At 43.3% G+C, this 70,383-nt stretch overlaps 1 protein-coding gene and 1 pseudogene across 1 annotated transcript; one reads left to right on the top strand and one right to left on the bottom strand.

Annotated features, from left to right (window-relative positions):
• Window positions 1-23,283: 23,283 nt before the first annotated feature.
• LOC148141108 (verrucotoxin subunit beta-like) lies at window positions 23,284-37,385 on the bottom strand. The gene is made up of 3 exons (XM_087979085.1): window positions 37,342-37,385; window positions 27,596-27,711; window positions 23,284-24,539 (listed from the first exon to the last, which is right to left on the bottom strand). The coding sequence occupies exons 2-3, from the start codon at window positions 27,693-27,695 to the stop codon at window positions 23,284-23,286; spliced, it is 1,356 nt and encodes a 451-aa protein (XP_087835211.1). The 5' UTR covers window positions 27,696-27,711; window positions 37,342-37,385.
• Window positions 37,386-54,576: 17,191 nt separating this feature from the next.
• On the top strand, window positions 54,577-55,527 carry LOC148141107 (uncharacterized; annotated as a pseudogene).
• Window positions 55,528-70,383: the final 14,856 nt, after the last annotated feature.

The following is a 70,383-nucleotide window of genomic DNA, read 5'->3' as shown; positions in this document are numbered from 1 at the left end:
CAAAAGCCAGCGATCCACAGCGTACGAGGGAGGGGCTTTTATAGATAGATGGGAGTATGGACACGGGGGAGGGGGCTTTTATAGAATGATGAGATTCAAGGACATAGGTAGAGGGGGCTTTTATAGAAATATGGGAGCATGGATAGAGGGAGAGGGGGCTTTTGTAGAAAGATGAGGCACATGGACAGAGGGAGAGGGGACTTTTATAGAAAGATGATAGCACAGGATAGATGGAGAGGTGGCTTTTATAGAAAGATGGGAGCATGAACAGAGGGAGAGGGGACTTTTATAGACACATGTGGCACATGGACAGAGAAAGTGAAGGCTTTTATAGTTAGATTGGAGCATGGATACAGGGATAGGGGGCTTTTATAGAATGATGAGATACAAGGACATAGGTAGAGGGGTTTTTTAAAGAAAGGTAGGAGCATATATAGAGGGAGTGGGGGCTTTAATGGAAAGACGGGAGCATAAATAGAGGGAGAGGGGGCTTTTATAGAATGATGGGAGCATTGATTGAGGGAGACGGGTCTTTAATGGAAAGATGAGGCATGGATAGATGGAGGGGGACTTTTATGAAAAGATGGGGTCAAGGATAGAGGGAGAGGGGGCATTCACAGCGAGATGGGGGCATGGTTAGAGGGAGAGGGACCTTTTAGAGAAAGAGGAGGCACAGGGATAGAGGGTGAGGGGGCTTTTATAGAAAGACAGGTGCATAGATGGAGGGAGAGCGGGCTTTTATACAAAGATGAGGCACATGGTAGAAAGAGCCGGTATCACTAAATAAGTGATTTAGGAGTAAGGTTTGATTCATTGAATCAATGATTGCAGTTTGATTCGATGATTCAGTGAATGCATTTTGGTTCATTCAGTGAAAACGGTGAGCTTTACACATAGAATGAATGAGAGAAGCTCTACTTCTCTTATTCAATCTATATCATTGAATAAATGAGTGCAGTTTGCACCAGAATGCGTTTTGCTCGTGGCATTGAATGAATGGCCGGAGCTCTACTCTCATAATTAAGACATACAGTGCATTTCATTGAATGAATGTGTGCAGTCTGATTCAGGAATGAAATGAGTGAAGTTTGTTTGATTGAATCCATGAATACTGTTTGATTTTTGACTCAAGGATTTCAGTTTGATTCAATGATTGATTGAATGCAGTTGGTTTCATTGAATGAAAGTGCTAAGCTCGAGACATTGAATAAACAAGAAAAGCTGTACTTATTGAATTAACACGTGCATGTCTGTTTCATTTAATGAATGCATACAGTTTGTATCATTGAATAAACGCGTGCAGTTTCTTTCATTGAATGAATGGCAAAAGCTAGATTCATTGGAATGGGACTTGCAGTGTTCCTCATCGAATGAATGTTTGGTTTGATTCCTTAATTGCACGGATGCAGTTAAATTCACTCCACAAACGAGTGAAGTTTGTACAATTAAATCAATGAATTACTTTATATTCTTTGAATCAATGATTATATTATGAATTAATGAATGAATGAATGCAGGTTGTTCCATTGAATTAAAGCGTTAAGCTCGAGGCATTGAATGAAAGAGAAAACTCTACTCATTGAATGGACACGTGCAGTTTGTTTCATGCACTAAATGTGTGCAGTTTGTTTGATTCAATCAATGCGTTAAGCTTGCGGCTTTGAACGGATGAGAGACCCTCTACTCATTGAATTATCAGGTGCAGTCTGTTTCATTGAATGAATGAGTGCAGTAGGATTCACTAAATATGTTTGTTCACTAAACGCAAGGAATATGGTTTGATTCATGAATCGTAGTTTGATTGAATGATTCAATTAATGCAGTTTATAGAATTGAATGGAAGCGTTGAGCTTGACACATTGAATGAATGAGAGAAGCTCTACTCATTGAGTTAAAACATGCAGTTTGGTTCATGGAGTGAATGTGTGCAGTTTGATGGAGACAACGTGTGAAGTGTGTGACATTGAATAAACGAGTATCTGTATTCATTGAATTGACAAATGCAGTTTAATTCATGAACTAAATGTGTGCAATTTGTTTGATTGAATCAATGCGTTATGCTTTGTGGCATTCAACGAATGAGAGTACCTCTAACTCTTTTGATTGCAATTTGATTCAATGATTCGGTGAATGCAGTTTGGTTTATTAAATGAAAACAGGGAGCTTGCCTCGTGGAATGAATGACAGAAGCTCAACTCATTGAATTAAGATGGGCAGTTTGGTTCATGTCGTGAAGTTCGTTAGAGACAATGCCTAAAACTTGTGAAATTCAATGAATGAGAGTAGCTCTACTCATTAAATTGACAAGTGCAGCCTCTTTCATTGAATGAACGTATGCAGTTTGGTTTGTTCCATTGAAACAAGGAAGAAGGTTTGATTCATTGAATCAATGAATGTAGTTTGATTCAAAGATTGAATGAATGCTGTTGCTTTCATTGAATGAAAGTGCTAAGCTCGAGACATTGAATAAACAAGAAAAGCTGTACTTATTGAATTTACACGTGCAAGTCTGTTTCATTTAATGAATGCATGCAGGTTATATCATTGAATGAACGCGTGCAGTTTCTTTCATTGAATGAATGGCAAAAGCTAGATTCATTGGAATGGAATTGCACTGTTCTTCATCGAATGAATGTTTGCAGTTTGATTCCTTAATTGCACGGATGCAGTTAAATTCACTCCACAAGCGAGTGAAGTTTGTACAATTAAATCAATGAATTACTTTATATTCTTTGAATCAATGATTACAATATAAATCAATGAATGAATGAATGCATTTCATTGAATTAAAGCGTTACACTCGAGGCATTGAATGAAAGAGAAAAGCTCGACTCATTGAATGAACACTTGCAGCTTGTTTCATGGACTAAATGTGTGCAGTTTGTTTGATTCAATCAATGCGTTAATAAGCTTGCGGCTTTGATCGGATGAGAGACCCTCTACTCATTGAATTATCATGTGCAGTCTGTTTCATTGAATGAATGAGTGCAGTAGGATTCACTAAGTATGTTTGTTCCCTAAAAGCAAGGAATATGGTTTGATTCATGAATCGTAGTTTGATTGAATGATTCAATGAATGCAGTTTGTATAATTGAATAGAAGCCACGAGCAAACCGCATTCATTCAATGGAGCAAACTGCTCTCATTTATTCAATGATACAGAATGCACGTCTCAATTCAACGTCTTAATTTTACTCATTGAAACAAACTGCATTCATTGAATCATTGAATCATTCAATGAAAGAGGATGCACTTGTCAATTCAATGAGTAGAGTGACGGCCTTTCATTAAATGCCACAAGTTTCACGCATTCTCTCTCTCAAACTGCACACGTTCACTACATGAACCAAACTGCCGGTCTTAATTCAATGAGTAGAGCTTCTCTCATTCATTCAATGTGTCAAGCTCACCGTTTTTATTTAATGAAACAAACTTCATTCGTTGAATCATTGAATCAAACTACAATCATTGATTCAATGAATCAAACCATATTCCTTGTTTCAATGGAACAAACAAGGAATCCTACTGCACTCGTTCATTCAATGAAGCAGACTTCACTTATCAATTGAAAGAGTAGAGGTACTCACATTCGTTCAATGCCACAAGCTTAACGCATTGATTCAATCAAACAAATTGCACACATTTTGTCCATGAAGCATACTACCTTTTTCAATTCGATGATACAGCAACTCTCATTCATTCAATGTCACAAGCTTCACACTTTGTCTCAATCAAACTGTGCACATTCACGACATTAACCAAACTGCACGTGTTAATTCAAAGTGAAAGCTTCTCTCATTCATTCAATGTGGCAAGCTCAACGCTTCCATTCAATTATTCAAACTGCATTCATTGAATCATTGAATCAAACTATGTTTATTGATTCAATGAATCAAACCATATCCCTTGTTTCAATGGAACAAACATAACTCACTTATTTAGTGAATCCTACTGCACTCATTCATTCAATGAAACAGACTGCACATGACAATTCAATAAGTAGAGGTTCTCTCATTCGTTCAAAGCCGCAAGCTTAACGCATTGATTCAATCAAACAAACTGCACACATTTAGTCCATGAAACAAACAGCACCTGTTCATTCAATGAGTAGAACTTTTCTCTTTTATTCAATGCCTCGAGCTTAACGCTTTAATTCAATGAAACAATCTGCATTCATTCATTCAATGATTCATATTTCAATCATTGATTCAATGAAACAAATGTAATCCATTGATTTATTTGTGCAAACGTCACTCATGTGTGGAATGAATTTAACTGCATTCATGCAATTAATGAATCAAACTGCAAACATTCATTCGATGAGGAACACTGCACGTCCCATTCCAATGAATCTAGCTTTTGCCATTCATTCAATGATGTAAACTGCATGCTTTCATAAAATGAAACAGACTGCATGTGTTAATTCAAGAAGTACAGCGTTTCGTGTGTATTCAATGTCTCAACCTTAACACTTTCATTCAATGAACCCAACTGCATTCATTCAATCATTGAATCAAGCTGTAATAATTGAATCAATGAATCAAACAGTATTAATGGATTCAATCAAACAAACTTAACTAATTTACTTCGTGAATCAAACTGCACCCTTCATTCAATGAAATGCACTGTATGTCTTAATTGAAACAGTAGAGCTCCGGTCATTCATTCAATGCCACGAGCAAAATGCAACTATTCAATGGAGCAAACTGGACTCATTTATTCAATGATACAGACTGCACCTTAACTCAATGAGTAGAGCTTCTCTCATTTATTCAATGGGTCAAGCGTAACACTTTCATTCAATGAAACAAACTGCATTCATTGAATCATTGAATCAAACTACATTCATTGATTCAATGAATCAAACCTTACTCCTTATTTCAATGGAACAAATCTAACTCTCTTATTTAGTGAACCAAACTGCATACGTTCATTCAATGAAAGAGGCTGCACTTGTCAATTCAATGAGTAGAGGTACTCACATTCGTTCAAAGCCACAAGCTAAATGCATTGATTCAATCAAACAAATTGCACACATTTAGTCCATGAAGCAATCTACATTTGTCAATTCAATCAATACAGTTACTCTCATTCTTTCAAAGTCACAAGCTTCACACATTGTCTAAATCAAACTGCACACATTCACTCTATAAACCAAACTGCACGTGTTAATTCAATGATACAAACTGCATTCTTTGAATCATTGCATCAAACTATGAGTATTCATTCAATAAATCAAACTATACTCATTGTTTCAAAGGAACAAACGTAGCTCACTTATTTAGTGAATCCTATTGCTCTCATTCTTCAATTAAACAGACTGCACATGAAATTTCATTGAGTAGAGGTTGACTTAGTCGTTCAAAGCCACAAGCTTAACGCATTCATTCAATCAAACAGAGCTTTTCTCTTTCATTCAATGCCTCGAGCTTAAGGCTTTAATTCAATGAAACAATCTGCATTCATTCATCCACCGTTACAAATGCATGAAATTCGGTCTGAACACGGCGGAGGGTCCGCGCTCGAAGGCGTGACCGTCGGCAGAGCCGCCAGATCAAATCCGGCTGACCTAGCTGGCTTGGAATTCTCGAAATCGGTATGAGCAGTCACATTCACTCCTATCCCATTTGGACCACTTTCCACTGTTAAGAATGCACAAAATTCGGTCTGAATATGGGGGAGGTTCTTCCTTCAAAGGCAAGACCGTCGGCAGAACCGCCGGTTCAAACCTGGCTCAGCTACCCGTCCCCGAAGTCTCAAAGTCAGTATGAGCAGTCACATTCACTCCAACCCGTATTTGGACTACTTCCCACCGTTAAAAATGCACAAACTTCGGCCTGAACACGGGGGAGGGTCCGCCCTCGAAGGCCAGACCGTCAGCCGAACCGCCGGGTCAAATCCGGCTGAGCTAGCCGGCCCCAAAGTGTCAAAGTCGGTATGAGCAGTCACTTTCACTCTCATCCACGTTTGGATCACTTCCCAACGTCGAAAATGGAGATAAGTCGGCCTGAACACAGGGGAGTGTCCGCCCTCGAAGGCGAGACCGTCTGCAGAACGGCCGGGTCAAGTCCGGCTGAGCTAGCAGGCCCCGAATTGTCAAAGTCTGTATGAGCAGTCACATTCACTCCCACCCGTATTTGGACCACTTCCCACCATTAAAAATGCATGACATTCGGCCTCAACATGGGGGACATGCCCCCCACTCGAAGGCAAGACCATCGGTAGAACCGCCGGGTCAAATCCGGCTGAGCTACTCGGCCTGGAATTCTCAACGTCGGTATGTGCAGTCACATTCAGTCCCATCCCCATCTGGACCACTTCCCACTGTGGAAAATGCACGAAATTCGGCCTTGACACGGGGAAGGGTCCACCCTCGAAGTCGAGATCATCCGTCGAACCGCCGGGTAAAATCCGACTGAGCTACCCGGCTTAGAAACTCAAAGCTGGTATGTGCCCTCACATTCACTCCCATCCCCGTTTGGTCCACTTCCCACTGTTAAAAATGCATGAAATTCGGCCTGATCACGGGGGAGGACCCGCCCTAGAACGCGAGGCCATCCGCAGAACGGCCGGATCAAGTCCGGCTGAGCTACCCGGCCCCGAAGTCTCAAAGTCGGTTTGAGCATTCACATTCAATCCCTTCCCAGTTTGGACCACTTTCCACCTTTGAAAATGCACAAGATTCTGCCTGAACATGGGAGAGGGTCCGCCCTCGAAGGCGAGACAGTCGGCAGAAACTCCGAGTCAAATCCGTTTGAGTTACCCGGCTTAGAAGTCTCAAAGTCGTTATGTGCAGTCACATTGACTCGCATCCCCATTTGGACCACTTCCCACCGTGGAAAATGCATGGAATTCGGTCTGAACACGGGGGAGGGGTAGCCCTCGAAGGCGAGGCTGTCGGAAGAACCGCCGGATCAAATCTGGCTGAGCTAGCCGGCTTGGAAGTCTCAAAATTGGTATGAGCAGTCACATTCACTCCCATCCCAATTTGGACCAATTCCCCAGTTAGAAATGCACGAACTTCGGCCTGAACACGGGGGACGGTCCGCCCTCGAGGGCGAGACAGGCGGCAGACTCGCCGGGTCAAATCCGGCTGAGCTGGATGTTTTGGTGCAAACTGTTCCATGCTGATCAAAATGTCTGTCCATGCTAATCCCATTTCCCTGCACTTGGCCCATAGCCTTCTAACCCTATCCACGTATTTCTCCAAATGGCATTTAAATGTTAATGTACCTGCCTCAACCACTTCTGCTGGCAATTCTTTCCATATGTGCATCACCCTCTGTGTAAAAACAAGTTGTCCCTCAGCTTCCCTTTAACCTTAAACTGATGCCCTTTCGTCCCTGATTTCCCAACCTTGGGAAAAACACTGAATGAATGTGCCCTATCCATGCCTCTCATAAAATTGTACACTTCTAGAAGGTGTCTGCCCCTTCTCAGTCTACTACACTCTAAAGAAAACAGTTTGAGCTTGTCCAGCCTGTCCCTATAACTCCAACAATTGAATCCAGGCAACATCCTCGTAAATTTTTCTCCTCTCCTTCCAGTTTAATAACATTCTTCCTATTACAATGTGACCAAAGCTGAACACTATTCAAAGTGCAGCCTCCCCAACGGCCTATGTAACTGCAACATAACTTCCCAACTTCTAGACTCAATGCTCTAACTGATGAAGGCCAGTGTCCCAAAAGCCTGCTTCACTGCCCAGTCTGCATGCGACTCCATTTTCAGAGAGCCGTGCACCTGAACTCCTTTAGGTACTATCATTCACCATGAAACTCCTACCTTGATTTGACTTTCCAAAATGCAAGACCTCACACTTATCAATATTAAACACCATTTGCCATTTCTTGGCCCACTTCCCCTGCTGCAACTTCTGATAATTAGATTAGATTACTTACAGTGTGGAAACAGGGTCTTCGGCCCAACAAGTCCACACCAACCCTCTGAAGAGTAACCCACCCTGACCCATTTCCCCTCGCTTAACCTATCTCACACTATGGGCAATTTTAGCATAGCTGATTCACCTAACCTGCACATCTTTGGATTGTGGGAGGAAACCACAGCACCCGGTGGAAACCCACACAGACAGAATGTGCAAACTCCACACGCAGTCTCCCAAGGCAGGAATCGAACCTAGGTCCCTGGCGCTGTGAGGCAGCAGTGCTAACCTCTGAGCCACCGTGCCGCCCTCACTAATGTTCCTCACTGTCCACAATACTGCCAATTTTAACATCCGTAAACTTACTGATCATGTCTTATACGTTCTCATCCAAATCATTAAGATAGATAACAAACAGTAATGGGCCCAGCACTGACCTCTGAGGCATTCAACTAGTCATAGGCCTCCAGTCCGACGAGCATTCTTCCACTATTACCTTCTGCTTCCTACCATTAAGCCAATTTTGTATCCAAATTGCCAGATTACCCTCTGTTCCATGTGATCTAACCTTCCAGAGCAGCCTATAATGTGAAACCTTATCAAAGGTCTTACTGAAATACATAGACTATCACCCTGCCCTCGTCAAAGAACTCCTAAAAAATTTTCTGAGGCATGACCTCCCACGCACAAAACCATGCTGACTGCTCCCAATCAAACCAAATGTCTTTCCAAATATGTTTTATTTCTCAGAATCTTAAGTAACTTACCCAGAGCTATACAGATATACAACATGGAAACGCCCTTCGGTCCAACCCGTTCATGCTGACCCATATCTCTCCAAACCCTTCCTATTCATATACCCATCCAAATGCTTTTAAATGTTGCAATTGTACGAGCCTCCACCACTTCCTCTGGCAGCTCATTCCATACACAAACCACTCTGTGAAAAACGTTACCCCTTGGATCTCTTTTATATCTTTCCCCTCCCACCCTAAACCTGTGCCTTCTAGTTCTGGACTCCCCAACCCCCGGGAAAAGACTTTGTCTATTTTTTTTTTAGATTACTTACAGTGTGGAAACAGGCCCTTCGGCCCAACAAGTCCACACCGACCCGCCGAAGCGTAACCCACCCATACCCCTACATTTACCCCTTTACCTAACACTACGGGCAATTTAGCATGGCCAATTCACCTAACCTGCACATCTTTGGACTGTGGGAGGAAACCGGAGCCCCCGGAGGAAACCCACGCAGACACGGGGAGAACGTGCAAACTCCACACAGTCAGTCGCCTGAGTCGGGAATTGAACCCGGGTCTCTGGCGCTGCGAGGCAGCAGTGCTAACCACTGTGCCACCGTGCCGCCCACATCTATCTATGCCCCTCATAATTTTGTAAACCTCCATAAGGTCACCCCTCAGCCTCCGATGCTCCAGGGAAAACTGCTCCAGCCTGTTCAGCCTCTCCTTATAACTCAAATCCGCCAACCCTGGCAACATCCTTGTAAACCTTTCCTGAACCCTTCAAGTTTCACAACATCTTTCCGATAGGCAGGAGACCAGAATTTCACGCAGTATTCCAACCGTGTACAGCCGCAACATGATCTCCCAACTCCTGTACTCAGTACTCTGACCAATAAAGGAAAGCATACCAAATGCCGCCTTCACTATCCTATCTACCTGCAACTCCACTTTCAAGGAGCTCTGAACTTGCACTTCAAGGTCTCTTTGTTCAGCAACACTCCCTCGCACCTTACCATTAAGTGTATAAGTCCTGCTAAGATTTGCTTTCCCAAACTGTAGCACCTCGCATTTATCTGAATTAAACTCCATCTGCCACTTCTCAGCCATACTGGTCTATGGTTCCCAGGCTTTTCTTTGCAGCCCTTCTTGAAGAATGACACAACATTCACTACCCTTCAGTCTTCCTGGTCCTCACCTGTGGCTGACAATGATGCAAAAATTTCAGCCAGGGCCCCAGCAATTTCTTCTCCAGGCTCTTGAAGCATCCTTGGACATGTCTAGTCAGGACCAGGAGATTTGTCCACCTTCATACATAGAACATAGAACATAGAACAATACAGCGCAGTACAGGCCCTTTGGCCCTCGATGTTGCGCCGATCCAAGCCCACCTAACCTATACTAACCCACTATCCTCCATATACCTATCCAATGCCCGCTTAAATGCCCATAAAGAGGGAGAGTCCACCACTGCTACTGGCAGGGCATTCCATGAACTTACAACTCGCTGAGTGAAGAACCTACCCCTAACTTCAATCCTATATCTACCCCCCCTTAATTTAAAGCTATGCCCCCTTGTAATACCCGACTCCATACGCGGGAAAAGGTTCACACTGTCAACCCTATCTAACCCCCTAATCATCTTGTACACCTCAATCAAGTCACCCCTAAACCTTCTTTTCTCTAATGAAAACAGCCCTAAGTGTCTCAGTCTTTCCTCATACGATCTTCCTTCCATACCAGGCAACATCCTGGTAAACCTCCTCTGCACCCGTTCCAGTGCCTCCACATCCTTCCTATAGTATGGCAACCAAAACTGCACACAATATTCCAGATGCGGCCGCACCAGAGTCTTATACAACTGCATCATGACCTCAGGACTCCGGAACTCAATTCCTCTACCAATAAAAGCCAGTACGCCATATGCCTTCCTCACCGCACTATTTACCCGGGTGGCAACTTTCAGAGATCTGTGTACATGGACACCAAGATCCCTCTGCTCATCCACACTACACACTACCATTAGCCCAGTACCCCATCTTTTTGTTATTCTTCCCAAAGTGAATCACCTCACACTTAGCTACATTAAATTCCATTTGCCACCTTTCTGCCAGCTCTGCAGCTTCTCTATATCCTGCTGTAACCTGCCACATCCTTCCTCACTGTCAACAACTCCTCCGACTTTCGTATCAGCCGCAAACTTGCTCACCCAACCTTCTAACCCCTCTTCCAGGTCATTTATAAAAATGACAAACAGCAATGGTCCCAAAACAGATCCTTGCGGAACACCGCTAGTGACGGCACTCCATGAAGAAACTTTGCCATCAACTACTACCCTCTGTCTTCTTCCATCCAGCCAATTCCTAATCCAAACCTCCAACTCACCCTCAATGCCATATCTCCGTATTTTCTGCAGTAGCCTACCATGGGGAACCTTATCAAACGCCTTACTAAAATCCATATATACCACATCTACCGCTTTCCCCTCATCAACCTCCTTCGTCACCTTTTCAAAGAATTCAATAAGGTTTGTGAGGCACGACCTGCCCTTCACAAAACCATGCTGACTATCCTTGATCACATTATTCCTATCCAGATGTGCATAGATCCTATCCCTTACAATTCTCTCTAAGACTTTGCCCACAACAGAAGTGAGACTCACCGGCCTATAGTTACTAGAGGCACCTTGTCCTCCTTGACGTGGGCTGGTCTTGAAACCACACCTCCTGGCTCAAAGTTAGGGGCACTACCACATCAGCCCTCCTAATATAGATCAATTGGCTGTGCAGCTGCATTTGTTCAATTCCTGCAGCACTTGAGGTTGTCTTAAAGGGTCCAACTTCTCAACCTAACACTTCTCTATTTCAGAAATATACTTCATGCATAAAATATATTTCTATACATACAAAGTCACAGAAAGGAGAACAAAGGAGGAGGGAGAGTGGCATTTTCCATCAGGGATAACATTACAGCTGCACTTTTGGAGGGTATTCCGGGGAGTGCATCCAGTGAAGTTATTTGGGTGGAACTGAGACACAAAAAACAAGGGATGATCACCTTTATTGAGCTGGTACTGTAGATTCCCTCCAGCAGTTAACAAAGCAAATTTGGAAGGAGATCTGTTATCTGTAAGAATAATAGGGTGGTAATTGTAGGGGATTTTTAAATTTCCAAACTTAGACTGGGACTGCAATAATGATAAGGGCTGAGATGGAGAGCAATTTAAGTGTGTACAAGAAAATTTTCTTATCTAGCATGTTGATGAGAATGAGGAAAACTTGACCTTCCCTTAACAAATAAGGCCGGGCAAGTGACTGAGGTGTCAGTCTGGGAGCACTTTGAGGCCAGGGATCATAAGTCTAATAGTTTGAAAATGATTACAGGAAAGGATAGTGTTATGGACCGTGCCAGACACCTTCAAAACGTTTTAAGGTAGCCCAGATGCTAACAGTTTTTGTTGTCTTCGGCAGATGAAAGGTGGATATTCCAGATGTGACACAGCTGGTCAAACTACTTGGCTTGAAGCAAAACAAATTTATCTAAACACTATCAATGAAACACAAACAAAAGAAAACAGAATTTCAAGTTGCACCTTATTTGAAAACTTAACCAATTCTATCATAATTTAACAAAGCAGTTCTAATCCTTACAACACCCCATAAACACACCCTTTGGCGAAAGGTCAATTCAAACGCATGATCTTAGAGGCAAGAGAAATTTCAGAGTAGTCAGCCAGGGATCATTTGCTGATGCATGGAACCACTTTTCACAGGAGCTTCTTCTCTAGGTTACCAGTTAAAATTAAACTAGAAAAAAAACTGACTGGGAGTGATAAGGAAATTACTTAGTCTGAGACTTGGAGTCTTGTTTGAAGAAGCTTTATTTTTTGTGAATTCACGGGGAAGCTACCACAGTCTTCACTGTCTCACGGCACTCTCCCGAGCTGAACAGTCAGCCTATATTTTTTACAATGATACAAAACTTTGCTTGTTTTAGTTAGATTACATTCAGCACTCAAGTAATGTTGACTACAATAATTCAAGATAGACAAAAGCACAATGCAGCTACTCCCTTTGATCCCAACATTGCTCAAGACAGAGAGACTAACCAGCTTAAGATACACCCTCTGTATTTCTTCAAACTATAACTACACAACCTCAGTCTTTTTTTTTCCAGCAATATTTTTCCACTACAGCTGCGAGCTCGAGAGCCAGATGACCTTTAACCTTGGTCAATTGTCCCATCATGCAGCAGTATGCCAAGTTCTTACTACTTCTACCATTCCCTCCTTGTTGGTTTTCCAGATCAACACCAAAGTTTAGGATATCAGCTCATCCAAAAAAGGGGGCAAGTATCCTTCTGGAAAAGGTCACATACTCATACACGTCTGTTCATTATAGTGGTTGTCATTGGGTACAGTCTGGTGGATAATCACCAGTTTTGGAGTGGAAATGTGGTAGGAACAAACTGTACAACAACAACCTGTAGTTCTACATATGAGGCAAAGTATGAGAAGTATGATAGTAAAGGTGATTACTCCAATGACTAAGGAAGATCCCCACTTACCCATCCAGGAGAGATAAAAAGACATCCAGAATCAAAAGGGCAGCTTAATCTCTTGACTTCCCTGAAAATGGGAGTCACCAAATTACAGACATTTTCAGAGTTGTAACACCCGATAACAGCACAAGTGTCTATTTTAGATAATAGACAATCCAAGACCAAGCGTTTCTGAAGGGCCGCTGTTCTAACTGCGAAAAGCTCAGCATTGATCTCAGTCAGGGCCTCAGGCGGTATCATTGGCAATGGTTTCCAATACTATTTTCAAATTGCTCAATTCTTGGGAATGCAGATAGATTCAAAAAGAAGGAGAAAACGTCCCAACCCAGGTGAGGAATCTGGTGAGGGATCTCTTGGGCTTCAGGGGTGAAGGTAACTCATCCAAAACTCTGATGTGAGACTACATATAGCCTATAACACACCCTGTCGAATGTGAGGCAAGTCAAGGATAGGCCATTAAGACCACAAGTAAAATAGGTGCCATTGTAAGAGGTTCAGTTGGAATCTCTACCCCTCCACAATTTGGGACCTGAGTCTTTCCACAGGGAGCCTGACGTCTTACTGATGTCATGCGACCAATTAAATAAAGAGTGACCCTGACTTGTCAAAGTTTGCTTATATTCAATCTAGGGGATAATAAAAGAACATTGACTAGATCCCATATAAGTGCCAGTAGAGACATTCCTGTGTTGCGTGAAGCAAATGGTGTCGCTAACAATGTTGTTAAGTACTACAAGGAAAGGGGGCATATGGGATCTGTTGTAGTCAGGTTCGTACCAATCTTGGAATCAGGGCAGATTATACCTTGCTGACTTCCACTCCAGCATGTCCTCAGAGTTATCAGTTTAGCCTGAAGAGTTTGGTATATAAGTCTTTCAGCAACATCTGGTCAGCTAAAGGATATGGGCCACAAAGGGATACACCCTGTGAATGGGTAATAGCCAACAGTTGTTTTGATAGGCCAGATACAAAAAGGTATTATGGTATATTGATAGTCTCAGTCGCTTTATTCCCATAACAGAGGTGAACCCATTTTTCTGAGCCATACTTTCTGCCACCTAAGACTTCTCTAAAGGTTGAACACAAGATTCCAGGCACCTGTGCAAGGGATTCTGTCCAGGGGTACGACACAGATTCCTGTATTCACAGTCTGTGTGCCTCCCCGACCCTGTATTGACAAACCCGGTGTGTCACATGAGAATTGTCGGTGATCAGGAGCAACTCAAATCAAATCTCTAACATGTCTGATACATGTCTGCAACCTGCCTCCCCCTTGCACGCATACTTGCTAGAAAACACTTCTAGTTTCCTGCGGTGGATTCCTTGCAGGTTGTGATCTCCCATGTGTCCCTGAGAAGCGCTACAAAAGAATCCTGGAAAATCTGCTGGACGGTGGAGGCTTAACTTACAACAACCAACATTGCAAGGCATTGGATACTCTTTTTGACCTCTTACTGCAGTGGAGGAAAGATGGTTAATTCTCCCCAGACCCTTGCATATTCTGAGTAAAAACAACGTTAAAGTGTGATAAACATTGTATTATGTCATCATTGCATAACTGTCGGGTACTTTTGGCACACCCACCATAAGGTCATACATCTCCAGTTTCGGTCGTTTGCAGGCTGAGGAGGCCCAGCAATTGCATCCACACAATACCAGGTTATACTCTAACCGATTTAGTTGGAAACACTAGTTTTTGGAGCACTGTTCCTTCATCAGGACGCTAGTGGGACAGGATCGTAAGACACAGAATTTATAGCTAAAAATCATAGTTTCATGCAACTGACACGGTATATTGAACAAATCTAGATTGCTGTGAAATCTTCCATCTTTTAGAATGTTTTGCAGGTTTCAATTCATTAATATGTAAATCCCAGAACTTATTTCAAGTCACATTCCCGAGATTACCTAACGTTTTATATTAAAAAAAAGACATCTCAGCTCAGACATTGCATTAAAGGTGTGAGGTTTGAGTCTGTATTCCAATCCACTTTCAAGGAGCACTCCAAGGTCTCTTTCTTCAGCAACACTCCCTAGGACCTTACCATTAAGTGTATAATCCTGCTTTCCCAATTTGCTTTCCCAAAATGCAGTACCTCGCATTATTCTGAATTAAACTCCATCTGTCACTTCTCAGCCCATTGGCCCATCTGGTCCAGAACCTGTTGTAATCTGAGGTAACCCTCTTCGCTGTCCACTACACCTCCAATTTTGGTGTCATCTGCAAACGTACTAACTGTACCTCTTATGCTCGCATCCAAATCATCTATGTAAATGACAAAAAGTAGAGGACCCAACACCGATCCTTGTGGCCTCCAGTCTGAAAAACAACCTTCTACCACCACTCTCTGTCTCCTACCTTTGAGCCAGTTCTGTATCCAAATGGCTAGTTCTCCCTGTATTCCATGAGATCGAACCTTGCTAATCAGTCTCCCATGGGGAACCTTGTCAAACGCCTTACTGAAGTCCATATAGATCACATCTACTGCTCTGCCCTCATCAATCCTCTGTCACTTCTTCAAAAAACTCAATCAAGTTTGTGAGACATGATTTCCCATGCACAAAGCCATGTTGACTATCTCTAATCAGTCCTTGCCTTTCCAAATACATGTACATCCTGTCCCTCAGGATTCCCTCCACCAACTTGCCCACCATCGAGGTCAGACTCACCGGTCTATAGTTTCCTGGCTTGTCTTTACCACCCTTCTTAAACAGTGGCACCACGTTTGCCAACCTCCAGTCTTCCAGCACCTCACCTGTGACTATCGATGATAAAAATATCTCAGCAAAAGGCCCAGCAATCACTTCTCTGGCTTCCCACAGAGTTCTTGGGTACACCTGATCAGGTCCTGGGGATTTATCCACCTTTACCCGTTTCAAGACATCTAGCACTTCCTCCTCTGTAATCTGGACATTTTGCAAGATGTCACCATCTATTTCCCTACAGTCTCTATCTTTCATATCCTTTTCCACAATGAATACTGATGCAAAATATTCATTTACTAACTCCCCCATTATTTGTGTCTCCACACAAAGGCCACCCTGCTAATCTTTGAGGGGCCCTATTCTCTCCCTAGTTACCCTTTTGTCCTTAATACATTTGTAAAACCCCTTTGGATTCTCCTTAAATCTATTTGCCAAAGCTATCTCATGTCCCCTTTTTGCCCTCCTGATTTCCCTCTTTAGTATACTCCTATTTCTTTTACACTCTTCTAAGAATTCACTCGATCTATCCTGTCTATACCTGACATATGCTTCCTTCGTTTTCATAACCAAATCCTCAATTTCTTTAGTCATCCAGTATTCCCTATGCCTACCAGCCTTTCCTTTCACCCTGACAGGAATATACTTTCTCTGGATTCTTGTTATCTCATTTCTGAAGGCTTCCCATTTTCCAGCCATTCCTTTACCTGCGAACATCTGCCTCCAATCAGCTTTTGAAAGTTCTTGCCGAATATCGTCAAAATTGGCCTTTCTCCAATTTAGAACTTCAACTTTTAGATCTGGTCTGTCCTTTTCCATCACTATTTTATAACGAATAGAATTATGGATGCTAGTCCCAAAGTGCTTCCCCACTGCCACCTCTGTCACCTGCCCTGTCTTATTTCCCAAGAGAAGGTCAAGTTTTGCACCTTCTCTAGTAGGTACATCCACATACTGTATCAGTATGTGATTGTACGCACTTAAGAAATTCCTCTCCATCTAAACCTTTAACACTATGGCAGTCCCATTTAGGGTTGTTTGATTTATTTTCGGTGTCTGATAAATGTATATGTCCTGTAGAACATGCATTTCGCAAATCCCTGGTTCTGAGGCTGTCACAAATCGAGTCAAGGGGCAAATTATCTCAAAATCTACGATTATGAATATTGCAGATTTTGTAGTTTGTAGTTGCTTCTCGATTTGGTGAATGTAGAGAAATGAATGAAAATCACAAAGTTATTTTGGACCACTATAAATTATTTCCCTAACTGTAGAGGTGAAATATGCAGTAGGCTTGGAACAAGAATGTACATAAAAACAGAAATGAATGATTATTAACCGAACATATATCATTATCATATTTTAAGTGAACCATCAAAGTGGAAAAATGGTTGCAAACTTGAAGAGGCTTTCGCGCAGATTTCACTGTGCACTTGTTGACAAGATTCTTGGTCATTTTATACACAATATAACCAACCTCTCCCCTGACCTTGTGACTGTCTGCCACTTTTATCCCTATTACTATAGACTTAGTGTTTGATATTCAGGTCTAATACTAACGTTCACCTCCTCTAGTCACAGTGTTACCTTCCCGCATGCTTTCTGGTTATGTTGTTGAGAGTAACCCAGGAAATGGAATAAAGGGACATCTGTTTTCCCTGACATTGGTATCAAAAGCACTCTTTCTCCAGCCAGATCTCTGAGCGTTTATATTTCGGGTGAAATCTCGTCTTGTTGCTCCTACATCAGGCAGATTGATGTAACTGTCCCTTCACAGAATTACAGAATTGTTAGCTTGCAGAAAGAGGTGGTCAGCTGAGATATTTAGGCTTGTGTGAATCTCATGGTTTTTCCAGCAAACTCTCAGATGATTCTTTGGCAACTGCCAATAAATGATAAGATGCAGTGAGGTAACTCCTTTAAATCTTCAGGGCATGGGAATGACATGCTATCAATTCGAATTCGTTCGAACAGAGGAATCCAGTGAATTGCAGGTAGCAGGAGTTTTTAAAAAATACATTGAAGATGATCACGTGTTCTCCTTTTCCCTCAGAAATGTGAGAAACGAAGCTCACTCACTTCAATAATTTCAGTCCAAGACAAGATCTGAATCAGTAGTGTCATTTATTTTACTCTTGCAAGAGGGTTTGGTGTCCACTATCCACAAGGCAGGGACACACACACTGAATTCAACTAGTTACACAACATTTATGTAATTTGGTTCCTATTCTTTCATCCCATTGCTCCTCCCCTGTTTACATCTCCCACCTCTCTAAGACCTGCGTCCATTACTCTTGTTTATCCCTTGCTTTATGTGGCCTTGTCTGTGACAAAATGCGTATTTCTGGCCACATCCTGCTGAGGGCCATTGTTAGGTATATCCTCCCTTACTTGTTATGACCTTATGACCTCATGACTTCTTGATTGTGATTTGTTCTTGTTTTTGCAGAAGCGGAAACAGATGTTTATAACTACTGTTTGTACAGGCGTATCTCGCTTAACCCCCTCCCTTCACAGCACCTTATCTATTTGTCTGTAACATCTACCAATGTTTGCAGGCACATTTCATTCTTGCATGCACATTTTAGCTAATACAAAAACAATTATGTATTTCCTTCACATACTTTTCATTCTTGTTGACTCAGTTCTTGGCTGAAACAATTATACACTGGTGTGAGTTCATTTACCTTGCATAAGTAAATATGATTGCAGAAGTAACACTACTTTACCTATATCCCACAACGATAATAAAGAGGAGCTTGCTTTTCTAAAACGGCAACGCCAAATATTAATCAATTCTAAACGATTAAATAATATATCAGATGCAATAATTTTGACTTGTATTATTAATAAAGTGATCATGTGAGAAACAGAACTCACTTATAAATCAGCCGGAGACAAAGCCATGAAAACAAGGACAATTTATTACAAACTTGCAAGTTTGGACACTTCGATGGTCCGGAAAAAGTGCGCTGTAAAAGAGCATGTCGCCTTTCTTTGTCTGGTTTGGGAGTTGCTGAATCACGCCTCTTCTTTCTCATTGGTCCTATCACAAGTCGGTTACCTCACTTGTTTTTCAATTTCCTTATCTTTGTGCTAAGTCGTTCCTGGATGTCTACATTCCTGTACTTGTTATTCTTATCATATTGAAATACTCTTGCTACAACATTCATAGTTATTTCCCTAGCTTAAAACTATTTCTTTAGAACTATTACTTTAAAAGACCCTCAATAATTCATTAAAGTCTGTAACCTTAAGTACACTACATGCTACAAGGATTCCGTGACCGTTTGTATAATGTCTCACCCCTCCCCATCTACAGAAGTTACATTTCACTAGCACTTACAACAACTACATTTCTATATCGCCTGCAGAAAACTACATTTCTTATTTCCCACAATCAGTCATTAAATGAAATCAGACAGAATGACACTGTTGGTGCAGCAACCCGACTGCAATGTCACGTTGCTACACATTTGCTGTCAGATTTGCAAACCACACTGTCATCGAGGGCTCGATCCATCAAGCTGATGAGGTGAAGAGCAGACGCACACTGTGAGCCATCAGGCAGTGACAGAATCTCTTGAATACTCTGTCCCAGGAGAGAGTCACAGAAGGTGCACTTAAGAAATGGTCAGTTGTGACCAGGAGTATGAGGAGGCAGTGTGTGGGTAAGACCTGGGTTCGGGGCGGGATCTGGGTGTATGGGCGGGACCTGGGTTAGGGGCGGGGCTTGGGTGTGTGGGTGGGACATGAGTTAGGGGCGGGGTCTGGGTGTGTAGGTGGGACCTGGGTTAGGAGTGGGGTCTGTATGGAAAAGGGTGTGTCAGGTGGAGTGGGGCGTGGTCATTCTTCTGACTTTTTGCCCCTCAGACTCTCTCCCCCAGGCACTGAATACTGGTAATTGCCCCTCACCCCGTGCAGTCTTATTTAAGCCCTTGAACCTTCCACCTCCATTACTCCCGCCAGGACATAAAAGGCCCTCTTTATCACACTCCATGTCCTGTATAAACCCCTACTGGACCCCATGTCTCAGACCAGGAGGAGGTTATATCCACATTAAATGCCTGAGGGTTCTCTCAGGATTTGACCCTTTGGGCAGAGACCACTCCTCTCTGAAATCCCACCATGGCCCCACACAGTGAGTGTGTGCAGACTCTCACTGACCTTTTGAGTCACTGCCTCACTGCACAGCAACATCCCAGTTACCAGGCACCCCTCCCTGCCAAAGCCACTCTCTGAAACAAGGGCTTTTACTAAGTGCCCCCCTCCCAAATATTGTGGCTCTCCACCCAGTTATGACCCTGCCCACAATTCCCACCCTCCCCATGTACAGTCTCTTCTCCCCCACCCAGAGGTTTCCTGCCCAAACCCCCAAATATTGGTCCCCTCCCCAATGACATAGTCCCACAATTTTCTGCACCCCCTACATTTGCTGCCCAATAATTCTGTAACTTGCCCTCTCGATAATTTGTTACCCCACCCACAATTCTGGGCCACCCCTGTAGTTTTTCAGCTGATACCCACTTTCCCCTCCTTCCCTCCACCCGTAGTCTAAGTGCACTCCCACCCCATGAAGCTTCATTCCCCTCAACCCCCATTAAAATGCCCCCTCTATCTCTCCCCATTTTTATTTAAAAGCCCCCTCTCCCTCTATACATGCTCCCATGTTTCTACGAAAGCCCCCGTTTTCTCGATCCATGCACCCTATCTTTCCATAAAAGCGCTTTCTCCCACTGTCCATGCTCCCATCTTTCTATAAAAGCCCCCCGCCTCTATCCATGTTCCCATCTTTCAATAAAAGCCCCCTCTCCCTCTATCCATGCACCCCATCTTTCTATAAAAGCCCCCTCTCTCTCTATCCATGCATCCCATCTTTCTATAAAAGCTTCCTCACCCTCTATCCATGCACCCCATCTTTCTATAAAAGCCCCCTCTCCGTCTATCGATGCACCCTATTTTTCTAGAAAAGCCCCCCTCCCTCTATCCATGCACCCAATCTTTCTCTAAAAGCCCCCTTTCCCTCTATCCATGCACCCCATCTTTCTAGAAAAGCTCCCTCTCCCTCTATCCATGCACCCCATCTTTCTAGAAAAGCCCCCCTCCCTCTATCCATGCACTGCATCTTTCAACAAAAGACCGCTCTGCCTCTATCCAAACACTCCATCTTTCTAGAAAAGCCCCTCTGTGTTCCGTTGTGTACGATTGCCCACTTCTCCCCCCCACCCCATTACTGCTCCTTGCTGACACATGCTATGAAGGTGTCAGTCCGAACCCAGGGGCTGATACTCATGGGAAGTATGTGCATAGAGTGACTGACCTTTCGAAAGCATGTGTCAAGAGTTACAGAGTCATAGAGAAGTACAGCATGAAAGCAGACCCTTCAGTCCAACTCGTCCACGCCGACCAGATATCCCAACCAAATCTAGTCCCATTTAGAGTCATAGAGATATACAGCACAGAAACAGACCCTTCGGTCCAACTCGTCCATGGCAACCAGCTATCCTAAATTAATCTAATTTGCCAGCACCCAGCCCATATCTCTCTAAACCCTTCCTATTCATATACTCATCCAGATGCCTTTTAAAAGTTGTAATTGTACCAGCCTCCACCACTTCCTCTGGCAGCTCATTCCACACATTCCTCTGTGTGAAAAGATTGCCCCTTAGGTCTCTTTTATGTCTTTCCCCTCTCACCCTAAAACTATGCCCTCTAGTTCTGGATTCCCCCACACTAGGGAAAAGACCTTGACTATTTACCCTATCCATGCCCCTCGTGATTTTATAAACCTCTATAAGGTCACCCCTCAGCCTCTTACGCTCCAGGGAAAACTGTCCTAGCGGCTTCAGCCATGCCATGGAAACTAAATCGACTCGACTGTGGTGTAAAATTCCAAGCAGTGGAATGTGGTGAAACGGTTAAAAATTATGTCCCAATACATGTGTGAATCTAACCGGAATGGAGGTGTTGCTTAGTCCCGTGTGAATCTTCTTATCTGTATGTAACCAGAATGGAATGTGTTTTTTAGCCTTGCTCTGCTGTTCACATGAATGTTTATATCTGGAAAAGAGTATATCAGCTGGAAAAGTCTCCAGTTCGGTGAGTCTGCTCCAGGGTTACGTTTAACCGCCGAGCGTGGGTTGTTGGCAACCGCTCTACGAGAACTGACGGCTCCCAGTTTTTGGTAACATGTAGAGTGAGTATAAGCCAGACCCGTTCTGGCGACGCTGCGGGGAATAAAATGCCCATATTCTAGCAGTCTCGCCTCTTGGTCGTTTGTTCTGTGTCAGACTACTCTCCTACGAACCTGACCTTGAGAATTTTTTAAAACATTTGGCGTAGTCGAGCAGGGTCAATCGCAATTGAGGAGAGATTTTGATACAGAACAATGTTTTGGAAAAAGACTAAGAAACCAGAAGAACAAACTGTGGAGGTCCCGACCGTCCCGGGATGGCATGGATGTGGGCATGTACGTGGCAGTTTGTTTGAGAAAGGATCCCAGTCCTGCCGAAGAACCCCTTGCCTGGGGTACAGCGGAGGATGTGGGCATGTCCAAAAAGCTGAAGCGGAGTTAACAGAATTGAATGGGATTGAACTGAACTGAACTGAGTGGAACTGAAGTGAATCAAATTGAACGGAACAAAATGGAACTGAGCTAAATTGAATTGAAATGGACGGAACTGAATTGAACACAATTGAATTGAACTGAACAGACCTGAACTGAGCTGAATTGAATTACACTGAATTGACTGAACTGAAATTAACTGAAACGAATTGAACTGAATTAAGCATAATGTAACACATGTATTGGGCCAAGCAGTGGAATGTGGTGTAAAATTCCAAGCAGTGGAATGCGGTGAAACGGTTAAAAATTATGTCCCAATACATGTGTGAATCTAACCGGAATGGAGGTGTTGCCTAGTCCCGTGTGAATCTTCTTATCTGTATGTAACCAGAATGGAATGTGTTTTTTAGCCTTGCTCTGCTGTTCACATGAATGTTTATATCTGGAAAAGAGTATATCAGCTGGAAAAGTCTCCAGTTCGGTGAGTCTGCTCCGGGGTTACGTTTAACCGCCGAGTGTGGGTTGTTGGCAACCGCTCTACGAGAACTGACGGCTCCCAGTTTTTGGTAACATGTAGAGTGAGTATAAGCCAGACCCGTTCTGGCGACGCTGCGGGGAATAAAATGCCCATATTCTAGCAGACTCACCTCTTGGTCGTTTGTTCTGTGTCAGACTACTCTCCTACGAACCTGACCTTGAGAATTTTTTAAAACATCGACTCAACTGCTGGCAAGAGCAAAGAAAAAGAGCTTTATTATTTTTTAACCTCTGCATGCAGAGGGGCCAATACACTTGGCAAGACGCCGCATTTGCTGGGAGATTGATCCGAGAGAGAATCAATCTTCACTCAGTTGACTTGTGTTAGCTTGCAATGTGTGGCCTGATATTGTTAAAGACCATGAGGTCTTGAGGTAGTTGGATAGTTCTTGTAAATAGATATCTTCATACCACAATGAAGTGAAGGTGAAGCAGACAACATGTTCAACCATTGGATCTGTCAAGTACTTGTCCAATTGGCTGGAGGTCAGAATATCTACACCTTGAAACATAGTTAGATATCCACCCACTGTGTTTATCTCCTTCTCCCTCTTCTCCATCCAAGCTGTCAGTGATTTGTTGCTGAATGGTGATTGCTCTCTCTGTTGCAAAATATTGACTGGAAGATTTTCCTCTTCTCCTGTTCCCTGGATAGATGTCAGCACTTTCCCCAGATCTTTCCTAAAGATAGTTTGGTATTCTAAGCACATTCCCTTGAACATGAGGATTTTTGCCTTTATCTTGGAGAATTCTCTGGCAGCTACGCTTTTAATTAGATCATTACATCTCATCTCTATGTCAAGAAACTGGTCAAAGAGTAATTGACACCAATTGACCAGTCTAACACTAACCTCTCGCACAATCTGGGCAGCTTTTGAATCCAACATCTTCAGAGGATACAACCAGACTCTGAGGGGTACCGCATTCCTTCCATCATCGCCCAGTAACTCAAGGAGTGTTGAATAAACATTCAGGGCATCTTGGTAGCTCACTGGGTTCCGAATGAGCAAAAGGTCACCATGAAATGTGCAGTTGAACTTCTTAACAATTTTCTTTTCATCATCTGAGAGTTGCAAGGAGCCCTTTCCCTCAATACTGAGGAATGGGATCTTTTTAATCATCACCTGCAGGTTGCCTTCTACTTCATGCTTGTTGTCATTGCAGGAATATTCTTGGTCAAACACAAAGAATGCCTGAGCCCCATATAACACGGCAGTGACAACATGAGTCGCTGAACCTTGTTCAAAGACAGATGGGTAGGCAATATTCTTGGGCCCTAACTGACTCATAGTCAGCTGCTCAAAGCGGGTTGTTGCTTGGTAATTCAAGGTGACTCGGGCTTGCTGCTTTGATGACTTGCTGTCCTGCAAATATTTGGCAGAGCTGCCCACCTCTACCAGTCCCCCCAGGAAGCTTGCCTTGAGTGAGGCTTCAACATTTAAATGGCTCACTTTCTCCTCAATGGAGTCTGAACAAATAATGCTGAAGTTTGTGTTGGGCTTGGGTTGGACATCAAGGTTCTTCAAGAGGTCATCCAAGTCCCATAAGGTGACACCTGCAATGATAAAATAGATTTCTAGAATAGGAGAGATGCAATGGTTAAAGAGTATCACTGTTGGATTCCTTCACTGTCTGATGGACTATATTGAGTGGGCTCTGAACTGTCTGAGCAGCAGCACTTAAAGAAGGCCGTACTTACAGAAGCAGAAAATAGCAACCCATGTTCAGTCTCACAATTACACAGTGGATGTGGTGAATAAGTGTGATCCTTGTGACTAGGTAGGAAACAAATACCCACTTCCACTCTCTCATTGACACACACTGACACACACACAGCTTCCAATGGGCACTTTTGTCAGAATTCACCAAGGCTCTGTTGGATTGTACACTATTGGATGCAACTTGAATGTCTACATTAGTTCAACCCAGCTCCTTAGCTCATCCCAACCCTTGTCCTTCACTGATGATCAGAGCTAGTCACCTAGTCTGTCTCATTCTAGCTCTGAAACAAAAGTGTTTTCTCATCCTCTGTCATTTACACACTTTAAACTCAATTTTTCAAAGAAAACTATGAGTCTTTTACTTCTACATTTTACTTCTACATCCTTGCTCAGCAATTTACATTTTTGTCATACTTTGACATTTGTTTTTGTCATTAATATTTTAGTTGTGCCAATTCTTATCTTTCTGAAGTGGGCTATTTGGAGTGAAAAAAAATTGAAATGTGTCTCCTAGGACAAAGAAACAGTCAGACAATCATCACTATTTGTTTGTTGACTTTCCTTCATGAAGCATCTTCAGTTTGTTTGTAAACTGCAACCTTGTGGTTTCATTCTTTTTGTAAATATGTGGGATTTCAAGTTTCCTCTACAACAGAGTGACTAGTGTCTCGCAGGATGCCGGAACAGTTCTGAAGAAGGGTCACATCAGACTCAAAATGAAAACTCTGCTCCCTCTCCACAGATGCTGCCAGACTAGTTGAGTTTCTTCAGCATTCTCTGTTTATTTCACATTTCCAGCATCTGCAGTATTTTGCTTTGACTGACTAGGATTGAAACATTTCTGCAAAGACAGAGTGTTACTAGAAGGCTGGTGCTGAACGGAACTTTCAGGTTGCTGGGAGTTTTGGTTCTGGGAAGGTTCAGACATTCTTGCAATGGGGATGTGTAGCAGCTTTAATAGAACCAGGAACAATGCCCTTAGAGTTTGCAAGTATTGTTGGGGATAGTTTGAACTAAATTGGCAGGAGGACAGGAAGTAGGATATTGTATTAAGGGCAAAAGAAGTCGCGTGGCATTAGAACAAGAAGCAAGATGATTTCTGATGTTCAGGGTGAGAGTGAATATATTAAAAGTATAAATGAGGTGTATAAATCTGCTGCCCAACAAACAAAATGTGGCAGATAATGTTGGTGAATTGCAGGCACAGACAGCCACATGAGCACATGGTATGTCGATAATGCAGTTTTGATTTGAAAAGTCAGGACAGATTGCAAAATTTTGCTATTCTATTGTCTTTGCAAACAAATTTGTGACTTTGGCTCTTAATGCCAATTCTTGTTAAATCTTTACATTGGCTTTTGGCTCCTATTAATTTTCATTCACTGCTCTTTTTCTACTCTGTTTTCTGGTCCGGCTCTTCCCAATCTCAACTCCTATTGTTTTATAAACTCTCTCTCTGCTCCCGCTCTTTTCCAATACTCCCTTAGATACTGACCCTCCTCTATTTTTTTGGTGGCACAGTGGTTCACAGCAATAGGGATCTGGATTCGATTCCAGCCTTGGGTGACTGACTGTGTGGAGTTTTCACATTCTCCCTGTGTCTGCATGAGTTTCCTCCAGGTACTCAGGTTTCATCCTATAGTCCAAAGATGTGCAAGTTAGGTAGATTAGCCATGCTAAATTATCCATAGTGTCCAGGGATGTGCAGGCTAGGTGGGTTAGCCAAGGTGGGGGTGCTGTGGTCAGTGTGGACCTGATCAGTTGAATGGCCAGCTTCCACACTATAGGGATTCTATGATGATATTGCAAACTCAGCTCTGGCTTTCAGTTCCTGATTTTTAAAAAGATCCAACCCTAACTCTCAACTTCCACCACTTTAGAATTTTCTGTCTCGTTTCAAGCTTTAGCTTCTTAGAAACCTCTGGTTAGACATTAATTATGTTTTGCCTCTCCACTCCCCTGTCGTATTTAAAGTTTCACTCCTACTCCAACTCTCTACGCTCACTCATTCAAATCTCTGCTCTGCCTCTGATCATCAGCTTCTCTCCAGATAGTCTCCAATCCAGTTGTTCTCAATTCAAGAGAAAGTCCATCATGCTCCCTCATCACAAGAATTCAATGTGTTAAATTAGATTAGATTACTTACAGTGTGGAAACCCTTCAGCCCAACAAGTCCACACCCATGCCCTACATTTACCCTTTCACCTAACATTACAGGCAATTTAGCATGGCCAATTCACCTAACCTGCACATCTCTGGATTGTGGGAGGAAACCACAGCACCCGGAGGAAACCCACGCAGAATGTGCAAACTCCACACAGACAGTCGCCTAAGGCGGGAATTGAACCCGGGTCTCTGGCACTGTAAGGCAGCACTGTGCCACCGAGCCGCCCCTTGTGCTGCAAAGTTGTAATGTGTTTGTCTTATGGTTATGTCATGGATACTTTTGGAATTATCACAAAATTGTAATGTTCCTCCAGCAAAGACTCAGGCCCATTGGGAATGCACAAGCTCTGAGTAACTAGTTCACTTAATTGTCCCTTTACATATAACTCTATACACTTGTTCTTTTCAGATAACTATCTTCCCTTTTTCATACCTCTTTTGAATCTGCGCAGTTCATGCCCTTATCCAGTGCAGTTTAACCCTTAACTCATTGCTATCTTTGTGATTTGCTTACATCTCTTTTCTGCGCTTGCTGCACCATAGCATTTTCTCTTAATCCCTCATGGTTTCACAGCCCCTGCTGAATTGTGTTCAGCTCAGATGAAAATAACAAATGCTGACAGAAAGGATCAGGCAGCATCCTTGGAGAGAGAGCAAGCTAGATGACCCTTCATCAGAGTTGTGGTGAACATTCAGTTCAGCTCCTGGCTGACCTCAGCATTACCTGGGATGAAGGTGTCACTGCGTCGATCATACAACATTCCTGTGCGGAGCGACCTTCCGAGAGTTGGCATTTCAAATATGTCATTGTCCCCTTCAGCCATTGTTGCAATATGTTCACTGAAATGGAGACAGACAGTGACAATGGAGTTTAAAATCCATTGGACAAATCAAAGGTATCAATCTTGCAGTGCTACCAAGCAGCAATACAAGGTTGTTGCAAACAGTCAGGAAAGAACTCCACAGCCCTGTGCAACTGGGAACCCAACTTTCCCCCTGCACCAATCTCAAATAAAATTCACTCTCCCACACAAGCCCAGCAGTTAATTCTGAAAAAACACATGATTCATATGCCCCCCGCCAAAACATAAATCAGGGGATACAGAGATACACTGTGGGGTTTTGTGATGCAGTGGGGTTGTCCCTACCTATGAGCTAACAGGTTATATTCCACCTATTCCGTGGCATTGCTAAACAGTTTGATAAGAAAATATCTAATAGCGGGTTCCTAACCAACAGTTCCAGATGTACATGTCCCAACGTTCCCCTTCATTAGTATGAAACAAAGATGTACAGATACTGGAAATACAAAAATAGAAATTGCTAGAGAAACTCAGGTCTGGTAGCATCTATGGAAGAAAAGCATAGTTAATCATCTGAACTAACTGGTCACTACATCAGTGACTGAATTGAAAGACAAAATGTTTTTTTAAAAAGCTTGACCACGAATGAGATTTTGGTTTTTACCACTGGTCTCCCAACATTTATCAGTAATTATTTCAAATTCAACTCTTCAGTATCAAAAGTCAGTGATATTATAGATTTCTATGTTTATTCTGCCTGGTTCTCAATCCATAACTTTAGTTTTTTTTTTACTTTGTTGAAAAATCTAAAGTGAAGCAAAAAATCCCCACTTGCTCAGTTGATGTATATGTTATTGGTGTTTGTACCGTTGAGCAGCTAACTTCAGATGTTTCATAACAAAGTTTCTGAAAACTTATTGATCTTTCACCAAACAATTATTCTTTTCTGACTCACTTGTTAAGAAGCTAACATAAAATAGATTGGAATCTGAACTTTTTTGTGGGGATTTGAGGGAGGGCAACAGCCTAGTATTATTATCCCACATGACTAATTCAGGAAAGTCAGCTAATGTTCTGGGGAGCTGAGTCTGTGACAAGTGGTGAGGGAACCAACAAGAGGGAAAAACATACTTCACCGCATCCTTTCTAATCTGCCGGCTGCAGATGCATCTGTCCATGACAATGGCCAATTAAAAAACTCACTGGAGGAGGTGGCTCCACAAATATCCCCATCTTCATTATGGAAGAGCCTAACATATCCGTGCAAAAGATAAGGCTGAAGTATTCACAGCAATCTTCAGCCAGAAGTGCCAAGTGGATGATCCATCTCAGCCTCCTCCAATGCTCCCTGCCATTACAAATAACAGTCTTCAGTCAATTCGATTCACTCCACATGATAGAAAGAAACAGTTGGAGATATGGGACACTGCTAAATGTTAAGGGCCCTGGCAACATTCTGGCAAAAGTATTGAAGTCACGTACTCCAAAAATGCTACCTTTCAATCCAATACAGTTACATCATGGGCATCTATCTGACAATGTGGAAAATTTGCCCAGGTATGTTCTGTACATAAAAAGGACAAATCCAAACAGTTTATTGCCGCTGTATCAGTCAACTATCGATCATGAGTAAAAGTGATGGAATATGTCATCAACAGTATTATCAAGCAGCGCCTACTCAACAATAACTTGCTCAGTGAGGCCCAGTTTGGGTTCTGCCAGGACCGCTCAGCTCCTCACCTCATTGCAGCCTTAGTTCAAATATAAATGAAAGAGCTGAATTGCAAAAGAGAAATTTGAGTACAGCGCTTGACTATAAAGGCCACATTTCACCATGTGTGGCATCAAGGAAATCCAGCAAAACTGGAATCAGAGAAAACTCACTGCTGGCTAGAATGATGCCAAACATTGGAAGATGGTGGTGTTTGTTGGCAGTTAGTAATCTCAGCTCCAGGACATCTCTGCAGCAGTTCCTCAGGGCTGAGCCCAAGGTTCAACAATCTTCAGCTGCCATCTACCCCACCACACTCTGATCACAAGTGAGAAACGGGGATGCTTGCTGATGATTGCACAATGTACAGCATCATTTGTGACTCCTCAGATATGAGGCAGTAAATGTTCTAATGCAACAAGATCTGGACAATATCCCAGCTTAGAATGAAAAGTGGCATGTAACATTAACGATACACAAATTCAGGCAGTGGCTGTCAGGCAATAAGAGACAACCTAACCACCACCTCTTGACATTTAATAGTAGTAGCATCATTTAACCTTCCATTATTACCATACTGGGGCTACCATTGACCAGAAACTCAAAAGGACTTGCCATATAAACACAGTGACTTCAGGAGCAGGTCAGTGGCGAACAATACCGCAGTAAGTAACTCACTTCCTGACTCTCCAAAGCCTGTCCACCAATTACATGACACAAGTCAGGAGTATGATGAAACACCATCCACTTGTTTGGATAGATGCAGCTCCAAAAACACTCAAGAAACTTGACACCATCCAAGACAAATCAGCCGGCTTTATAAGCACGGCATCCACAAACATCCAGTCCCTCCACCACTGACACTCAGTAGCAATAGTGTGTGCTATCTACAAGATGCACTGGCGAAATACACCAAAAATGTTTATACAACATCTTCTAAACCCACAGCCACTTCCAACTAGAAGAACAAGGATAGCAGATACATGGGAAATCAATTAAAATTAGCTACAAGACTATGAGAGCTAAACTCTACCACATTTAACAAAAGTTCAATGCAACTTGTTCCAACAAAACAATCGGTCTTTATTAACAAGGAAACTGCACGCAGAGTGGCTGAACTTAGAAAAGAGAGGGTTGATTACAGCTCTGAATCTCTCACTTGTTCACGCTTACATAGAGAAAAGGCAGAAGTTTTATCCTTAAAAGTTATCAACAGCTATCAAAAATTATCGCTAGTGGTTAGTCATCCATTAGACTGGTAAATTGAATTATGATCTGTGTTATTACTTCAGAGATTTTTAATATTGACCTCCCAAATTCTGGTAGGAGAAAGTGAGGACTGCAGATGCTGGAGATCAGAGCTGAAAAATGTGTTGCTGGAAAAGCGCAGCAGGTCAGGCAGCATCCAAGGAGCAGGAGAATCGACATTTCGGGCATAAGTCCTTCTTCAGGAATCCTGATTTCCTGAAGAAGGGCTTATGCCCAAAACGTCGATTCTCCTGCTCCTTGGATGCTGCCTGACCTGCTGCGCTTTTCCAGCAACACATTTTTCTGCTCCCAATATCTGGTGCCACAAACTTTATCTCATAATCTCGTCCTTGTTGGGGCCTCAAAGGATTTTGTGGAATGTCTTTATTTGGGCTCAGTCAGTATCCCAGAATTTATGTAGAGCCAGCCTAATAATGCCCAACTCCCATCCTGCCTCCCTAGCACCAATCTTGCTGAGTTGGGGACTGTTTATGATCAGAATTATCTAAGATAGCCAATCGATGACTTTTAGCAATTCCTGGGTAGTTTATTTAGAAGCAGCAGTTTGGATATGCAACCCATGATGGATGAGAACTCTTTACCAATCCCGGAGCTGCTCTGTTAAATGGAGGTACAGAGACAGCACACTTCCAGCTCCCAGTCTGTTGTGAAGTCTGTGATGGTAATGGCTTTTACTCTTCTGACGAGCGAATGGAACGGAACTCCTTGCCTTCCCCAGAAAGATGGAGGCTTGTCTCTCCAGATCTTCATTGAGCATTGTTCCCTACCTGTTCCTGTAGATGTCCGTTGTTTTGGGAGTTGATCATCTACATTTTGTCAATCTCCTATGGAAACCCTCTCAGCCTGGGACGATGGCCAGCTCCTCATGATGGGCCAGAATGACAGTCATCCTCTTTCCGCACCTCCATTTGAAGGTTAGTTGTCTCCTAACCCAGCTGTACAATGACCAGCCCATTTCACTATTGTAATTTCATCTGTATCCCAGCATTCCTGATGCAATCCTCCTCATTAAGTATCACAGCCTCCTTCCCATTGCATGGACCCTGACAAGCCCATCTTGGCTTTTCTTGGCTGGACTCCTAGGAGAAACTGTAGTCTACCTTCTGAGCAACTTAGCCAGACAGACCTGAATGATAAATGATTAGACCCCTGACTGTTATCTGTAAAGCTCTCTAACCAGGTTCACACAACAACCAGGACTGGGTGCACGGACCCAAGCTGTAATGGTATGGGACCCCTGACCAGCAAACTAACTGTCCCCAAGCTCCTGGACTGGTATTGGAGGCTGCTTTCATTTTACTGTGCTGGCTACTCGGCTTGAATAGTCCGCTACCTGGACCTCACTGATATTGGCTTCCTTTTGATTTTGTGACATGATTATTTGCTTGAACCACATGCACTGTCTGGGGAATATGAGACTGGCAAAAGCCGTGGGACAGGAACTGACGTAGTACTTTGCTGTATAGTAATCTGTCCATCCACTTGACTTGGATTATGGGGAAAAGGCAGGAGAATGACATGGAGTCATTCTGCACAGTCAGAGAGCGGTACTGACAATATGAATAGAAGCAAGTCAAAAGTCAAGGCAGGCAGGGACAAGGTAGGACTAATAAATTAAACTACATTTATTTCAATGCAATGGGCCTAACTGGGAAGGCAAATGAACTCAGGGCATGGTTAGGAACATGGGACTGGGATATCTTAGCAATTACAGAAACATGGCTCAGCAGCTTAATGTTCCAGGATACAAATACTACAGGAAGGATAGAAAGGGAGGCAAGAGAGGAAGGGGAGTGACATTCTTGATAAGGGATAGCATTACAGCTGTGCTAAGGGAGGATATTCCTGGAAATATATCCAGAGAAGTTATTCTGGGTGGAACTGAGAAATAATGAAGGGACGATCACCTTATTAGGATTGTATTATAGACCCCCCCCCCAATAGTCAGAGGGAAATTGAGAAACAAACTTGTAAGGAGATCTTAGCTATCTGCAAGAATAATAGGGTGGTTATGGTAGGGGATTTTAACTTTCCGAACATAGACTGGGGCTGCCACAGTGTTAAAGGTTTAGATGGAGAGGAATTTGTTAAGTGTGTACAAGAAAATTTTCTGATTCAATGTGTGGATGTACCTACTAGAGAAGGTGCAAAACTTGAGAAATAAGACAGGGAAATAAGACAGGGCAGGTGACTGAGGTGTCAGTGGGGGAGCACATTGGGTCCACCAAAGATAATTGTATTAGTTTTAAAATAGTGATGGAAAAGGATAGACTGGATCTAAAAGTTGAAGTTCCACATTGGAGAAAAAACAATTTTGACAGTATTAGGCGAGAACTTTCGAAAGCTGATTGGAGGCAGATGTTCACAGGTAAAGATACGGCGGGAAAATGGGAAGTCTTCAGAAATGAGATAACGAGAATCCAGAGAAAGTAATTTCCTGTTAGGGTGAAAGGAAAGGCTAATAGGTATAGGGAATGCTGGATGATGAAAGAAATTGAGGGTTTGGTTAAGAAAACGAAGGAAGCATATGTAAGGTATAGACAGGATAGATCGAGTGAATCCTTAGAAGAGTATAAAGGCAGTAGGAGCATACATATGAGGAAAATCAGGAGGGCAAAAAGGGGGCATGAGATAGCTTTGACAAATAGAATTAAGGAGAATACATTAAGGACAAAAGGGTAACTAGGGAGAGAATAGGGCCCCTCAAAGATCAGCAAGGCAGCCTTTGTGTGGAGCCACAGAAAATGGGGGAGATACTAAACGAGTATCTTGCATCAATATTTACTGTGGAAAAGGATGTGGAAGATATAGACTGTAGGGAAATAGATAGTGACACCTTGCAAAATGTCCATAAACAGAGGAGGAAGTTCTGGATGTCTTGGAATGCATAAAGGTGGACAAATCCCCAGGACCTGATCAGGTGTACCCAAGAGCTCTGTGGGAAGCTAGAGAAGTGTTTGCTGGGCCTCTTGCTGAGATATTTGTATCATTGATAGTCACAGGTGAGGTGCTGGAAGACTGGAGGTTGGCGAACGTGGTGCCACTGTTGAAGAAGGATGGTAAGGACAAGCCAGGGAACTACAGACTAGTGAGCCTGACGTCGGTGGTGGGCAAGTTGTTGGAGGGAATCCTGAGGGACAGGATGCACATGTATTTGGAAAGGCAAGAACTGATTAGGGATAGTCAAGATGGCTTTGTGCGGGGGAAATCATGTCTCACAAACTTGATTGAGTTTTTTGAAGAAGTAACAAAAAGGATTGATGAGGGCAGAGTGGTAGATGTGATCCATATGGACTTCAGTAAGGCGTTCGACAAGGTTCCCCATGGGAGACTGATTAGCAAGATCTCACGGAATACAGGGAGAACTAGCCATTTGGATACAGAACTGGCTTAAAGGTGGTGGTGGAGGGTTGTTTTTCAGACTGGAGGCCTGTGACCAGTGGAGTGCTACAAGGATCGGTGCTGGGTCCTCTATTTTTTGTCATTTACATAAATGATTTGGATGCGAGCATAAGAGGTATTGTTAGTATGTTTGCAGATGACACCAAAATTGGAGGTGTAGTGGACAGCGAAGAGGGATACCTCAGATTATAACAGGATCTTGACCAAATGGGCCAATGGACTGAGAAGTGGTAGATGGAGTATAATTCAGATAAATGTGATGTGCTGCATTTTGGGAAAGCAAATTTTAGCAGGACTTATACACTTAATAGTAAGGTGCTAGGGAGTGTTGCTGAACAAAGAGACCTTGGAATGCAAGTTCATAGCTCCTTGAGTCGCAGGTAGATAGGATAGTGAAGAAGGCGTTTGGTATGCTTTGTTTTATTGGTCAGAGTACTGAATAATACAGGAGTTGGGAGGTCATGGTGCAGCTGTACAGGACATTGGTTAGGCCACTGTTGGAATATTGCGTGCAATTCTGGTCTCCTTCCTATCGAAAAGACGTTGTGAAACTTGAAAGGGTTCAGAAAAGATTTACAGGAATGTTGCCAGGGTTGGAGGATTTGAGCTACAGGGAGAGGCTGAACAGGCTGGGGCTGTTTTCCCTGGAGCATCTGAGGCCTTATAGAGATTTACAAAGTTATGAGGGGCAAGGAGAGGGTAAGAAGACAAAGTCTTTTCCCTGGGGTCGGGGAGTCCAGAACTAGAGGGCATAGGTTTAGGGTGAGAGGAGAAAGATATAAAAGAGACCACGGGGCAACATTTTCACACAGAGGGTGGTAGGTATATGGAATGAGCTGCCAGAGGAAGTGGTGGAGGCTGGTACAATTGCAACATTTAAGAGGCATTTGGATGGGTATATGAATACGAAGGGTTTGGAGGGATATGGGCTGGGTGCTGGCAAGTGGGACTAGATTGGGTTGGGATATCTGGTCAGCGTGGATGGGTTGGACCGAAGGGTCTGTTTCCATGCTGTACATCTCTATGACTCTATATGGATTGCTGAAAGAGCCCACTGTTCCCAGTTCTTCTCTCTGATAGTGCTTTCCTCTCAATTCTGTTCTCCCCATTATCCTGAAGTTCCCTTTCTCTAAATAGTCACTCACCTGAACTCCATTATGTTCCACCATTTCAGAACGAGAACACAGATGGCAATCTCCAAGTGCCTTCTTCCCATAATCACAGTGCCATCTCAGAAAAACTCTCTGCTGAGCTCCATTCCCCACCAGACCAATACCCTCACAGTAAAATAAATGCCTTAGTCCCATTTTTCTCAGACCCACGATACCCAATAAACAAAATTCTACTCAGTTCTTTTCCCACCTTTGCCATGAATTCCCCCGTCTCTTGTGTGTTCTCTTTTCAAGTGAACTCATCCTCAGTTTCACAATTCCACAGAGATTAACTGGAAACAATCTACTACATACTGAGATTTGATAAGGTATCACATTGTAATAGAGGAACTGACTGAAGAAAAGACTGAGAAAAGAACAAACCAACTGCATGTTCTTAGTGAAGGAAGGTTAATCCCAAAAATTCTTAAAAAGGTACATTCAAGAGTTTTAATAATAATTAATTCCTTAGATGAACAATTTGTAGATCTGTCACTGTTGTAAATTGAATTTCTACAACTTCAAAACAAATGAGAGATTAAAAAAAGGCTTGACTCCACTAACATTCCAGTATGTGTTAATTGATTTAATTTAAAGATGGCTTCCTCCTGTAAACTGCTAAATCACATCACTTCCAACACAAACAGCTATTGACCTCATCAGCCTTGAGACCAGGGTCAAATTAAATGTTAAAACAGCTCAATGTTGGCTATTATTTTCATTGAGGAGAAACAACTTCTCAAATTTAGTTGCATTGACTCAATACAGTCTTTTTCTGTTCTATAATGACATTATAAATTTCCTTCATTTTGAACCCATTAAATACTGACATGAAAGACATTTTCAGAAATACCTTTACCGAGTTGAATAAATCCAGCCCAGCTTCTCAGAATTATTTAGAGGAATTTAGTATACTGTAATATGGTGAGAGATTTGAAAATGTAAGTCAATTGACAGGTTTTCCATCCCCTTATACAGGTTATTCTGCTATAACGCGCGCTTCATTAACATGAATTTGCAGTAACGCAATGGATGAATTCAGGACACTGTTTCTACAGCTGATTTTTTAAAAATATGTGTTGGCTTTATTGCAATTACATCACCAAGACTTGAAGCGCTGCTTCTAAAGCACAATTCATCCATAAAGCATAAAAACGCAACAATTCCATTATAGAAGAACTACCTGTAACCACATCAACAGACGATTAAACAGGTTATACTTCCCCACTTCAGTAGCCCAAGGACAGGGCCTTTGCTGAAGTCATGTGAGGGTTAAAAAAAAGAAAATTAAATTCAAGGCAATTTAGCGTCATGATGAAACCTATTAGTCCATTGAAAGTATTGAATTTATTTGACACGTTTCATTTCAGAATTGTGTGAAGTCCTCACTTTCACTTGTATCAATCACATGTCTAATGGATGAATGGCTTTCCAATTTGACACAATAACAGCATTTAGATATTCGGGCTGGACAAAGTATAACACAAAGTAGTAGAAATAAAGATACACGCAGACTACGAACCAACATACAGGGAAAGCAGAAGTACTACTGAGGCAGGACCGTACAGGTTACTGGATGAGAGCCTGACAGATAAGGGAAGTAAAACCAAAAACAGAAAAAAATGGCATACTCAGCAGATCAGGAAGTTTTATAAGGATTAAAGCAAAATATTGTAGATGCTGGAAATCTGAAATTAAAATAAATTGTTGGAAAAATTCAGCAAGCCTATATGAACATGTGGAGAGAGTAACAGAGTTGATGTTGAGCCCATAAGGCCTCTTCTTCAGTAGTTTTTACTTCCACATTATTAAAGGTTATTTGCTCACAGCATGAGTCAAGTCCAAATGGATTAGACCCTGGTTTTAAACTAGCAGCAGCTGGTCTCCTCCATCTACTCCATTTAAGCAACTTAGACACAGCGCTGTTGCCCACAGCAGACAAGACATTTATCCCCATGAAGGACATATTGAGAAGCTTCAGGGTGAGCATCTAGTCAGATATTCTGTGGGGATAACAATATACTCCATTAATTTGTGGAAAACAGTCAATAGGTCTTTTTTTTCTCCTTCCCTTATTTCTCCTGCCTTGTGTTTGCATTCTCATTCTCAGTCTCTCACACTCTCGCTCTCTCACCTGCTCAAAAGTTGAGTTTTCTGATCCTCTGGCAAGTCTCTACACACTCCAGGGTTTTGCAAACTCCACCTTGAGAACTACTGGCCATAAAGGAATCTATTGTCGAAAATAAATGTAACAAAATCAGTATCACTTCTACTTAGTAATGAGGACAATTCATCCTGAATATTCAGCTAGTTTATTTTGCCTGTCCTCGGATGCTGCCTGAATTGCTGTGCTCTTCCAGCACCACTGATCCAGAATCTATTTTATTACGAGCCTGTGATTCACCAGGTTACCATGACACCATATGAATTGCTGATCCAGGACCAACTTCACATGAGCAGCTTCACGTCCACAGCAGTGCAAGAAATAAATATTCATATAGTTCACAATGCAGTAAAATTGCAAGTCGGATCAACTTTAAACAATTTAAATCAAAAATTTTAGTGATTATATACACTGCACAATAATGATTTCAACAGAAAAGTATTTCAGTCACATTTTAAATGTAGCAAATGTTTGAAGAATATTGAATATTTGAAGGAAAGTGGAATTGAGATAGATGAGCAATGATCGTATCCTTTCAGATAATATGGTCGACATTTGCACCTATTTCTTATTAAAATGGAAGTACGACTTTGCCAGGATCCAATGCAGTTACATGCTAGTTGGCACTTGTGTGGAAACAGAAGCCACTCAGTCTGATCATGGTTGATCACTCCACTGTATATAGTCCTCTCTGGCCTAATGTCTCTTCATACACCAGTCCTGCCATCTCAGGAATAAGTCTGATATACTTTCATTGCATTCCCTCCATAACCAAAACAATCTTTCTCAGATAAAAGTGGACTGAAACTGCACACAGTGCATCAAGTGTGGCCTGAACAAGGCCCTATGCAATTGCAGCAAGGCATCCCTGCTTCTATACTCAAACCCTCTCGCTGTGAAAACCAATATACAATTTGCTTTGTAACTGCCTGTTGCAGCTGCATGCTTAGTTTCCATGATTGAGGCTTGAGGACATCCGGGTCTCATTGCACCTCCCTCTTTCCCAATCCATCACATGGAGTCAAAATGGTGGCAAAGTAGGACATTTTGGTTGGAGCTCCCTTCCCCTTTTCCTTCACTTTTCTTCCTCTTCATAGCTTTTCTTTTCTTCCCACCTCCACTGCCCTCTCTGGACAATGGAGTTGGCATGACAGCTCAGTCGTACGCACTGCTGCCTCACAGCACTAGTGACCAGGGTTCGGTTCCTGCCTTGGGCGACTGTGTGGAGTTTGCACATTCTCCCTGTGTCTGCACGAGTTACCTCCGGGTGCTCTGATTTCATCCCACAATCCAAAGATGTGCAAGTTTGGTGAATTGGCCATGCTAAATTGCCCATAGTGTTAGCTACATTAGTCAGACGGAAACGGGTCTGGGTGGGTTACTGTTCGGTGGTTCATATGAACTTATTGGGTGAAACGGCCTGTTTTCATACTGTAGGGAATGTAATCTAGTCGAGGAGTGGAGCAAGTATTTGCAGATCTTAGGAATACTAGTGTGAATGAATCGGACAGTAAAGAGAACATTAGCTAAAGGCATTCAGAAGACAGGGCAGAGCTGGGCAGTTCTGCTGCCATGTATCTTAATTGGAACGAGGGCACATGGATTAACTCCATAGGAGTTAATGACACCAGGGCAATGAGATTGCTGGGTATGTTGTGGCTAGAAGCAAGGATCGAGGATCCACAAGTTAAACAATTTGTGAGAAAGCTGTGTAGGTAGCGGCATGTATTGGGACAAGAGGTACGGAATCAGAGATACCATATACAATGCTTCCACTGTGATAATTTGTCTTCATACCAAATTGTTACTGCTGTGTGCAGCTAGTGACACCAAATCATGTTACCACTCACAATGCATGCCAATTGCAAGACTGACCTCACACACAGATTCAGCTGCAACATGACATCCCAATTCCTACACTTAATGCAACAACAAATAAATACAAGTGTACCAAACACCTTTTTCACTATTCTCCAGTTTCTACGACTCCAGTTTCAAGAATTTATGCACATGCCCCCACGGTCTGTTTGTTCGGCAATACTCTCCAGGATCCCACCATTAATTGTATGAGACTGGCTTTGATTTGCATTATCAAAATACAACATCTCACATTTATCTAAATGAAACTCCATCTCCCACTCCTTAGCCCATCAGATCAAGATAACTTTCTTCACTGTCCAATTTTGGTGTAATCTGCAAACGTACTAACCATTCCTCCTACATTCACAGTCAAATCATTTTTATAAAGTAGGAAAACCAGTGGACCCAGCACCGAAACTTGCGGCAAAGGCCTCCATTACAAAAACCAGCCCTCCACCACCACCTCTGTCTCCTATCTTCAAGCCATTTTTATATACAAATGGCTAGCTCTCCCTGGAGTCCACATGATCTAACCTTGTGAACTAAACTACCATACGGAACCTTGTCAGACACCTTGTCTAAATCCAAACAGACAACGTATTTGCCACTCTGCCTTCATCAGTCCTCTTTGTCAATTCTTCAAAAAGCTCAATCAAGTTATTGAGACACGATTTTCCACGTACAAAGCCACATTGACTATTGTAATCAGTGCTTGCCTTTCCAAGTACATGTAAATCCTGTCGCTCTGAATCCTCTCCAACAACTTACCCATGGCTTTTACTTACCACTTCTCTTAAATACTTAGCCACCCTCTAGTCTTCATTGATAATACAAATATCTCAGAAAGGGCCCAGCAATCACCTCCCTAACTTCCCACAAAGTTCTGGGATATACCCGAGCAGTTCATGAGGATTTATCCACCTTTGTACATTTTAAGCTGTCCAGCACCACCTCCTCTCTAATATTTGTACTTGTCAAGACATCACTATTTATTTCTCCAAATTCTCTTGCTTCCATATCATTCTCCACAGTAAATACCGATGCGAAACACTTGTTCAGTGTCTCACTCATCTCCTATGGTTCTACACATATTTGCTCGAGCTACTCTTTTGTACTTAATGTATTTGTAGAATCTCTTTGGATTTTCATTCACCGTATTTGCCAAAGTACCATAGTATCCAAAGCTGCTCCGGGGAAAAAAACAAAGAAGAGAGGGAGACTGGCAGGCAGATTCGAAAGGTGGTAGTGGTGGGTGATTCAATAGTTTGAGGGATAAACAGTCCTTTTAGTCACCGAGATTGTGCATCACATATGGTCTGTTGCCTCTCAGGTGTACGGGTTCAGAACATAAGAGAACAGCTGGATAGACTTCAGGAAAGAGAGGGTGAAAACCAGCGATAAAGTCTGGAGCTGGTTAAGCAGTGTCAGAGGAGCAAGAGAGTCGAAGTTTTGGGTCAGGATCCTTCATCAGGACTGGAGAAGAGGAAGGGGGCTGAGAAATAAATAGAGGGAGGGGTATGGGGCTGGGGGGAAGGTAGGTGGGATGGTGTCAGGTGGATGCAGGTAGGAGGTGATTGTGATTGGGCAGTGGGAAAGGTGGAGCGAACAGGTGGGAAGGAGGATGGACAGGTGAGGTTGGGTCAAGGAGGCAGGAGGAGAGCAAAGGCTGGACCTAGGATGAGGTGAGGAGTGGGGAGATTTGAAAGGTTGTGAATTCTATGTTGAGGCTTTATGGCTGTAAGCTCCCAAGATGGAAAATGAGGTTTCTGCCTTCAATTTGCATGTAGCCTTATTTTGTTGGTGAAGGAGGTCCAGGATGGGCATGCCGTTGGGGGAATGGAAGAGGGAGTTGAAATGGCTGGCAACTAGAAGGTAGGATTGGTAGGACCATACGGATCATAGATGTTCCCTGAATCAGTCCCCAATTTTGCACTCGGTCTCTCTGATGTAGAGGAGACCACATCGGGAGCAATGAATGCAATAAATCAGGGAATGCAGGTGAATCTCTGCCAGACCTAGAATGATTCCTTCTAGAATGATGACGGAGGTAAGAGGGGAGGTGTGGTGGCAGGCGTTGTACCTCCTGCGGCTACAGGGAAAGGTGACAGATGTGAAGATGGTGGAACTGACGAGGTAATGAACAGTCCCTACGGAAAACAGATAGGGGTGGGGAAGGAAATATCATTTTGGTGGTGGGGTCAGACTGCAGGTGATGAAAATGGCAGAGGATGATGTGTTGGATTTGGCGATTAGTGGGGTGATATGTGAGGACCAGGGGCACTTTATCCTTGTTGTGGTTGTGGGGAGGAGGGGTTTGAGGGTAGAGGTATGGAAAATGGAGGAGATACAGTTGAGGATATTGTTGATTGATTACGGGGACGGGGAAAACACAGTCCTTAAAGTAGGAACACACTTGAGGTATCTTGGAGTAGAATTGCTCATCCTGGGAGCAGATATTGCAGAGGACTGGGAGTATGGGATTGCATTTTTGCAAGAGAGGAGGCTGGGAGGAGGTTTAGTCGAGGTAGCTGTGGGAGTTGGTGGATTTCAAGTAAATGTTGGTACTAAGCCGGTTGCCAGAGGTGAAAACTGAGAGGTCCCAGAAGGAGAGGGAGGTATCAGAGATGGTCGGGATGAATTTGAGGTTAAGGTAGAGGGTGTGGGTGAAGTTAATGAACTGTTTGAGTTCTTTTTGGGAACACGAGGTAGTGCCAACACAGTCATCAATGTAGTGGAAGAAAAGGTGGGGAATGGTGCCGGTGTAGCTGCAGAAGAGGAGCTGTTCCGTATATCTGCCTCTGCCAAGGATGCCCACCTTGAAGAGGTTTTCCTCCTTGATCTGCAAAGATTTCAGTGGGTCCCGCTCCCTGGTCATCCCCTCCGCTCTGAAGCTGTTCAACCACCTCGTAAGAATACGTCTACCCCCAGACCTCCTTGACAACTCCAGACCCTAGCCAACCTCCTCCTGAATCCCCCAAATACCACTAACCACGCGGTCGCTCCAGCCACAGACGATGCGTTATTCCTGTGGATGCTGCTGACTATGTCACATCTGTGAATGCTGCCTCCACTGATCCCGCCAAACACAACGCCCCTGCAGAGACTGAAACCATCGCTTCCACCTCTGCCGCTGACAATGTCAATTCCGCGAATGTCAATCCTGCTGCCTCTGCTAACACTGCCTTGCAGACTCCACTGACCAGGCCACCCCCATGACTGCTGCCAAACACGCCACTTCTGCCTATGCTGTTGACCACGCCACTTTCCATGAAATCTTCCGACTGTGCTGCTTCTGCTAATATCACCACCCATCACATGACCATTCACACTCCACAGAGCCAATCTCTACCATAACTTCAAACTCCAGTTCAACGCCATGCTCCAGTCCCAAGCTCTGCATGCATTTACCATTCCCCAAGACTTCCCCCTCACTGAGGATGAAGAGTCAGTCCTCAGCAAACAACTCATCTTCATTTTACTATGCCCACATGTCAACAAATGTCAAGATATCAAACTCTTTTTCTGGCACCTCCACCTCTATGCCTACTTCTTCGAACATCATTCCCACCCACCCTCCAAAATCCCTTCTAACACCTCCAAACTCCATCCTCCTGGACATCTCATCCTGGCCTCCGACACTCCCTTGACCTCTTCATCCCAACTGTGTCGCGTCATCAACCGCTTCAATCTTGCCACCTTCTCACCCACTCCAATCTCTCTCCCTCTCAACACATCGCCCCCTCCTCCCTCCGCACCAACCCCAACATAACCATCTAACCAGCTGACAAGGGAGGCATGGTAGTAGTTTGGCGCATAGACCTTTACCTTGCTGAGGCCAGACGCCAACTCATTGACATTTCCTCCTTTTGCCCCCTCGATCATGATCCCATCTCTCATCACCAACCACAATGTCCCAGACCATTGACAGCCTCATCAGTTCAGGAGATCTCCCATCCACAGCCTCCAACCTTATAGTTCCCTGCACTGCCCGTTTCTATCTCCTACTCAAAATCCATTAACCTGATTGACCCAGTCAAACAATTGCCTCTGCCACACTGAACTCTTCTCCTCTTACCTTGAAAGTGTCCTGTTCCGTTTGGTCCAGAAACTCCCCACCTACATTCAGGACACCACTTATGCCCTCCATCACTTTCAATTCCCCGGCCCCCAACACCTCATCTTCACTGTGGACATCCAGTCTCTCTATATCTGTATCCCCCTCTCTTGCAGACCAACCAACCTCTCCACCGAGGTTGGAACCATTAACAACTTTTCCTTTGGATCACTCCAATTCCTAGAAATCAGACGGGTAGCTGTGGGTATCTGCATTGGGTCCGAGCTATGCCTGCCTCTTTGTAGGATATGTGGAACAGTCCCTCCACTGCAACTACACCGGTACCATCCCTCAAGGTATGATGTGAGCACGGAAGGGGAGAAAGTCCTGTGATGCATGAAGGAGAACTTTCTGGAATAGTCAATTTCCAATCCTATCAGGAAGGGAGCTGTGCTGGATCTGGTTCCAGGAAATGAAGCAGGCCAAGTGAAGAAAATCAGAGTGGGGGAGCATATGAGAAATAGCAATCATAATATAAAAATACATAATATAATGGAATTACAGATTCGGTGTCAGATTGGAAAAAGGTCAAATTTAGGGGCCTAAAAGCTGAACTTGAGCAGATTGATTGGAAATGCATTTTGGTGTAGAAAGAAGTGAATGAAAAATAGGAGACACTCAAATGGGAGATGAACAGGGTGCAAGCTAGGTATATACCCATGAGAAATAAATATACGGTATGCAAAGCTAGGACAACTTGAATAACGAAGGACACTGACGAGAAAATAAGGAAGAAAAAGAAAGCATGTGATGCAAACTGAAAAAGTGAAAGAAATCAGGGACAGTATCTCAAATGTAGGGGAGGTGCTAAGGCTGGAATAAGAAAGTCTGAGAGGAAGCATGATAGTGTGGATGGTAGGAGAAAGAGTGGCAAGCTGTGTTAAAACAAACAGCAAAATGTTCTTCAAACATATCAGTAGAAGATTAGTGAAGGATAGAGTGAGGCCCATAAAGACAAAATGTTCACTGAAGCAAAGGTTACTGTTCAGGTACTCAATAAGTACTTTGCTTCTGTCTTTACCATATTGGAAAATAGTGGTAACGGCCCTGTTGAAATTATGTGTTTTGAGCAACTGAGCAGTATAATGATAGAGAAAGTAGAGGCACTGAAAAGGCTCAGCTAGAGATGTCACCAGACCTGACTGAAGTACATCCTAAGTAGCTGAAACAGGTAAGAGAGCAAATCAGAGAGCCGTTGACAGAAATTTTCCAGGCTTCTGTGAACATGGGATTAGTACCAGGATTGTAAATTACGTCATTGCTTAAAAAAGAGAGAAACGATAACCCAGGAAATTCCAGACCTGTCAACTTGACATGAATACTGTGTAAACTGATGGAAGCCATAATACAGTTTAGGGTAAATATACACAGAAAAATAAGTTAATACTGGACAGTAAATATGGTTTGGCTAAGGGAAATTTGTGTCTGAAATTTAATTGCGTTCTTTGAGAATAGGAAACAAGCAGTGGATTAGGGTAGTCGACTTTCAGAAATTGATACAGTGCCACATGGTAGGTTGGTTAGTAAATTAGAAATATTTGGGATTGATAGGTCCTGGGCAACATGGATTACCAGTTGGCTAAAATATAGGAAATAGAGGATAGGTACAGAAGTTGTGCTTGTTCCAACATGAGGTAAACCCCTCTGCTAATTTAAACCCGACTCACAGAAAAGCTCATCTTGCACTGTAATCTGTTAAATTTCGAGAGGCAAAAAACTATCCCAGAGGTCAATATTTAAAGTAAAAATCACCAATTTTATTTTTTTAAGTCCAAAAGAGAACATTGATTACAACTCCTTTCTCTTAAACCTATCTTTTACCTCCCACTCTACAATACTGATCTGATAAAAACCCCGATTTAAGATTTTCAAAAAAAATTCAAATTTCAAAACCAGCCAGCTGTCAAATCTTCTCTTTGTACCTTCCTCTGCAGGTTTTCCTCTGTCATCTTTTCTGTAGTATTCTGCTTCACAGGTCTTTCATTTGAACAAGTACCTTTCTGACAGCTATGCAGCTAGCAAACTATACTTGTTGGTTTTCTTGGCAGTTCTTCCCACTAACTGTTCAAAATGTTCAGTTTTATACCCCAAAACATTGCTTTGATGTAATTCCAAACAGTAATACTCAAATTCAATTGGATTTTGGTATCTGGGGCATAATTTAAACTGATTGACCAGATTTGAATTTGTTTTTGTTCCATGACCACAAAACTCCAGCTATTGGTTTCAATCGAGTGGTATATTTGTTGTGGTTCTGTTCGCCGAGCTGGAAGTTTTTGTTGCAAACGTTTCGTCCCCTGGCTAGGCGACATCATCAGTGCTTGGGAGCCTCCTGCGAAGCGCTTCTTTGATGTTTCCTCCGGTGTTTATAGTGGTCTGTCCCTGCCGCTTCCGGTTGTCAGTTTCAGCTGTCCGCTGTAGTGGTTGGTATATTGGGTCCAGGTCGATGTGTTTGTTGATGGAGTTTGTGGATGAATGCCATGCCTCTAGGAATTCCCTGGCTGTTCTCTGTCTGGCTTGCCCTATGATATTAGTGTTGTCCCAGTCGAATTCATGTTGCTTGTTGTCTGCGTGTGTGGCTACTAAGGATAGCTGGTCGTGTCGTTTCGTGGCTAGTTGATGTTCATGTATGCGGATTGTTAGCTGTCCTTCTGTTTGTCCTGTATAGTGTTTAGTGCAGTCCTTGCATGGTATTTTGTACACTACATTCGTCTTGCTCATGTTGGGTATCGGGTCCTTCGTTCTGGTGAGTTGTTGTCTGAGCGTGGCTGTTGGTTTGTGTGCCGTTATGAGTCGTGGGGGTCGCAGTAGTCTGGCAGTCAGTTCCGAGATGCTCCTGATGTATGGTAGTGTGGCTAGTCCTTTTGGTTGTGGTATGTCCTCGTTCCATGGTCTTTCTCTTAGGCATCTGCTGATGAAGTTGCGCGGGTATCCGTTTTTGGCGAATACCTTGTATAGGTGTTCCTCTTCTTCTTTTTGCAGTCCTGGTGTACTGCAGTGTGTTGTGGCCCTTTTGAATAGTGTCCTGATGCAGCTTCGTTTGTGTGTGTTGGGGTGGTTACTTTCATAGTTTAGGACTTGGTCTGTGTGTGTGGCTTTCCTGTATACTCTTGTAGTGAATTCTCCGTCTGGTGTTCTCTGTACCATCACGTCTAGGAATGGGAGTTGGCTATCCTTTTCTTCTTCTCTCGTGACTGTTTTTTCTAAGATTTACCAGGATGTTGCCTGGAATGGAGAGGAAGTCGTACGAGGATAGGTTGAGAGTTCTCGGCCTTTTCTCGTTGGAACGGCGAAGGATGAGGGGTGACTTGATAGAGGTTTATAAGATGATCAGAGGAATAGATAGAGTAGACAGTCAGAAACTTTTTCCCCGGGTACAACAGAGTGTTACAAGGGGACATAAATTTAAGGTGAAGGGTGGAAGGTATAGGGGAGATGTCAGGGGTGGGTTCTTTACCCAGAGAGTGGTGGGGGCATGGAATTCGCTGCCCGTGGGAGTGGTAGAGTCGGAATCATTGGCGACCTTTAAGCGGCATTTGGATAGGTACTTAATCTAGGTTAGAAGTTCGGCACAACATCGTGGGCCGAAGGGCCTGTTCTGTGCTGTATTGTTCTATGTTCTATGTTCTATGTTCTATAGCATGATTAAGAGCAGGAAAATTGAAAATCTCTATTGAGTTGAGATTTCTTCTCTTTTCAATTCCTGTCAAAGCCTGCCCATCTAGCAAGTAGTGGAAGGAGTGTGATCAGATACCCATGGCTGGCTACAATAAGAGTGGCCTCAACAACAATCAAAAAAGGTGAACACCATCCAAGATAAAGCAGCCCATTTGACCAGTACTCAATTCATCAACATATTTGTTCACTCAGTGCAAAACTGATGCACAATGACAAGAATACGTAAAATCTACCAGATGCACTGCAGACACTCCCCAGGGTTCTTTCAAAGCTTTCTAAACCTAATGGTCTCTCCTACATAGAAAACGAAAGACAAGAGACACAAGGAGACAACCAGGAAGCATATCTTGGATATGGTAATAAGGCAGGCTCAATAAACGATCTCAGGGTAAAAATTTCCTAGAAATAGTATTTAGAACATGAAAGAATTTAATATTCCATTTGAAAATGAAAAACATAGGTCGGAAACAACTGTGTTTAACTTAAAGAGAATTACAATGGATTAGGGAGGAAGACATGGTTATCCCGAAATGTCGATTCTCCTGTTCCCTGGATGCTGCCTGACCTGCTGCGCTTTTCCAGCAACACATTTTCAGCTCGTATCTGAAAAATATATCCCAGTAAGGAGGAAAAAAATCCAAGGGAGAGATAAACAAATCATGGCTAACCAAGGAAGTTAAATAGAGCAGAAAGTTGAAAGAAAAAGCATGCAAGGAGACAAAGATCAGTGACAGCCCTAAAGACTGAGACAAATTCAAAATCCAGCAAAAAAGGACTAAAAAGAGAGAAAGTAAATCATGAGAGTAAACTAGTGAAGAACATAAAATCTGACAATAAGAGCTTCTTTAAATATATGAAAAGGAAGAGAAAGGTCAAAGTGAACATCGTCTTCTGAGAAAATTAATCTGGGGAAAGTTATGGAGAATAAGGAACAAGGTGTTGAAGGTAGTATATTAGCAGAGAGAAATGACTCTGCTAGTAAGAATAAGGGGTATTTTACAGACTGGCAACTGTAACCAGTGAGGTTCACATGAGTCAGAGCTGGGACTGCAACTGTTTATAGTATGTATCAATGACTTGGAGGAAGAAAGTGAACGTACATAGAACATAGAACATAGAAGAATACAGCGCAGTACAGGCCCTTGGGCCCTCGATGTTGCGCCGATCCAAGCCCACCTAAACTACACTAACCCACTATCCTCCATATACCTATCCAATGCCCTCTTAAATGCCCATAAAGAGGGAGAGTCCACCACTGTTACTGGCAGGGCATTCCATGAACTAACGACTCGCTGAGTGAAGAACCTACCCCTAACATCAGTCCTATATCTACCCCCCCTTAATTTAAAGCTATGCCCCCTTGTAATACCCGACTCAATACGCGGGAAAAGGTTCATACTGTCGACCCTATCTAACCCCCTAATCATCTTGTACACCTAAACCTTCTTTTCTCTAGTGAAAACAGCCCCAAGTGCCTCAGTCTTTCCTCATACGATTTTCCTTCCATACCAGGCAACATCCTGGTAAACCTCCTCTGCACCCGTTCCAATGCCTCCACATCCTTCCTATAGTATGGCGACCAAAACTGCACACAATATTCCAGATGCGGCCGTACCAGAGTCTTATACAACTGCATCATGACCTCAGGACTCCGGAACTCAATTCCTCTACCGATAAAAGCCAGTACGCCATATGCCTTCCTCACCGCACTATTTACCTGGGTGGCAACTTTCAGAGATCTGTGTACATGGACACCAAGATCCCTCTGCTCATCCACACTACCAAGTATCCGACCATTAGCCCAGTACCCCATCTTTTTGTTATTCTTCCCAAAGTGAATCACCTCGCACTTAGCTACATTGAATTCCATCTGCCACCTTTCTGCCCAGCTCTGCAGCTTCTCTATATCCTGCTGTAACCTGCCACATGCTTCCTCACTGTCAACAACTCCTCCGACTTTCGTATCATCCGCAAACTTGCTCACCCAACCTTCTAACCCCTCTTCCAGGTCATTTATAAAAATGACAAACAGCAATGGTCCCAAAACAGATCCTTGTGGAACACCGCTAGTGACGGCACTCCATGAAGAAACTTTGCCATCAACTACTACCCTCTGTCTTCTTCCATCCAGCCAATTCCTAATCCAAACCTCCAACTCACCCTCAATGCCATATCTCCGTATTTTCTGCAGTAGCCTACCATGGGGAACCTTATCAAACGCCTTACTAAAATCCATATATACCACATCTACCGCTTTCCCCTCATCAACCTCCTTCATCACCTTTTCAAAGAATTCAATAAGGTTTGTGAGGCACGACTTGCCCTTCACAAAACCATGCAGACAACATGAAAATAGATGGAAAGGCAACTTGCGAGAGAAATTTCAGAGGGATATTGATAGGTTCTGTAAGTGGGCAAAAGGTTGACAAATGGAGTAGAATGTGGGAAATGACAATTCATTCGTTTTGGAAGGGAGAAAAGGAGAACAGAGTACTATTTAAATGAAGGAAAGCTGCAACACAGAAATGTGTAAATGAACAAAGAAAGTTTGCACTGAAGACAAAAGTCCTGGAGATCATAGCGGTTCAGGCAGCATCCATGGAAAGCAAGCTAATGTTTTGAGCTCTGATGAAGTGTCAACTAGACTTAAAACGTTAAATTGCTTACTCTCCATGGAAGCTGCCTGACCCGCAGTGATCTCCAGCATTTTGTTTTCAGTACTGGTAGTTCCAGTATAACATGCATTTTTGCAGCATGATTTGGCTATAACATTGCTAAAGAACTAGGGAACAGTATTTTAGGGAAAATTGCAATAGCACAATTTCAGCACAGATCAGTCATGCACTTAGATCTGCACATGCGCAGATGTGTGCACTGAAATCTCTGCGCCGTTGTACATAAGCACATGTGAGCACCATTCTGCATTTGCACCAATGTCAGCTGCCAATGTCACCTTTGGCCTTTTGGCTAAGATCAAGTGTCTGTTCTTCTCTGGACAGGGGTCGAGTTGTGAGGCATCAGAGCTAGTGGAGATCATCGCTGGATCATGATTGGATGTTGGAGGATCGTTTGGTTGTGCTGACCTGCTCCTAGACCATAAGATCATCAGGAGTATCAGACACAAGGTGGGTGAACTTAAGGCGTGGATTGGTACTTGGGACTACGATGTTGTGGCCATCATGGAAACGTGGATAGAAGAGGGACAGGAATGGTTTTTGGAGGTTCCTGGTTACAGATGTTTCAGTAAGATTAGGGAGGGTGGTAAAAAAGGAGGGGGTGGCATTGCTAATTAGAAATGGTATAACGGCTGCAGAAAGGCAGTTCAAGGGGGATCTGCCTTTGGAGGTAGTATGGGCTGAAGTCAGAAATAGGAAAGGAGCAGTCACCTTGTTGGGTGTTTACTATAGGCCCCCCAATAGCAGCACAGATGTGGAGAAACAGATTGGGAAACAGATTTTGGAAAGGTGCAGAAGCCACAGGGTAGTAGTCATGGGCGATTTCAACTTCCAAAATATTGATTGGAAGCACTTTAGATCAAGTAGATTGGACGGGGCGGTGTTTGTGCAGTGTGTCCAGGAAGCTTTTCTAATTCAGTATGTAGATTGTCTGACCAGAGGGGAGGCCATATTGGATTTGGTACTTGGTAACGAACCAGGACAAGTGATGGGCTTGTTAGTGGGTGATCATTTTGGTGATGGTGACCACAATTCGTTGACTTTCACCTTGGTTATGGAGAGAGATAGGTGCGTGCAACAGGGTAGGTTTCACAATTGGGGGAAGGGTAAATACGATGCTGCAAGACAGGATCTGAGGAGCATAAGTTGGGAGCATAGGCTGTTAGGGAAGGATGTCATTGAAATGTGGAACTTTTTCAAGGAACAGATACGACGTGTCCTTGATATGTATGTACCTGTCAGGCAGGAAAGAGATGGTCGTGTGAGGGAACCTTGGTTGACGAGGGAGGTTGAATGTCTTGTAAACAGGAAGGAGGCTTACATAAGGTTGAAGAAACAAGGTTCAGACAGAGCGCTGGAGGGATTCAGGATAGCCAGGAGGGAGCTGAAGAAAGGGATTAGGAGAGCTAAGAGAGGGCATGAGAAATCTTTGGCGGGTAGGATCAAGGATTTATGCGTATGTGAGAAACATGAGAATGACGAGAACTGGGGTAAGTCCGATCAAGGACAGTAGTGGGAGACTGTGTATTGAGTCAGCAGAGATAGGAGAGGTCTTGAATGATTACTGTTCTTCAGTATTTACAAATGAGAGGGACCATATTGTTAAAGAGGAGAGTATGAAACGGGTGGGTAAGCTAGAGGAGATACTTGTTAGGAAGGAAGATGTGTTGGGCATTTTGAAAAAACTTGAGGAGAGACAAGTCCCCCGGGCCTGCCGGGACATATCCTAGGATTACGTGGGAAGCAAGAGAGGAAATTGCAGAGCCGTTGGCAATGATCTTTTCGTCTTCGCTGTCAACGGGGGTGGTATCAGGGGACTAGAGAGTGGCGAATGTTGTGCCCCTGCTCAAAAAAGGGAATAGGGATAACCCCGGGAATTACAGGTCAGTTAGTCAAAGGTTAGGTGGTAGGCAAAGTAATGGAAAGGGTACTAAGGGATAGGATTTATGAGTATCTGGAAAGTCACTGCTTGATTAGGGACAGCCAGCACGGATTTGTGAGGGGTAGGTCTTGCCTTACAAGTCTTATTGAATTCTTTGAGGAGGTGACCAAGCATGTGGATGAGAGTAGATCAGTGGATGTAGTGTACATGGATTTTAGTAAGGCATTTGATAAGGTTCCCCATTGTAGGCTTATGCGGAAAGTCAGGAGGCATGGGATAGTGGGAAATTTGGCCAGTTAGATAGAGAACTGGCTAACCGGTCGAAGTCAGAGAGTGGTGATAGATGGTAAATATTCAGCCTCGAGCCCAGTTACAAGTGGAGTTCCGCAGGGATCAGTTCTGGGTCCTCTGCTGTTTGTAATTTTTATTAATGATTTGGAAGAGGGAGTCGAAGGGTGGGTCAGTAAATTTGGAGACGATACGAAGATTAGTGGAGTTGTGGATAGTGAGGAGGGCTGTTGTCAGCTGCAAAGGGACTTAGATATGATGCAGAGCTGGGCTGAGGAGTGGCAGATGGAGTTCAACCCTGTCAAGTGTGAGGTTGTCCATTTTGGAAGGACAAATAAGAATGCGGAATACAGGGTTAACAGTAGGGTTCTCAGTAAGGTGGAGGAGCAGACGGATCTTAGGGTCTATGTTCATAGGTCTTTGAAAGTTGCCACTCAGGTGGATAGAGCTTGTAAGAAGGCCTATGGTGTATTAGCATTCTTTAGCAGAGGGATTGAATTCAAGAGTCGTGAGGTGATGTTGCAGCTGTACAGGACTTTGGTAAGACCACATTTGGAGTACTGTGTGCAGTTCTGGTCGCCTCATTTTAGGAAAGATGTGGAAGCTTTGGAGAGGGTGCAGAGGAGATTTACCAGGATGTTGCCTGGAATGGAGGATAGGTCATACGAGGATAGGTTGAGAGTGCTAGGCCTTTTCTCATTGGAACGGCAAAGGATGAGGGGTGACTTGATAGAGGTTTATAAGATGATCAGAGGAATAGATAGAGTAGACAGTCAGAGACTTTTTCCCCGGGTACAACAGAGTGTTACAGGGGGACATAAATTTAAGGTGAAGGGTGGAAGGTATAGGGGAGATAGGGTGGGGGCATGGAATGTGCTGCCTGTGGGAGTGGCAGAGTCAGAATCATGGGTGACCTTTAAAAGGCAATTGGATAGGTACATGGATAGGTGCTTAAGCTAGGATAAATGTTTGGCACAACATCGTGGGCAGAAGTGCCTGTTCTGTGCTGTATTGTTCTATGTTCTATGTTCTATGTTCTAAGACATAGGAGTGAAAGTAAGGCCATTCAGCCCATCGAATCCACTCTGCCATTTAATCATGGCTGATGGGCAATTCAACTCCATTTACCAGCATTCTCCCCGTAGCCCTTAATTCCTTGTGACATCAAGAATTTATCAATCTCTGCCTTGAAGCCATTTCGTGTCGCACTCCATGGCAATGAATTCCACAGGCCCACCACTCTCTGGCTGAAGAAATGTCTCCGCATTTCTGTTCTGAATTTACCCCCTCTAATTCTAAGGCTGTGCCTCGCCTAACGGAAACAATTTCTTAGCGTCCACCCTTTCTAAGCCATGTAAGCCTTGGTGGATCTTCATGCGGCCTAACGCCAATTCAGGGACCAGCCAACCTCAGAGCAATGGCTGCAACCGCTGCCCGCATCCCGGGCCAGGGCATCACAACACAGTCAGGGTGACTGTCAAGAAGGTGGAGGAGCATACACCGGTCGATCGGACAGTGTTCATCAAGAAGATTTTGCTCGAGTTTGCCGCAGCGGACGTGTACGGCCTGTAGGATTTCCCTGGGGCAGGCTACTTTGACGTCACCTTCAGGAGCATGAAGCAGTGCGAACAGCTCCTGAAGGTCTTCAAGGAAAAGGAAAGGGAGCTGCTGTTCTCCATCTTGTCGGAGGTCCCGTAGTGTGTGCTTCCTGTACAGAGGAGTCAGGTTGTAACAATCCAGATGTACAACCCCCACGTCCCAGCTGCAGATGTCCTGAGAAGATACGTCCAGGTCGAGGGAGAGAGTACCGATGTGGTCGATCCTTTCGTGATCTGGACCAGCAAACGACAGGTCAGGGTAACACTGAGGGTCGATGCCAGTGGGAACATCCTCCACCCACCCTCCAGCTTTGCCATCGGAGGAAGCAGAGGTTACCTGACATACGCAGGGCAGCCAAAAGTGTGCCGAACCTGCGGGAGGTCAGGCCACATGGCGGCGGATTGTAAGGTGACTGTCTGCCGAAACTGCAAACAGGAAGGCCACCCGACCAAGGAATGTAAGGAGGCAAAGAACTGTAATCCGTGCGGAGAGGCAGGCCACATGTACAAGGCCTGCCCAAGACGAGGGGCTGCCACCTTTGCACAGATGGCCGGAGGTGGCAACACAAGCCGTGGACCGCCTAAGACCAGCAAGGTACCGCAAAACAGCACGGGAATGGTGTCTGGAGGCACCCAGAAGGAAGGGCAGGCTGCAGCGGAGCAGACGGCAGACAGCGGGGAGGTGCAGCAGCCGATCCAAGCTCCTTCAAGACAGACGGAGGAAATGGAAGAGGAGGGAACAAAGGAGGCAGAGGATTGGATTACTGTCAAAAGCAGGAAGAGGAAACCTCCCAAGGCCTCCAAAGCCACCCAGCAAAGGGGGAAGCGACACCTACACGACAAGGACACAGGCAGCGCTTCCGACGGTGAGGACGGGCGCAAGGAGGGTCGTCACCAGAGGAAGAGACAGAGCGCTGCGGGGATAAAATAGGGCAGCATCGCCCAAACAGGAAAAGACGATCCCTCAGAGGGGATGGGTAAAGGCCTCCCGCCATCTGGTGAGAACCAAGAGGTACCCACCGGCCCACAGCTCCAGGTAACTGGTCTATCCCCAGAACCTGTGCCACCGCAGTCACCCGGGCCATCTTCCACTTCATGTGGAGATCAAAGATGGACTGGGTCCGAAGAGACGCAATGTACAAAGACCTGTGCAATGGGGGAAAGAACACGCCCAATGCCACCCTCACCCTGATGGCCACCTTTGTGTGTGGCTGCATCAAGCTGTGCATAGACCGCCGGTACACAAACACAAAGTGTCACTATGTACTAAGGTTCTACCTGTCCCCGGTGTTGCGAAGGATGGGCCTGGCCTCGCTGCCGCGGAACGCTCCGAGTGGTTGGACCTTTCCGTACCACCTGTCCTTCGTGGAGAAATTTATGAAGAAAAACACCTTTGACCACAAGTCCATCAGGAAGTGGTCAGCATGTAGTGTCCTTGAGACCCTTCGGGAAAAGGAGAGGGCGGATCCTGTCGAGCGGTTCCCTGAGCAGACTGTCAAAGCCTTTTGGCAGAATGCCTCATCACCAGAACTTTCCAACAAGCACCAAGACATGGCTTGGCTGGTGGTGAGAAGGGCTCTGCCTGTGAGATCCTTTATGCACGCCCGGACTCTCAGCCGCACCGCACGCTGCCCTCGAAGCGGCGGCGGTGGGGACAAGACTGTCACACACCACCTTCTGGAATGTGCCTTTGCAGAGGAAGTCTGGAGAGGAATGTAGTGGTGTTTATCGAGGTTCGCCCCGAGTAGCACTGTGATGCAGGACTCCGTGCTGTACGGCCTGTTCCCCGGGACGCACACTGAGACAAACATCAACCGCGCCTGGAGGATCATCAACTTGGTGAAGGACACTCTCTCGGTGGTCCGAAACCTGTTGATCTTCCAGCTGAAGGAGTTGACCCCAACTGGGTGTTGCAGACTGGCACATTCCAAGGACCGGGACTACGTGTTGAGGGACGCGCTGAAGCTTGGGGCAGCTGCCGCCAAGGCGCGGTGGGGAAAGACCACATCTGCCTGCCTAAAAAAGAACAGCGGGCCCACACAGCCATTCGTGCTCCGCTGACGCCTCAGAAAAAAAAATGTAATCGTACAGACTTGTAAATAGGGATGATTACTCTGTTCTGGTATGCAAAGAAATGGAATGTTTACATATGTATGGCATGTCCAGTTGTACAGACCATCAGATTATTTTATGTATAAAGTATATTTTTGAAATAAAAAATACTTTCTGTGAGAGGTACTGTATAGAGCAGCTTTCTTTTTATTTTTAAATGTATAATTGTGTTCAATTTATTTTTGTTTGTTAATAATATGATGTTAACCTCCATTCTGGTTGTATTACACTTTGCATTACACTTTTGGGTGATGTTTGAGCGATCGTGAGTGATATATTTTTGCTGGTATGCTCCTAACCCCACTTTTCCAATAGGCCCCATTATTTCTATTAAGTGAGGTTTTGCTGGGACACAACTATGGCATCATAGCAGAATTATCTGTACAGATTCCAGCATTTGCAGTAATTTGCTCCTACGGAAAGCTTTACACATAAGTGTAACAGGGAATCTGGAAAACTTACAGCACATTGATCCTTATTTCTAAAGGTTTGGAGTATAAAAGTCAGGAAGTGTTACTGCTTTACTATCTATACAAGCTGCTAGCGGTGCCATTTCCAGGACATAATGGGCAATTTTGGTCTCATTGTTCAAGGAAATACATTATTTCACTGGTGGTAGTTCAGAGGAGTTCAATAGGATAATCCCTGGTCCAGAGGGATGATTTTAGAAACAAAGATGAAACTTTGTTCATTAGCAGAGGGATTGAATTCAAGAGTCGTGAAGTGATGTTGCAACTGTACAGGACTTTGGTTAGGCCACATTTGGAGTACTGTGTGCAGTTCTGGTCGCCTCACTTTAGGAATGATGTGGAAGCTTTGGAGAGGGTGCAGAGAAGATTTACCAGGATGTTGCCTGGAATGGAGAATAGGTCGTACGAGGATAGGTTGAGAGTGCTAGGCCTTTTCTCGTTGGAACAGCGAAGGATGAGGGGTGACTTGATAGAGGTTTATAAGATGATCAGAGGAATAGATAGAGTAGACAGTCAGAAACTTTTTCCCCGGGTGCAACAGAGTGTTACAAGGGGACATAAATTTAAGGTGAAGGGTGGAAGATATAGGGGAGATGTCAGGGGTGGGTTCTTTACCCAGAGTGGTTGGGGGCATGGAATGCGCTGCCTGAGGGAGTGGTAGAGTCAGAATCTTTGGTGACCTTTAAGCGGCAATTGGATAGGTACATGGATGGGTGCTTAAGCTAGGACAAATGTTCGGCACAACATCGTGGGCCGAAGGGCCTGTTCTGTGCTGTATTGTTCTATGTCTATGTCTATGTTGATTCTCTCTATTGACTGGCATTTAGAGGAAGGAGGGGTGACTTTTTGAAACATACAGATTGTGAGGTGGCTTGACAAGATACATGCTGAGAGGGTGTTTCCCCTCATGGGAGAATCAAGGACCAAAGAGAATCATCTCAGAATAAAGGGACACAAATTTAAGGCTTAGATGAGGATGATTTTTTTCTCTCAGAATGTTAAGTGTCTTTGGATGTCCTTCAGTGCTTTCAGGGCAGAGTCATAGAGTCAGAGTAATACAGCACAGAAACAGACCCTTTGTCCCTGCCGACCAGATACTTTAAATTTATCTAGTCCCATTTGCTAGCATCTGGCCCATATTCTTCTCAACCCTTCCTATCTATGTACCCATCCAAATAACTTTAAAGCCTGCACTACTTAATCTGGCAATCCATTCCACACATGTACCATTTTCTCCATGGGAAAGTTGCCAGAGGTCCCTTTTACATCTTTCCCCATCTTTCCCTTACCTTAAAACTATGTACTCTAGTTTTGGACTCCCCTGCCCTGGGATAAAGAGCTTCACGATTCATCTCTCCATGCCCCTCGTGAGGTTATAAGTTTCTATAAGGTCACTCCTCAGCCTCCAAAACTCCAGGGAAAATAGCCCCAGTCTACACTCCTCTCCCTATCGCTCAAACGCTCCAATCCCAGCCACATTTTTGCAAATCTTTTCTGTACCCTTTTAAGTTTAAATTGCTTTTCATAGCAGGGAGACCAAAATTGAATGCAGTGTTCTAAAACTGGCCTATCCAATGTCCTCTACAGCCGCAACATGACATCCTAACTCCTATACTCAATGCATTGACCAATGAAGGCAAGTGTGCCAAATGCCTTCTTCACCACGGCGATTCCACTTGTAGATCTGTGCATGTGAATCTCGAGGTCTCTTTGTTTTGCAACAGTCTCCAGGCCCCTATCATTAATTGCATAAGCACTGCCCTGATTTGCTTTACTAAAATGCAACACCTTACATTTATCTAAATTAACCCCCATCTGTCCCTCGAGTGCATACCCATGTATAGCTCATTTCCAGGTACTTGTTATTCTGTATATAAACCACCCGCGATCCCCTCCATTAGTTTCCAGTCTGTAACTCCCTCCCAGGTATCTGTTATTCTCTGCTCAAACAACTCCTGTCTGTCTCACTCCCTGGTCCCTATAAATCACCCCAAACACCTCCAGTACTCTTCAGACTGTAAATCACTCCCTAGTATGTGTTATGCTAATATAAATCATCCGAGCCATTCGATTAGATTACTAATCACTTGCTGCTCCTGCAGGAAAATTCAATAGGAGTAATATGCCAGGCACCCAAAACCACCTCTGTACCTCAGTGTCCTGCAAAATCTCCTGTTAAACTTCCCAACTATTCTCACCAACAACCTGTTTAATTTTTAAAATCGAAGACTGACCTGATCTGATGCTTGTTGGAAATCCAAATACCTGTATTCTCTGTCACTTTCTGTCCTTTGGTCAGTGTTTGTCTGCCTGTTTCTCTCTCCACTTCTTGTAAATATTTCAGGCTCTGATAGATTCTTTATCACTAGGAGATTCAAGGATCACAGTGAAAAAGCAGGAAAGTGAATGTGAGGAATGCTGAATCAGGCATGATCTTATTAAATGGCAGAGGAGGCTCACAGGGCCAAACAGCCCATTCCGGTTCCATTTTATATTGTTTTATGCATATCCAATCTCCCTGCCAAAGTCACACAATATCCTGACTTGTAAATATACAAGTTATCCCTTCACAATCAGTGGCTTCATAAACTTGCTCCCTTAAAACAACGTGGGAGTACCTTTATCACTAGGATTAGTTCAAGAGAACAGTTCATCATCATCCTCTCATGGGCAAAGGAGGGTTGGGCAACAAATGCTAACATTGGCAGTGATGCTCTTATGCCGAACGTCTGATACAAGAAGTCTCAACTACTTCCTTGAAATACTGAGCTGGAAACATTCTATCCATGCATCTCTGCAATCTCCTCACAGCTCACCTTCCTACTGAGCTTTGTGTCATTTGCAAATTTAGAAATATTACATTTAGCTCCTTCTTTGAACCATTAATATTTACTGTGAAAGCTGCAGTCCTGGTACTGATTCTTGTGGTACAGCCCTGGTCACTGTGAGCCATTCAAAACAAGGGCCATTTATTCCTCCTGCTTCCTGTCTGCCAACCAGCTTTCTTTCCATCTCAATACACAACCCCCAAATCCCTTGTGCTTTAAATTAAACACAAAGTTTTGGCATCCTCTTCACAACTCACTTTCTGACCTACCTGTGTCATCAGCAAACCTAGCTACCATACTTTCAATTCCTCTGAGGGAGATAGTGAGGAAAGGGATCAGTCTGAGGCTGGTACAGTTGGGAAAAGGAACAAGTCAAATAGGGCAGGCAGGAACAAGGCAATAAATGAGGTAGGACTGATAAATTAAACTGCATTTATTTCAATGTAAGAAGCTTAACGGAACACAAATGAAGGCATAGTTAGGAACATGGGACTGGGAAAACATAGCAATTGCAGAGAATTGGCTCAGGGATGGACAGGACTGGTAGCTTAATGTTCCAGAATACAAATGCTATAGGAAGGATAAAACGGAGGAGAGGAGGAGGAGAGGCATTTCTAATTAGGAATAACACTACTGCTGTACTTAGGGAATGTTTTCGGAAAGTTATTTGGGTGGAACAGAGAAATGAGAAAGGGATGATCACCTTATTGGGATTGTACTATAGACCCCCCAAAAGTTAGCAGGCAATTGAGAAACAAATTTGTCAGAAGGTCTCCCTTATCTGTAAGAATAATAGGATGGTTACGGTAGGGGATTTTATCTTTCCAAACATAGATTGGTACTGTCATAGTAGAAAGGGCTTGGATGGAGAGGAATTTAAGTGTGAACAAGTATGGGAAGGTGCAAAACTTGACCTACTCTTTGGAAATAAGATATGTAACTAAGGTGTCAGTTGGGGAGCACTTTGGGGCCAGTGACCATAATTTCACTTGTTTTTAAATTGAGATGGAAAAAGGTAGACAGGATCTAAAAGTAAAAGTACTTAATTTATAGGAATACCAATTTTGACGGTATAAGCAAGAAGTTTCAAAACTTGGTTGGGGTGGGGGGGGGTGGGGGGGGATGTTCGTAGGTAAAGGGACGATTGGAAAATGGGAAGTTTTTAAAAATGAGATAAATGAGAGTCCAGAGACAATATTAGGGTGAAAGGCAATTCTGGAAAGTTTAGGAAATTGTGGATTACTAGACAAATTGATGTTTTGGTCAAGAAGAAGATGGAAGAATATGGCAGGTATAGTCAGCAGAGTTAAAAATCACACAACACCAGGTTATAGTCCAACAGGTGATGAAGGAGCGTCGCTCCGAAAACTAGTGTGCTTCCAATTAAACCTGTTGGACTATAACCTGGTGTTGTGTGATTTTTAACTTTGTACACCCCAGTACAACACCGGCATCTCCAAATCATAGTCAGCAGAGATTGAGTGAATCTTTAGAAGAGTATAAAAGCATTAAGAGTATATTTAAGTGGGACCTCAGGAATGCAAAAACGGGTCATGAGATGGCTTTGGCAAATAGGGTTCATGAGAGTCCAAGACGATTTTATAAATACACTAAGGACAAAAGGGTAACTAGGGAGAGATCAGGGCTCCTCAAAGACCAGCAAGTCAGCCGATGTGTGGAACAGCAGGAGATGGGGGAAGATACTAAGTGAATATTTTGTATCAGTGTTTCCTGTGGGGATGGACATGAACTTGGAAGATAAAGAATGTCAGGAAATTGATGGTGACATCTTGAAAAATGTCCATATTACAGAGATGATGGTGCTGGATGTCTTGAAACACATAAAGACAGGACTTGATCAGGTGTACCCGAGAACTGTGGGAAGCGAGAGAAGTAATCGGTTGCCCCCTCTGCTGATATCATTGATAGTCACAGGTGAGGTGCCAAAAGATTGGAAGTTGGCAAACATGTTGCCATTATTTAAGAAAAGTGGCAAGGATAGCCAAGGAGCGATAGATTGGTGAGCCTGACATCAGTGGTGGGCAAATTGTTGGAGGGAATCCTGAGGAACAGGATTTACATGTATATGGAAAGCCAATGACTGATTAGGGAGAATCAGCATGGCTTGTGCTTGGGAAATCACATCTCACTAACTTGATTGAGTTTTTTGAAGAAGTAACAAAGAGGATTGCTGAAGGCAGAGCGGTGGATGTGATTTATGTGGACTTCAGTAAAGCATTCAACAAGGTTCCTCAAGGTTGACAAGGTTCAACTGGTTAGCAAGGTTAGATCACATGGAATACAGGGAGAACTAATCATTTGGATACAAAACTGGCTGTAAGATAGAAGACAGAGGATGGTGATGGAGGGTTACATTTCAGACTGGAGGCCTGCGACCAGCGGTTTGACACAAGGAGTGGTGCTGTGTTCACTGCTTTTCATAATTATATAAATGATTTGGATATGAACATGGGAGGTATAAGTTAGTAAGTTTGCAGATGACACCAAAATTGTTAGTGTAGTGGACAATGAAGAACGGTACCTCAGAGTACAATATGAATTTGATCAGATGGGCCAATGGGCTGAGGAGTACCAGATGGAGTTTAATTTAAATAAATATACAATACTGCATTGTGGTCAGGTCTTAGTCACTTCATGGTAAGGTCCTGGAGAGTATTGCTAAACAAAGGGACTTCGGTGTGCAGGTTCATAGTTTCTTGGAAATGGAGTTGCATGTAGATAGGATAATGAATAAGCCATTTGGTATGCTTTATTTTATTGATCACAACGTGGAGTATCGTAGTTGGGAGGTCATATTGCGCTGTACAGGACGTTGGTTGGGCCACTTTGGAATTTGGAATATTGTGTGCAATTCGATAGGAACGGTGTTGTGAAACTTGAAAGAGGTCGCAAAAGACTTAAAAGGATATTGTCAAGGTTGGAGGGAGAGGTAGAATATGCTGGGGCTTTTTTTGCCTGGAACACAGAAGGCTGAGGTGACCTTGTAGATGTTTATAATATCATGAGAGGCTTGGCTAGAATAAACAGACAAGGTATTTTCCCTGGGGTAGGGGAGTCCAAAACTAAAGGGCATAGGTAGGGTGAGATGGGCAAGATGTAAAATGGACCTAAGGGGCAACTTTTTCAAGCAGAGTGTGGTCCATGTATGGAATGAGTTGCCAGAGAAAGTGGTGGAGGCTGGTACAATTACAACATTTAAAAGGCATCTGGATGAGTATATGAATATGCTGACAAATGGGACTAGATTAATTTCTGATATCTGGTTGGCATGGATGAGTTGGACTAAAGGGTCTGTTTCCGTGCTGTACATATGTGCAATACTTTAATACAATAGATCCTGGTAACTGGGCAATATCCAAAAAAATGGTAGAGCTAAAACAAGAGGTTAAGACTTATAAAGAAAGAAAACAAAAGGAAATTGGTGAGGGATATTAAAATCATCACAAAAAATTAATTATAATTATATTAGGAAAAAGGATTGGTCTTGGTCAGGAGCAACTGAATACTGATAATGAAGATACTGTCCACAAAAACAAAGCAAATGATGAAATAATTAGTTTGAATTGGTCTGATATTTATTTATATTTGAGGAAGAGACTAATATGGTCAGACAGCCCAGAAAAACTAATAAATGGAACAGCTCCACCAAAATTAACATAAGTATAATAATAGCAACAAAGAAAATAATGGTGCCAGATGGCTCACATCCTGGAAGATAAAAAAAAACTTGGTGACAACATTGTGATGTCCTAACAATAATCTTCCAAAGTTCTTCCAATTTGGAACCGTGATTTATGGTGAATTATATATGGCATTCTGCTATTTAAGCAATGAGATACAGCAGAATGAGGGAATTAGAGATCAGTTAGCTGAACACCTACTGTCGAGAAAGCACTGGTATATCCATACCAGATATAGTTAATGGATAAATAAGAATGAAGAAACTGAACATATTAATATTAGCAGAAAGAAAGTTCAGAGAAAATTAAGGGTTTTTTTGTTTGTTCTTGGGATGTGGGAATTGCTGCCTCAGGCAGTATTTGTTGTCCTTGAACTGAGTGATTGGCTGTTCTAGAGGGTAGTTAAGAGTCAACTACATCACAGCAGGTCTGAATTTGCTTGTAGACCAGACCAGATGGCAGATTTCCCTCCCCAAAGGGTATTAGTGAACCAACTGGATTTTTATGACAATTCACAATCACCATTAGGGCATATTTTAATTCCAGATTTCTATTGAATTCATTTTTCACTGGTGGGATTCTAACCCACATTCCTAGAAGGTTAGCTGGTATCCTAGACTACTCATCCATTCTGTCATTTTCTCAGGACCTGATGGCCTACATTCTAGGATTCTAAATGATACAAATGCAGAAACAGTGGTCACGATTTTCTGAAATTGTTTTGAGTCTGGATCAGTGTCAGCAGATCGGAAGTTAGCAAATGGAACACAGCAGCTCAAGAAATAAGGGAAAGTGAGAACAGGAAACTTGCAGGCAGAAAGAGCTTGACTTCAGTCTGATTATTAGATTTGTTGTCACATGTACCAAAGTACAGCAAAAACTTTTGTTTATGAGCAGTACAGGCAGGTCATTGTAAGCAAGGATGGACGGATCAGAAAGGCTTAGACAGAGACATACAGGTTACATTGTACAGTGCAAGCTCTCGGTGAGAGCAACATTGGCAAGATCAGCAATATTTGAGGCTAGCGAGACCATTCATCATCACAAGGGCTGGGAAGGAGGCGTTCCTGAACCTGCTGGTGTATGTGATCAGACTTCTGCATCTCCTGGCTGATGGAAGAGGTTGTGGGAGATCATTAATCTGCAAGGGTAAATGTAGGGGAATGGGTCTGGGTGGGTGCGCTTCGGCAGGTCGATGTGGACTTGTTGGGCCGAAGGGCCTGTTTCCACACTGTAAGTAATCTAAAAAAAAGTCATCTAATCTAATTACTGGGATGCAATTGATTCTCGATGATGTTAGCCACCTTTCTGCGACAGCGGGCTGTATAAATGTAATCCATGGATGGAAGACTGGCTTCTGTGATGGTCTGGGCTGTGCACACCATTTTCTGTAGTTTCTTTTGTTGCTGGGCGGAGCAGTTGCCGCATCAGGCTGTAATGCACTCAAACCGTATGCTTTCAATCGTACATTTGTAGAAGTTGGTGTGGGTCCTTATGGACATGCCAAATTTCCTGAGTCACCTGAGGAAGGAGAGGTATTGTTGTGCTTTCTTGACTGTCACATCTACATGAGAAGTCCAGGACAGATTGATGGTTATTGTCACTCTGAGGAACTTGAAGCTGTCCACCCTCTCAACCTCAGTTCCATTGATGTGATGGGGAGATGTTGTCCTCCTTTCTTTCTGTAGTCCATGATAAGTTTGTTAGTTTTGCTGACGTTGAGAGAGAGATTGTTCTCATTGCACCATGTCACCAAACTCTCTGTCTCCCTTCTGTATTTTGACTTGTTCGATATCAGTCCAGCTATGGTGGTTTCATCAGCGAACCTGCTGATGGCATTTGTTTGGAATTTGGCAATCAGTTGTGCAGTACAATAGGGGGCTGAGGACCCATCCTTGAGTGGCTCCAGTATTGAGTGTTATTTGGAGGAGGTGCAGTTACCTATCTTCTCTGATTGTGGTATTTGGGTCAGAAAGCTGAGGATCCAGTTGCAGAGATTGGAGCCAAAGTCGCAGAGTTTTGAGATCCACCCAGGTGAGGACTTTAACTTGTAAGTGGGGGAGGTTGAAGTTTTGGTGAGTACCTCCGGCAGTTGGTCCGCACAGGATCTGAGTGCTCAGTTGGGGACACTATCCGGGCCCTTGCTTTCCTTGTGTTGACGCCCAGGAAGACTAATCTGACATATGCAGCAGTGACTGAGGGAGCAGGTGTGTCCAAGGTTGTTGAGGCAGGTGTCACCGTGCCACTAGCATTCTGCTCAAACTGAGCAGAGAAAGTATTGAGTGCGTCTGGAACGGATATATCACTGTCTACGATCTTGCTGTGTTTCATATTGAATCTTGTAATATTGCTTAGGCCTTGCTTTTGCTGGTGGGAGTCTGCCTGATAGGTTTGGGCCTCTAATTTGCTCCGGTACTGCCTCTTGGCATCCTGGTTGGCTTTGTAGAGATCACATCTTGATTTCCTGTATTGGCCTGGGTCATCTGACTTGAATGCCGTCCCTTTGGTCTTCAGTAGGGAATAGATTTCCTGATTTTGTGATGGTGGTGGTATACTTGTCCAAGGTTTCTGCTGAGTACTTGAACACAATCTAGTAAACAATTTCCATGCAGTTTCAGAGACTGCCTTCCACAGCCTCGGACCAGCATTGTACTTCCTTTTGTGGAGTGTCCTCCCATTTCAGTTTCTGCTTGTAAGCTGGGAGGAGGAGCACAATGCTGTGGTCTGCTTTTCTGAAGTATGGGTAGGGGATGTAGTGGTAGGTGTCTTTGGTTGTGTAGCAGTTGTCCAGAATGTTTAATTATCTGTTGGGGCAGGAGATGTGGTGATACTTTGGCAGCACTCCTTTGAAGTTGGCATGGTTGAAGTCACCGGCCACAATGAATAGGGCTTCAGGGAATTACATTTCTGGAGTGTTTGTGGCTCTGTAAATCACATCTAGGACATTCTTCACATTGCATGGGTGGTATGTGAATTGCTGTCCGGCTGGCAGAGGTGAACTCTTGCCCATAGGAAGGTAGTAGGTATGGCATTTTACTATGAGGTATTCTAGTTCAGGGAGCAATGGCTTGTCAGGTTCGCTACATCTGATCACCAAGAGGTGTTGATCAGGAAGCATGCCCCCATCATCCTTTGCTTTGCCTGAGAACTGCGTTTGATCCATGCAATGTTTAGAGAATTCGTCAGCTTGTAGGGCACAGTTGGGAATGGCAGGGGTTAGCCAAGTCTTTGTGGAGCAGAGCACACAGTAGCCTCTCAGTTCCCTCTTGTAGGTAAGTCTAGATCTAAGTTCGTCCATTTTGTTTTTGATAGCCTGGACATTCGCTAGGAGTATGCTGGGGAGGGGTCTGTCATCGGGGAAAATGCTGGAATCTATTCTTAAGGAATTTTTTATACATTTGGAGACGTATTATCTGATTAGAACATGTCACCATGATTTAGCAAAAAGGAAAGATTATTTGATAAACTACCTTTTTGTGAGACTGAGACAAATCAGGGAAATAAAGGGACTTGTGTATGATAGACACTTGGATTTTCAACAGGGATTCTATAAGGTGCCACACAAAAGGTATATACTTAAGTTTAAAAATTCAAGAAGTTCAGGCTGATACATTAGTCTGAGTGAAGAATTTATTAATGGATGTGAAGCACAGCATTAGGAAGATGGAGCTGATATTCAACATGCTCCTTCCATTTTTGATGTTTCTGACTAACCTTAGTTAAGTTATTCGAGGAGAAAGTGAGGTCTGCAGATGCTGGAGATCAAAGTTGAAACTTTATTGCTGGAACAGCACAGCAGGTCAGGCAGCATCCAGGGAACAGGCCCGAAACGTCGAATCTCCTGTTCCCTGGATGCTGCCTGACCTGCTGTGCTGTTCCAGCAATAAAGTTTCAACTTAGTTAAGTTATTACAGAGTATCAGAATGTGATAAAACTGTAACCATCATGGCTGAAAGTTCAAATGAAGAAGTTCCAGTTGATTCCAAAAAAAGGAAATGAATGCTGATGGTTTCACAGATTCTTTGAAATATTGTTTCTTTTTTGATAAACAGCCTAATAATGTTCAAGAGCCTGTAGCTTTCACAGGAAGAAGCAACAGACAGGAATTGAATTGAAGTAGGGAAATGAATGACTGTCTTAAGTAACATGAAAGTAACAGGTGGAGGAAGCTCTTGGAAACCTGGAAGTGTCAGATAGATATTTGGTGTTGAGGTGGATCAAGAAAGGGACTTTGAGCAGGCTATGCAGTATAAAAGCAGGGACCAGGATGCCAACCCTAATGGAAGGGAACCTGGGGATCAGAGGTGCTGTAAATGCTATAAGACAAGGAGGGCAATTCCATATATGACTGATTCTGCAGTTAGCAGAATTGACAAGAATTTTGTACAGACCTGGGCAGCTCCTGTATGGCTTAAAATCTCCCTGATGTTAGATGGTTGCATCTCCAGGATATAGTTAAAAATCACACAATACCAGGTTACAGTCCAACAGGTTTATTTGGAAGCACTAGCTTTTGAAGCACTGCTCCTGCATTAGGTGGAAGGAGCAGCACTTCAAAAGATAGTGCTTCATAATAAACCTATTGGACTATAACCTGGTATTGTGTGATTTTTAACTATATCCTGGAGATGTAACCATCTAACATCAGGGAGATCTTAAGTCATACAGGAGCTGCCCAGGTCTGTACAAAATTCTTGTCAATTCTGCTAACTGCAGAATCAGTCATATATGGAATTGCCCTCTTTGTCTTATAGCATTTACAGCACCTCTGAGCCCCAGGTTCCATTCCAATAGGGTTGGCATCCTGGTCCCTGCTTTTATACTGCAAAGCCTGCTCAAAGTCCCTTTCTTGATCTACCTCAACACCAAATATCTATCTGACACTTCCAGGATTCCAAGAGCTGGTGTTGTGTGATTTTTAACTTTGTACACCCCAGTCCAATACCAGCATCTCCAAATCATGACAAAAATAATAAACTGACAAAACTTAAGGCATGTGTGTACGATTCGAAACAAAGCAAATTAACTAGCAGTACAAATTGAGATTTATAATAAGTGCAAGCTGCTGGCCCTAACTGAGATATGGCTGTAGGTGATGTGAATATTGAAGGAAGTGTCAGGATTAGGAAAGACAGGCAGCTAGGGAAAGAGTGGAGGAGTGGCTCTGTTAATTAAAGCTATTATTGGCAGAATAGAGAGGGGTTACTTAAAATTGAGAAAACCAGGACATAGAAACAGTCTGGGTGGTGATAAGGAATTGTAAAGGCAAGAGGTCACTTGTGGAAGATGTGTACAGGGCCACCAACAGTAACAATATGGTTGTACAGTGTATCAAGAATAAATAATTGGAATCACCAAAAGGGCATGATAGTCAGCATGGGGAATTTTAACATCTGTATAGACTGGAAAAATCAGAGAGGAAAGGATAGTGTGGATGAGGAATTTGTGAATGTTTTCAGGGCAATTTCTTAGACACATGTTTTGGCATCAAACAGAGAGCAGGCTATATTAGACCAGGTTTTGACCAATGGAATAAAATTCATCAGTAACCTCATAGTGAAAGGTAGTAGTGGCCATAATATGATTAAAATACTGGTCAGGTTTACTCTTTAGTCCTTTTTCACAACATTTTCAAGATGTTCACTCACCCCATCCTTAATTATAGATTCCAGTGCTTTCTCGACAGTAGGTGTTCAGCTAACTGATCTCTAATTCCCTCATTCTGCTGTATCTCATTGCTTAAATAGCAGAATGCCATATATAATTCACCATAAATCACGGTTCCAAATTGGAAGAACTTTGGAAGATTATTGTTAGGACATCACAATGTTGTCACCAAGTTTTTTTTTATCTTCCAGGATGTGAGCCATCTGGCACCATTATTTTCTTTGTTGCTATTATTATACTTATGTTAATTTTGGTGGAGCTGTTCCATTTATTAGTTTTTCTGGGCTGTCTGACCATATTAGTCTCTTCCTCAAATATAAATAAATATCAGACCAATTCAAACTAATTATTTCATCATTTGCTTTGTTTTTGTGGACAGTATCTTCATTATCAGTATTCAGTTGCTCCTGACCAAGACCAATCCTTTTTCCTAATATAATTATAATTAATTTTTTGTGATGATTTTAATATCCCTCACCAATTTCCTTTTGTTTTCTTTCTTTATAAGTCTTAACCTCTTGTTTTAGCTCTACCATTTTTTTGGATATTGCCCAGTTACCAGGATCTATTGTATTAAAGTATTGCACATATGTACAGCACGGAAACAGACCCTTTAGTCCAACTCATCCATGCCAACCAGATATCAGAAATTAATCTAGTCCCATTTGTCAGCATATTCATATACTCATCCAGATGCCTTTTAAATGTTGTAATTGTACCAGCCTCCACCACTTTCTCTGGCAACTCATTCCATACATGGACCACACTCTGCTTGAAAAAGTTGCCCCTTAGGTCCATTTTACATCTTGCCCATCTCACCCTACCTATGCCCTTTAGTTTTGGACTCCCCTACCCCAGGGAAAATACCTTGTCTGTTTATTCTAGCCAAGCCTCTCATGATATTATAAACATCTACAAGGTCACCTCAGCCTTCTGTGTTCCAGGCAAAAAAAGCCCCAGCATATTCTACCTCTCCCTCCAACCTTGACAATATCCTTTTAAGTCTTTTGCGACCTCTTTCAAGTTTCACAACACCGTTCCTATCGAATTGCACACAATATTCCAAATTCCAAAGTGGCCCAACCAATGTCCTGTACAGCGCAATATGACCTCCCAACTACGATACTCCACGTTGTGATCAATAAAATAAAGCATACCAAATGGCTTATTCATTATCCTATCTACATGCAACTCCATTTCCAAGAAACTATGAACCTGCACACCAAAGTCCCTTTGTTTAGCAATACTCTCCAGGACCTTACCATGAAGTGACTAAGACCTGACCACAATGCAGTATTGTATATTTATTTAAATTAAACTCCATCTGGTACTCCTCAGCCCATTGGCCCATCTGATCAAATTCATATTGTACTCTGAGGTACCGTTCTTCATTGTCCACTACACTAACAATTTTGGTGTCATCTGCAAACTTACTAACTTATACCTCCCATGTTCATATCCAAATCATTTATATAATTATGAAAAGCAGTGAACACAGCACCACTCCTTGTGTCAAACCGCTGGTCGCAGGCCTCCAGTCTGAAATGTAACCCTCCATCACCATCCTCTGTCTTCTATCTTACAGCCAGTTTTGTATCCAAATGATTAGTTCTCCCTGTATTCCATGTGATCTAACCTTGCTAGCCAGTTGAACCTTGTCAACCTTGAGGAACCTTGTTGAATGCTTTACTGAAGTCCACATAAATCACATCCACCGCTCTGCCTTCAGCAATCCTCTTTGTTACTTCTTCAAAAAACTCAATCAAGTTAGTGAGATGTGATTTCCCAAGCACAAGCCATGCTGATTCTCCCTAATCAGTCATTGGCTTTCCATATACATGTAAATCCTGTTCCTCAGGATTCCCTCCAACAATTTGCCCACCACTGATGTCAGGCTCACCAATCTATCGCTCCTTGGCTATCCTTGCCACTTTTCTTAAATAATGGCAACATGTTTGCCAACTTCCAATCTTTTGGCACCTCACCTGTGACTATCAATGATATCAGCAGAGGGGGCAACCGATTACTTCTCTCGCTTCCCACAGTTCTCGGGTACACCTGATCAAATCCTGTCTTTATGTGTTTCAAGACATCCAGCACCATCATCTCTGTAATATGGACATTTTTCAAGATGTCACC

This window comes from Chiloscyllium plagiosum, unplaced genomic scaffold, assembly GCF_037043375.1.
Source record: "Chiloscyllium plagiosum isolate Xiang-an unplaced genomic scaffold, Cpla_swu_hap1 HiC_scaffold_35, whole genome shotgun sequence".
Taxonomy (NCBI): domain Eukaryota; kingdom Metazoa; phylum Chordata; class Chondrichthyes; order Orectolobiformes; family Hemiscylliidae; genus Chiloscyllium; species Chiloscyllium plagiosum.
The sequence above is the reverse complement of the archived record's forward strand: the minus strand, read 5'-3'. Positions and strand labels throughout refer to the sequence as shown.

Coding starts and splice junctions, on each gene's coding strand:
- LOC148141108 (XM_087979085.1), bottom strand. CDS start 27,695: ATGGCTGAAGGGGACAATGACATATTTGAAATGCCAACTCTCGGAAGG. Junction 24,540..27,595: donor CAGTGACACCTTCATCCCAG/GTAATGCTGAGG, acceptor TTATCATTGCAG/GTGTCACCTTATGGGACTTG.